General features: G+C 32.1%; 5 protein-coding genes and 1 long non-coding RNA gene across 8 annotated transcripts in view; 3 read left to right on the plus strand and 3 right to left on the minus strand.

Annotated features, from left to right (window-relative positions):
- Positions 1-3,099, plus strand: part of LOC115977759 (homeobox protein knotted-1-like 2) — a 9,783-nt gene extending 6,684 nt beyond the window's left edge. The window contains exons 4-5 of the mRNA XM_031099776.1: positions 1,989-2,242; positions 2,368-3,099. Of these exons, the coding sequence (XP_030955636.1) occupies positions 1,989-2,242; positions 2,368-2,571 (458 nt within the window). The 3' untranslated portion in view covers positions 2,572-3,099. The remainder of the gene's footprint in view (positions 1-1,988; positions 2,243-2,367) is intronic.
- An 11,814-nt stretch (positions 3,100-14,913) lies between these two features.
- Positions 14,914-16,370, minus strand: LOC115978088 (homeobox-leucine zipper protein HAT22-like). The gene is made up of 3 exons (XM_031100114.1): positions 15,727-16,370; positions 15,462-15,541; positions 14,914-15,354 (listed from the first exon to the last, which is right to left on the minus strand). Exons 1-3 carry the CDS (start codon positions 16,225-16,227, stop codon positions 15,072-15,074), a joined length of 864 nt encoding a protein of 287 aa, XP_030955974.1. The 5' UTR covers positions 16,228-16,370; the 3' UTR covers positions 14,914-15,071.
- A 15,867-nt stretch (positions 16,371-32,237) lies between these two features.
- Positions 32,238-35,122, minus strand: LOC115978109. Its single transcript, XR_004088645.1, has 2 exons — positions 34,729-35,122; positions 32,238-32,806 (listed from the first exon to the last, which is right to left on the minus strand). It is a non-coding gene; the product is annotated as an uncharacterized LOC115978109 (long non-coding RNA).
- A 522-nt stretch (positions 35,123-35,644) lies between these two features.
- LOC115973043 (branched-chain-amino-acid aminotransferase 5, chloroplastic-like) lies at positions 35,645-42,947 on the plus strand. Its single transcript, XM_031093284.1, is given in 10 exon segments — positions 35,645-35,901; positions 36,050-36,129; positions 37,329-37,503; positions 38,876-39,052; positions 39,175-39,306; positions 39,752-39,850; positions 40,287-40,395; positions 40,861-40,973; positions 42,146-42,258; positions 42,617-42,947. Coding segments are annotated over 10 exon segments (1,245 nt in total). The 5' UTR covers positions 35,645-35,766; the 3' UTR covers positions 42,729-42,947.
- A 1,787-nt stretch (positions 42,948-44,734) lies between these two features.
- On the plus strand, positions 44,735-53,988 carry LOC115973061 (branched-chain amino acid aminotransferase 1, mitochondrial-like). Of its 3 annotated transcripts, none has more exons than XM_031093305.1 (10): positions 44,735-45,097; positions 50,417-50,490; positions 50,703-50,874; positions 51,494-51,670; positions 51,790-51,921; positions 52,213-52,311; positions 52,398-52,514; positions 52,920-53,015; positions 53,359-53,471; positions 53,755-53,988. In XM_031093305.1, the coding sequence occupies exons 1-10, from the start codon at positions 45,026-45,028 to the stop codon at positions 53,867-53,869; spliced, it is 1,167 nt and encodes a 388-aa protein (XP_030949165.1). In that variant the 5' UTR covers positions 44,735-45,025; the 3' UTR covers positions 53,870-53,988. The 3 variants fall into 3 exon arrangements, with proteins under 3 accessions (XP_030949165.1, XP_030949175.1, XP_030949170.1); XM_031093310.1 differs by lacking the exon at positions 44,735-45,097 and adding an exon at positions 48,717-48,996 and having other exon boundaries at positions 53,755-53,978; XM_031093315.1 differs by lacking the exon at positions 50,417-50,490 and having other exon boundaries at positions 44,835-45,097; positions 53,755-53,978.
- A 2,388-nt stretch (positions 53,989-56,376) lies between these two features.
- On the minus strand, positions 56,377-60,497 carry LOC115974677 (cationic peroxidase 1-like). Its single transcript, XM_031095144.1, has 4 exons — positions 60,251-60,497; positions 59,016-59,207; positions 57,277-57,442; positions 56,377-56,997 (listed from the first exon to the last, which is right to left on the minus strand). Exons 1-4 carry the CDS (start codon positions 60,488-60,490, stop codon positions 56,615-56,617), a joined length of 981 nt encoding a protein of 326 aa, XP_030951004.1. The 5' UTR covers positions 60,491-60,497; the 3' UTR covers positions 56,377-56,614.
- Positions 60,498-60,948: the final 451 nt, after the last annotated feature.

Genomic DNA, 60,948 nt, shown 5'->3' on the forward strand with positions numbered 1-60,948 from the left:
TTTTTCCAAATACCGTAGATTTGAAAGCGGCTTCAACAAACACCACCCTCCCACACACACATTTGTTTATTTTCAAAACACTTTTGGATTTTATAAGAAGAAATGTAGAAATCAATTGCTTAGTTATTATTATCCGGATTAGAGACTTAGGTTTATTAATAGGTATAATATAGGGTGTCTACAGATATTTAATAGCATGCTAATAGCCTAAAAAATGATTCTAGGGATTAAATGGATTTTCTTATTTATTTATTTTTACCTTTTCATTTCTCTTTTGGTCTGGGTGTATTATTTTTTGATATGATTAGTTCTTCTTTTATTCTAATAAGATAAATTAGCGTGCTTTGTAGTATAAATATTAACCTATTCAACTCCGCTCAACTTAATTAAGCTTTAACTGCAATTAAATTGGGATCACGTATGGATCTTCATCAACTAATTAGGGTTGGTCCATGAATTATTATTGTTATTTTTAATTCTAACCTATTCAAGATTTATAAAAAATGGATAGAGGAGGGCGACCTGAGTTGGCGTCTTCCACTTGGGTGTAACCATAGTGATACTCTACTTCCATTGCGGGATTCGAACCTAGGACCTTCACCTCCCAAACCCTTAGAAGTGAACCCATGACCACTAGACCAACCACTTTCATGGTAAATTCTAACCTATTCAAGCTCAAACTCTTTATTGCCTTTTCATTTAATTTATCCTTTTTTCACTACTTCTAACCATGTTATAGTAGGTCTTTCTCTATTAAGCTTTTCACTTAATCAACTTCATTTAAAATCTCGTTCTCATCGATCCATTAATTAGTCTCCAATGAATTAAATCATTTGTTCCTTGTTATAGTTTATGTTTATCCTTTTTAAGAAAAAAAAAATTAGAGCTTGTAGTTTCATATCCAGAAAGACTCCTCTTCAGAGGAATATGGTTTTGTTTATTTGTCATATTGAGGTTTGCGGCTGCCATGTCTTTATAGAGCATTAACAATGTTAAACGTGGGGTACTTAAATTAATATAATGTCAAGGCATTATTCTCTAATTCACTTTCCTAAGTTCATAGACAATTACATAATGAAAAACAAGAGTGAAAGAGACATTTATTTTTTATATGACAAAATGTCTGTCCATTCCTTTGTGGTATATTCGGCCAGGCACTAGATGCAATATTGTAACAAAGTAATTGTTGCTCAAATATGATTGAGACGGAAGAAAAGGGAATTTAATATGACTAAAAAGTGTAAATTTGGCCTTTAAATGAATGGTCTCATAGCATTTGTGATCAAGGCTTAAGTTCTCTGGATAAGGCCATGTAAAAGGTCAATGGCCAGCCACACGAGGCAATATAGGATTCAAGTTTAACAGAGATGTTAAAAGGGTGCATTAGGTGTAGCGCCATGAAACTGAAAATGGATATAGTAGGAAACAAAATCCACAAGGACTTGTGTATCCGTACCTTATTTTTTTCTTACAACGATGTTCAATGAGTCCAAAAGTGGTATGGATAGTTTGCATGGCAATTATCGGTATGATCTTTCATATGTGATTACAACTTGAGGGCATCGGGCAAAGGCTAACAGACATATGCCATCTGAGCAACATAAGATGTGACACACGGACTATAAACTTTGATGACTTTGCCGTATTTGAATTGGGCTATACATGTCTTTTGCTTACAGTTCACAATAGATATTAAAAATAAGATCATTATTATGAAGATTCTGAGCTAATCTTTAATATTCACTGTAATCCTTCACAAAATATCATTAGCCTTTTCTTTTATTTTCACTATGTGGATATTGTAATCTGTACTTTATCAACTGCAGAAGCATGATGAAAATTGAATGAATGAGGACTATCCAAAGTAATTGGTCTTGTGCTAAAATGTTATGTTATCAAATTAGTCACAACCATTGGTCATATGCTACAATGTTATGCTATGAAATTAGTTATAACCATCCAGTTTTTGCATTCCCATTTAAATACAGATGAGAAGTGTGAAGGCGTTGGTTCATCTGAGGAGGATCAAGACAACAGTGCCGGAGAAACAGAACTGCCTGAGATTGATCCACGTGCTGAAGACCGAGAACTGAAGAACCACCTACTGAGGAAGTATAGCGGTTACTTAAGCAGCCTTAAGCAAGAGCTTTCAAAGAAAAAGAAGAAAGGTAAACTACCCAAAGATGCAAGGCAGAAGCTACTTAGTTGGTGGGAGTTGCACTACAAATGGCCCTATCCTTCGGTATGTGTAACCCCTTCGAACCGAATTCCAAACTTCTTTCACATTATAAAGCAACTTTCATGTGTAATGGTAACTTGGATCTCAAGCTTATTATAATTCCCTTTTATCTTGTGACAAATACACAGGAGACAGAAAAGGTGGCACTGGCTGAATCAACTGGTTTAGACCAAAAACAAATAAATAATTGGTTCATAAACCAAAGAAAACGTCACTGGAAACCTTCTGAAGATATGCAATTTATGGTGATGGATGGACTACATCCACAGAATGCAACTCTCTACATGGATGGTCACTACATGGCTGATGGTCATTACCGTTTGGGACCATGAGCAACAACTCATTTGCATGCATGGTCGTTGTTACTTGAAGTTGTACTAGTTTTATATGTCAGGCATAGCCTAAAGTTGTTTAAGTAGTAATGCTGTGTGAATTCAGTCATAAGTATAATTTAGTGAAAGCTAGTCCGTACCAGAGTTGGGATTAGTCCTGCAAACTGATCGGATTTTTTTTACAAGAAATGTCATCAGTATAATTTAGTGAAAGCTAGTCCGTATCTGGTGGTGATCATTCAGGATGAACTGTCCTTGTGCCATTTACATCAATTTGGGATGTTTTGATTTGTTTCCTGTCTTTAGAAGATGCAGAGCTCCTAGTGTGTAACTTTGCTGTGTGCTTTAAATATGTAAGGAGGTACTATTAGGATATTTTTATTTTTGAGAATATGTACTTTAATTCAACTCTTATGCAAATCTGTAAGGGCAACTACTTGCTGGTAAGTGTATATAGTGAGAAGAAACTAATATGTGAACTCAATTAATGAGGGTGTAATATTATTATTTATTAGTCTTTCCACTTTTTATACTATCTTTTTTTTTTTTTTTTTTTTTTTTTTTTTTTTTTTTGGGTCTTGTAACTAAAATATTCAGTTAGATTGTTTGTTCATGGCTTCGTATTAGAAGCATAGCTTTCATTTGTCATATCTAGAGTCTAGAACTAGACAAGCTTATGACGATGGTGGTCAATATTTGTGTGGGTGGAGTGTTAGCCTAGAAAAAAATATCTTATCTTGTCTGTTGCATGTAGTGGAAAACTAACAATACTTGAGTACTACATTCCGATAGGTCTCATATGTTGTGAGTGTTTGTTAGGAACCCATGGATAGAACTCAACCTTGAAAACCGGCTTACAAAGGGACGGTGCCTAAGAGCTTGTAAACACATGGTTAAACTTATACTTAATCCATGTTGAACATTAAGATCATAACATACTACCACGCTCCGCCGATATTCACAACCGCTCACTTTAGCGACATTGGCCCAATGGTAGCCCTTTCTCTTTTGGTGGCTCCACTTGTCAATTATTTTAATCTAACCTCTAGATCGCCCACCCCCCCCCCCCCCCCTCGGAGATCTGACGACAAAGCCGCAATTCATTTGATCCCATACTCAATGAGCTACACCTGATTACTTAGGTGGTGGTTGGCTTTGATACCGAATATTAGGAACATATGGGTAGAACTCATCCTTGAAGACAGGATTGCAAGGGGAAGGTGCCCAAGAGTTCATAAACACATGGTTAAACTTATACTTAATCCATGTGGGACATTAAGATTATAACATTGTTTCATTGCATGCAATAGATACATGAGATACCTCGTTAGCCTAGGGATGTCCTTGCTAGGAACAATTCAACACGTTTTCCCAATGCCATTTACTTAAGCATTTTGCTGTGGGAGAAGTGCTTTAGACTTATAAAATGTAAGCAATTGATAGTTGAAAGAAAGAAGAGTTGAAACTAGGGCTAACTTGTTAGGAAAATGTAAAATTTTAAAATTGCTAAATTCTATGTGACAAATTATGTGTTAAAGAGGTTTGTAATTAATGTATTTAAGTTAGGTTAAAGCCCTTGCAAAAAGTTGTAGGAAGAATTTGAAGACATGAAGTTTCAATCTAGTGAGAGTTGGATTTGCTCGAGCAATCATTAAAGTTTGGCAAAAACTTTGCACGACACTAGCTCAAACCTCGCTTCAACAAGATTATGAAAACCTAGTTTTGAGCTCTATTTGAAGTCCAATTTACCCTAGCTTTTTTCATATTTATATATACCCTCTAAATCACAATTTACAAAGGAAGAGGTAGGTCATACATAGAAAATCTTGAGAGCCTTTACCCTCGATCCTAAATAAAAAATCCTTCGAGTTAATTCTGTTGGGGTTTATGCCCTAAAATCCAATTTATTAGCATGTCATAAATAAATAAATTGTTTAATTATATCAGACTATTTATAAATGAACTAATGAAACATTATCATAATCTTTGAAATGTATTGTATGTGATTTAGTCACAGAAGATATAAATCACAAGTTTCTTGTATACTCAAAATATAGTTCGTAGTCGGTGATGAAATTGGGCGTTTCATTTGCGAAGACTATAACACATCAACTAAGATAGTTTGTCTTGATCATGGAAGTGGAGACTTCTAGTTGATGTGGTGATGTGTCTTAAGTGTTAAGACATATTGAACTAGACTGCTGTGAGATTAATTATTTAATCAACAACTGTCACCTGAATGATTAATCTCACGACTTCTAATTTCATAAACTCTCAATCCTAAAAGGATAGTGAACTCGATCATGAAATGTAGGTTACTTTGATATATCAAGAGTGAGATCTAATATTGACGGTCAAAACCTCAGTATGTTGGATAATCACACGTAGTGTTGAGGGAACATATATTCTCAAGATGAAAACCGTAATCTCTTTTTATAGAGACATGAAATATCCCCTTGATATAAATTTAATGGGAACTGGTTATTTAGGGTGCCCACTTTAGTAACTCCTTACTAAAGTTTATATTTATTAAAGTTGGATTTCAATAAATATGAATAACTAAAAGATTAAACTGGGTACTCAAGGATAAAATAGTTGTTTACAAAGTGACAGTTCATTATGACTTTATTCACTACTGGATATTTCATGGAGGGGTCAAATGATATCATTAGAGTCTTGGGATATAATTTATTAATAAGGCTTAGAGAGCAATTATATTTATATAGTGGTATTAAATATAATTAATTGTAACTTTAGACTTGTCAAGAGTTGACAGATAAACCTAAGGCCTATTGGAGTTAGAGTCTTATTTGTTCCCTTTGGTCCCATCTCAAGCCACAAATTAAAGCCCAATTGGGCTGGCCCAGAAAGTTAACCCAATTAAATAATCAGTTATTTATTTAATAAGAGTTATTAAATAAAGTAACTGCCAAGGCAGTTAAATGTACATATGATGAAAAGAAAAGAAAACAGCTTTTCTCTACAATGAGAAGAAGAAGAATTTTCTTTGAGAATCAATGTACATAAAGACTGATTGAGAGACCACTTTTCTTTGAATTTCACTACATCAAGGTACACTTTTTATTCTTTATTCTGGAATTCAAGGTTACATATTATCTCTCATGAATGAAGTAGATCCGTGTTTATTGCTTCTATTGTGTATTTTGTATGAGATGCAAAACCAGATTTTCCAACAAATTCATCCTTAAACTTAAAATGAGATTCATTAAAACCACAGAGTTTGTTAAATTCAGAAAAATTCTTTGAAGCACCAAATTTTCGGTTATGTTGTAGTCAAGTTTGTTCGTGAAGAAAGATTTTGCAGTAAAATTCCAAAGTTCAAGACCACTACAGTAGGAAGGAAAATGAGGTGTTTATTAAGGTTGTATATAAAGTCTAGGACAACAAAGGTTTTATAAGTTTAGACGATTGTAACTATTTCTTTTATTAGTGCATTTCCTACAAGGTTGGATCCACAAGAATGGTTTTTCCTTTAAAGAGATTCTTCATTAATTTTCCACTTTGTCATGTGTTGTTTTCAGGGGCAGACCCTGGATTTTAACCTAGTAGGGGTTGGAGTATAAAGGGCAAAAAAAAAAAAAAAAAAAACACTCCAAATAGGCATCCATATAGTATTAAAAAAATTATAAGTACTTAAAATCGTTGTTTCTAAATACATCAAGATGTAATCATTTACCAACAAAGATAAAAAACAAAAACAAAATAATGTTTATTTTTTAATACTAGGTTGGCAAAGTTTTTTGTTGTTGTTGAAGTTAGAGCATTCACATTGGTGATGGTAAAGATTTTAGCTATTAGTACCTCAAAAAGTTATTTTATTTATTTTACCATCTCACTTTACAATACATCCAACATTAAATGTTTTTTTTTTTAATCATTTCATCTAAAATAATACAAACAACTCATTAAAATAATAAAGGAAGAAAGAGAATTCGAGTTTTTTAATTGAAAGAAGACATATAATCTTAATAAAATATTGTATTTTATTTTAACAACTTGTTATAGTCAATTAGTATTTATACTAGTTTACTATAGTTGTAAAAAATTTAGCTTTAGTTTTTCCAATAACACATATTTTTTGGTTCTTTGGTGGTAATATAGTTTTTTTTGCTAAAATACAATCACTATTGTGAATATTTTTATTATTTTTGTTAAGTTTTTGGATTGAATAGTTGCTATTTGGATGAGACTAGTTAGACTTATTGAGGAGAAGAGAGACCTAAGGTTTTGGAAGGAGTCCCAACAACAAAAATTAAACATATAATAACTATTAAAAAAAAAAAATCTTTTGGACTTGGGGGGGCGCAGCCCCCACCTGGGTCTGTCCCTAGTTGCTTTTAATGTTTATTATTATTATTATTATTGATTTTAGATTTAGTGAGTTATAATTATGGTTGAGATAATTGTTTGGGCTATCAATTATTTGAAATAAAAACATACCTTGACTAATTTCTTAATTTGCTTAATTACTTTGGGATTGAAACTAAATATTTTTTTCAAAGAAGTATTATCTCTATTTGAAATGTATCTATTTTAGGGTTAAAATTTATTATTATAAATCCAAAGGTATATGGGATCCACGTGACATCATGTATACTGCTAAATTAAAAAAAAAAAAAAAAAATTTAATTCAACTTGAAATGGGGAGGATCCTTATTCAAACTTATTCAAGAGGTTATCCTAAAATAGAAAAAGAAAAAAAGAAAAAAGAAAAAAAGAGAAAATGTTAGAAATCATATGTGAATTAAAACTACATATTGTCATATTCATGAAATAGACATCAAGGATCATGGTATAAATCCTTCCACTTATATGGAAATCAAATGGGAAAAAAGAAAAGATAAAGGTTTCATCTTTCGCATTGAATAATGCACATCAAGTTCTAGAGGGTGATAGATAATTATATATGCCGGATATATTATATACCCTCTACTACCGTAGGGCTAGAACACATGTAAGATTTGTTGCAATAAGTTGGGAAAAAATAAATAAATAATGCAACGGACTAGTACTTCATGCAGGAATTAAAGACCAAACGGCAAAGATGGGGAAAGTGTTTGGCTGATAGTATTATATATATGGCTGCAAGGTATATGGTTATCAAAAAGAACGAATTCAACATCTGATGACAAAGATGGGAAAATGTTTGTATTCATGCATACAGCTTGGCTTTGTTATAATTCTTGTCTGCCTACTAGCTTCAGCAAACATTTTTAGTAATATTTTTTTCTGTCAATTTTCCCAACCCAAATTTTAAGGTGATATATATTTCAATTCATTATAGATGGTTGGAAAACCAAATTTATTGAGAGATCAATGTAAGCTTTATATAATGAATTAATAATATAAGTATTAAGTATTTGTAGAGTTTAGGTTAGGTTTTAGCAAATCCATACAGATTACAAAAATATTCGACTTGTCCAACTTCTAAAGCTGAAGCATATAGCTATCGTTAGCATTTAAAAAAAAAAAAAAAAAAACTGCAGTAGCATATATATATATATTGGAATAGTTTGTACTTTGTATTGGGCCTAGAAAAAGAAAGGGGCTGAGAAGTTTTGGTTGGGCTCATCCTTCTCAAATCCAAAGTGAAGCAAGTGACAGTCGTTTTATTTTTATTTTTATTTTTTTGAGGAGGTAGCAAGTGACAGTTATTTTTAGTTATTTCCAATAAATGAATGATGTTCAACGTTCAACAATAAAAAGTAAAAAAAAAAAAAAAAGAAAAAGAAAAAGGAAAAGAAGAAGATGATATTGATTGCGCTAGAGGGAGTATTCACTCTAGGAACAACCCGAACAGTGAAGAGCAGTATTTTCAAATTTTGCTTTCACACTAGTAGATACTAGATTTGACCCATAGGCCACACCCAAAGTTGGGCCGACCAAGCATTAAAGAGCAAGGGCCCACTTAATTAAATAAATGTTATCTGCAACGCTGTCGTGCGGGGAAATTGTATTCCCCACAAAGTTGCTTTCTACTTTCTACTTAAGTTCATTGGATGATGTACGTTCACACTTCACACCGTGTATAGCATACGAGGGAGCTATCTTCTCAATTAAAATATATGAGTTTTAATAAATAATTTAATTAAATTAAAAATTCTAAGGGGTCGGTTTAATGGTGAATTTCATGTTATTCAAGAGATTATTAAGGTTCTGTTTGGTATATCCATTCAAACACATGTTTTTAGTTTTTAAACAACATTACATATATTTTCACACACTTTTTTACCCACACATTTTCACACATGTTTTTAGTTTTAAGTGCATGTACCAAACACCCCCTAAAGTCTCTTAGTTAAGAGAATGGACTACTCCAAGAATTTCTAATTTCTCATAGTAATTACTTGATGTGTGTGGGATATATACGACACATCAGAGCCGACACCCAAATTATAAGAAAAAAAAGTTAATTAAATTTAAAAAACAAAAGAGAGCAAGAATATGCATATTCTAGGGAGTCTAGGTTAGACAGAGTCAAATTGTCACCACTCACTATGCTTTTTAGCATACATTATTTGGAGATGAACATTTGGAAAGTTTTTTTGGATTCTTTTTCTTTTAATTATGCAACAGTACAATCAATAATGTAGTCTTTGTAATGGCCTGAAAGCATGCAACTTGGCATAATGGTGGCTATTCTTTCTTAGAGATGCTATTGGAATATAATGTGTTTAATACTTTGTACCTATGGGTTCATATATACTTTAAAGTTGGATTCATGTACTACAAAGCAAGCACCTCTTGAAAAGAATAGTGAGATTCTTGTATTTCTAAACCGACACCCGGAATCAGGAATTGCATCTTTATGGGAATTGCTGTATTTGCTGGATATCGAATTTGACAAAGAAAAAATTCTTTGATTTTTCAAACAGTAGCCATCCTGCCTTTCTACTACTTCACTTATGTTCATCTCTTCAGTTTGATTCTAGAAAAAAAAAAAAAAAAATCTCTTCAATTTCTTCACGTTTCAAGACATATATATTGCAAATAAAGTAACTTATATTACTTACGACATGACTATACAACTTTACTATTTGACAAATTAGGAACTAATCAAAGCTTCGTTTTATTCAAATCTGCACATATATATTTAAAGTCTGTTTAAATACACTTTACTAATCGTTTATTTATTGAAAGTACAACACAAATTTTTTTTTTATAAAAAAAAGGGCAAAAAAGATTTTACATGGAAACCCACTAAAATAAGATGCCAAAAAACGCATACATAGTCTAAAAGATTTTCAAAGTTATAGATTTAAGTGGTTCCATAATTTTTTTGTATTGCAAAAAGCATGTAATTAAGATTTGGTTTGTGATGGGCCATTGTTAGTGTTCGCTAACTGACATATTGAAGCATGGCTGAAGCGTGCCTATGATATCCTAACATATTTACGTAACCTGTTCCTCTATTATATTTCATTATTATTTGCTTTGCTTTAATTTTTTTAATGCAAAATTAAGACTTCGACATGCTAACGTGGAAAAGTAACCTAACTCACGTTGTCATATCTACCATGCAAACCCCTTAAGGCTCTGACTTACTTTTGCACCAAATGAGACAAACTCAGAAAAGAAATCTTTCTTTTATGCACTGGGTTGGGCGTGCTAAGAAGTAAGAAGTAAAGATCTATCTACATGTACAAACAACAGTATGACTTAACTTGGATAATGACAAAGACTAATGGTGTGAAATGTGAATTGATGATTATGATCACGACAACAGTGGTGACCCATGAAAACAATTGGAGTGTCAGGAAATAAGCCAAATCTATGGATGCAAATAACAGAAATCAAAGAATAAAAGAAAAGATCATGTTTACCAAAAAAAGAAAAGAAAAGAAAAGATCATAGCACAAGCACACACAAATGTACATATTTACCTGCTTCTACCAAATTAGGGTTACATTCATGAGATTGCTGCAATTTTATTATGACGACTAAGTTTAAAGTTTTGTATTTGGACAAAACCATAGTAGTTTCTAATCACTTCCAACTAAGACCTCATTTTAATAAAGTATAAGGAGTACCAACACATTGCTAATAAGAAAAAAGTGACTCGAACTCCAGACAATTCACATAATAGAATCTTGTTGGCCCAAGGTCCCAACCACTAAGCCACTAATCACGTTGGTTATTTAGTATATAAATACTATTTTATTATTTGTTACATACTTGTGAAAAATTATAATAAAAGATAAAAGGCATTTAAACTTTAAAGTGTATTTTGAGAAATAATACAATACACTTTAATGTGTATTTAAATGCAAAAAAATACCTTCAATAATTGTACTAACAGTACCAATTTTGTTTACGACCCTAGATCTTGGAGAACTGAAATACCCGAACATAACCAGCAATAATATAATAGATCTGAATCATCTAACTCCACATACATCCTATCATGGTGCCATCAATTAAGTACTCCCCCAGAAAGTCCGCTAATCATATCTAGTGAATGAGGTGCTAACTTGGGGCAACAATCTTATTATAAAAAACTTTTCAAAAAAAGAAGAAGTCATTATAAAGAGAAAAAGGAAACTCTGTGCAGATTATTCAATAATAAGCAAAACATGTCAAAATTACTCATCAATCACGCTTGATTATCACTTTTCCCTAGCTCATTCGCTCGCCACAATATTTATTTCCATTATTTCTTTTCACACTTTCTTTTAAGCATTAAGGTGCCGTGACAAAACTGTATTTCCCTTGCGTTTCAATATAAAAAAGCCTCTTTTTTCTTTTTAATTCTCTACCCAACACTACCACTTTATGCATATTAAATAAGGGGTCAAAAGTAGGAAACTATATAATTTCTTTTCTTTTCTATATAATTTTTTTTTTTTTTAAATTTCCCATGGTAAATGATAAACTAGATGTTCATGTCACTGGCTCAATCAGTGGTGACTTTTGTCACTTTTGTGCTTTCAATTTGTTAGGAGATATAATGACATCTATATTAAATTAATGGGTAGGAAAATCTCTTGGGATTGTTAAGCACCCTCAACACCCTGCAGGTGCGAATGGTCCCCGTTTGGGTAGGCACCTGAGCTTATAACTTATAAGAGAATGATATGAAAAGCTTATAATGAAAAATGAAAACTAAAGAAAAAAAAAACAATAATGAGGGAATTTTTTAAAGAAAAAAGTAATTGAATCTTTTTTTATTTCCCATAAAAATTATATTAATACTATGTACTTTCTTAAAATTGTTCACTAACAAATACCTTAAAGGCACTAGTTAACTAGACACCAAGAAAAATGAATAGATAGATTGAAAGAGACATAACATTAGGCCCAACCGCCCAAGAGCTAGCTTGCAATGAAGGAATGGATATTTAATGCGAATTGAAAATGAATAGATGGGCATCATGAACCAGCCACAAACTCTCTTAATTTATTTCTTTTAATCTTTAAAAAAAAAAAAAAAATTTTGTACATAACATTATCCAAAATTTTGATTATTGTTGTTAAGGTCACGAGAATTTGGGCAATGGCCTTGGAGCAATTTCCAGTGAGTTGCGTCCCAGCTGCTGTACAAATTTCTTCTTCACCAAAAGCCAAAAAAGCTTGTCTTATAAACCAACTTCGATTACAAAGAACATTCACTATATATTAGTGTATTGCTTTCATGATTGTATTTTTTACTACCAAAAGCTTTCGTATCACGGAAAGATAAAATATACAGAGATGGTTGGGGTGATCACCTAATCAATTCTCTTTGCCTACTTTTTTTAAATACAAAATTAAAATAAAATGCACTAATTTATGGTAAGAAGAATCCACTCACAATTTATTTGTGGCAAGAAACCCTTGTCATCATTATTTTTTAATCTTTTATTCCTATACAATAAGTTTGAAATTGGATATTTGGATCCAAATTCCCCTTAATTGAAGAATTATATAATATCACTAAACTATAAGACTTTTGATGAATTATAACTATACTTAATAAGCTTATGGATTAATTATTAAGTGTTCTTAGTGCATTATAAATGCATGCTTCATGCTCTCACTTAAGTAATGAGTCTCACAATAAATTTAATTAATGGAACTCACTATTATGTAATGAGGAGAAACCAGGGGCGGAGGGAGGGGGGTGTCTAGGGGGGGCAAGTGCCCCCCTACCCCCTTGAATTTCTAAAAATTTCTCTAATAATGCTACTATATTGTACAAAAATATCTTATTTGCCCCCACTACACAAAAGGAAAAATAACTTCTGTCTTTTTTTAATTCCCACGGCAGCTTCTCTTACACATAAATAAACTTACACTCCAACAACTCTTATATTAAAATAATGGTAGAAATGAAAAGGGATGTTTTATATACATTGTTTTACTCGTTAGTAACCTTGTCATTGATCTTACCAGTTGCAATAATTATTGTTGAAAGAATTTTTTAGCAATGAATATAATTAATAATTGATTACACAATCGAATAAGATATCAATGGATAAATAATTGCTTAGTCACATATATTGATAAATTTATATTCAAGACTATTGAGTGTAAAGAAATCATGCAATGATTTCAAAATATGAAAAAAATCGTCGACGGCAATTAAGTAAATTAAACTAGGTGTGAAAAAATAATTTAAAGTTTACATTTTATGTTAGATTGTGTATGAGAATTACATTAGCATATAGTTGGTTATTTACTTTGTTATTCAATTTTGTCTTTTAATCTTGCCTAGCTCCCGACCCAAATTTCTAACTCCATTACTGAGAAGAACAAGCATTTATTGAATGATCTATTATTATTCGCAATTAGTATTCTTTTGTAAAGCACAACAAACAAGTTAGGAAGTAGATTTTGTAATTAATATGAGCATAAATATGATTTGAAACGCTAGAGAAAGTCGTTAAGTTCAACCTAACATGATTTGCAAATTGCAAGGAAATGTGCAAGGACGCGCTAATTTCAATGGTTGTTAACATTGGATTTTCCCTACATACGTAACAGTCTCACTGTTGTCATGGGCGTGGGCCGCGCCACCTTAAGGCCAGGGCGATCCCAAGACTACCCTAACATGAAATTTTTTTTTTTATATATAATAATTTAAAAATTTTTATTTGTCTATCCTTCAAAAAAAATTTGGGAACACCCTCAGTTTTTTTTATACCAATAAAATTAAATTTTGCTCCATAATTTGCTCTACATTTAATGGATAAATGATTGCTTGGTTGTGTACATTGAAAGAGATGTAACTTGTTGCATTGATAATGAGATTATCATGCAACGATTTCAAAATATGAAAACGTGTAGAAATGAAAATGTGTAGAAGGCAATTATAAACTTTATATATTTGCGTGTTTTTTTATTATTGTTATTGTCAATATATGAATTTTTCTTTTTATTAAATTGTATAATTTATGTTTCTTAAGTAACAGCATGAGAAAAATTTTTGGAGTCCCAACTGCCTGCGTACAATGTTTTAGTATTTCATATTTCAGTCTAAGATTTCAACAACATTGATTGAAAGAAACAAAGATATATACAAGAGAGTTAATGCATGTTGACGGTTTGAATTAGCTAGTGTATCTACTCTCCTCTAGTTCTTAGGTCTTTTATCCTTATACACAATATATACGTGTATGTGGATCCCACAACAACAAATTCAGAGTAAAATTTTTTTTTTTTTTTATTTTTTTTATTTTCACAATTGTACTGTGACAAATTTTAAATGATAGATAATAAAATAGAGTTAGTAATGAGTCCAAACAAGAATTAATGATGACAATCCGACAACTCAGCAGTTGTGAAAATTTATTATGAGAAATATTATATTTATTATATTATTTATCTTACAATTATGTAAGAGTTACATATTATGAGAAAAACGATGTATATATAAGATGCATGAAAAACTTTTTGGTATAGAAGTCACGCGGTGACACACCTCCAAACAAACTAACGCATCAACAATTACATCCAAGCAAGGTAGGAACCTTCGGATAATTAAACCCACCTCTAAGAAAGGTGCTTCAACCAACAACTTTTGCCGAAAGGTAGTGCAAACTAGGTTGAGTAAAAGGGTATTTCCCATAAATATCCTCATCATTTATTAATTTTACAGGTGCCTTAATTACCTAACTGATTATGGTATGGTTTGCAGTTTCCACACACATTAGTCCTTTTTTTTTTAACATTGTTTTTCACACTTTCTAACCCTGCTGGATAACAAAAACTGTTCACTAATATAAATGAATCAAAATCATTGACTAATATTTTTCCAGCTAGTATAAAAAAGGAAGAATCCCTTCATAGAATTTTTAAAAATAATTATAAACACGTACAGAAAAGAAAGAAAGGGATCGTCTTAGAGACTGAATTAACTAATTCTTACACCACAGAAATATATATATATATATATATAGTCTCTACAAATTAATTAATAAGCCAATTCTTCCTATATATATATGACACAGAACAGAAGCCCCGAACAAAAACATCGGTGTTCTGGCCTTCTTAACTTGCCTCTAGCAAGCTGCAGATGGATGTGTGAAGGGATTAAAGAAGTGAGGCTTTGATGGTCCAATCGAGAAAGGACTTGTAGAAGAGCCATCACCACCATTGCAAATCCTTTCACAAGAGGGACACATAGTGAGAGTGGCTGCAGGAAGCTGCATATAAAAGGGTGCAGATAGTTTCAGTGACTTAAGCTCCTGGAGCTCTTTCTGTAGCTTCTTGTTCTCATCTGTTAGTCTTTCACAGCATTTCTTCAATAATTCACAATCTACTTCAGTTTGCTTCAGCTTAGTCCTATACATATACAAGGGAAAATGAATAAAAACTTATTCATGCAATCATTAAAAATAAATAAATAAATAAAAGAGAAATGGATCAATTTCATGGTTTAGGTTAATTACCTGGCTCTCCGATTCTGGAACCACACTTCTACTTGCCGCGGCCGTAGATTCAACTTGTGTGCCAAGTCTTGTTTTTGCTTCTGATAATTCCAAAACACAAAAATAAAAATACAAAAGAGAAACAAATTTATCAGTCTTAAAAAAGAAATGCATAACTTCAATAAAAACACTAATAATGATTATAATTTATATAGCACAAGAACATAGATGCTACTATACATAGAGATAGATGGAATACAAAGATAAAGAAAGATGAAATAATTACAGGATTGAGAGTAGCATGTTCTTTAAAGTTGTCTTCTAAGATAGCCGATTGTTCTTTGGTGAGTCTAAGTTTCTTCCTTGGACTAGCTTCCTCATCTTCATCGCTTACCCTTGAAGAGACTCTCTCTACCTCAACCTCTTCTTCACCACCAGATAATTCTCTCTCCCTCTTGATGCTAGATGAATTAGAAAAAGATGATACTGCACTAAGAGAAGATGCCTGTTTATTAGGCAAATAATCCACAGAATCACCACCTAGTACAGCTTTTCCAGCTTCTTTCTTTGTTGTAGCCAATTGGTATGTGTAAGAAGTCTCATCTGATGGGCCTAACGTAAGAGAAGGGAAAAGGTGGTCATACTTTAGAGAAAACTTCTCCTTCTTCCTCTTCTTTTTCTTCTTTTCTTGATGATGATCAGGCTGCAAGTGATCGTGATTTACTTGCTTGTCATGGGAGCCTAGTGCAAGAGCAAGGCCTGCGTTACAAACATCATCGAGACCCATGTTGTAAGAAAGCCTTATTATTGTTGAAGTAGAAAGAGCACGTATATATGAAGGCAGTAAGGTCTTCTTGTTCCAAAAAAATTAATGGAGGAATATGTGTTAAAAGGTATTCTTGTGAGAAGGGCGTGGGGACTGATTATTAAACAAAGGAAGGAAATGAGTAGGGAAACGAATCCGGTTTGTGGAATTATGAAAGTCCCATATCTCTTTGTCCTCATAGGTTGACCATGACTAAGAAATCTCTCGATCTCTTCGAGTATACAACTTAAAAAAAAAAAAAAATTATAGCTACAATAATATTTGAAATTTATGATATTTAGTCCATGATAATTGTTTTTATCATTAGATCAAAAATATATATATATATTTGAAGTGAGATTTAAACACAAATAATTTATTTAATGATAAAAAACTTGAAAATACATAATACTTTACAAAAATTATTCATTATGATGAGAGGACATTCCTCAAGTACAAGAGCCAATAATTTCTCTTACTCTGCACCAATAAATACAAGTCAATTAATACTGATTTAATTTTTTCATATTACTTTTTGAGTTTGTATCATAATTTAAAAGTAAATGATTTATATTTGTTAGTGTAGAGTACTACATCATTGTCATATAGAAATATTAAACCATTTTCTCATTAGAACTAACTGTAAACCACTACAAAGTATGCAATGTATGGAATGAACAGAATCAAGACATAAGTGGAACAACATGGAAAGTGGATGTACTATATATAAGAACGCATGATAAAGAGAATATATTTAGGCTCTTTTTACCTTTTCTTTTCGTTTATCTTCTAAGTTTTGCACTTTCCAATATACACTAGTTTATTCTATAGACAGTGTCAATCCCGTGTCTCGCACAGGATTAAACGTTTAAATGTTAATATATCATGTATGTGCTTTAGTAACTAAGCACATAGGTCATAGCTAAGAGTTAAATATATAAACTATTGAATAAATTTACCAAAAAAAAACTATTCTATAATGTGCTAAGGACTATTCGTAACTAACATCAGATTACCTATATTAGTTGGAAAGTACACAATTTCTCAAATTATTTTGAGAGAGTATTAATTTAAGGTATATAACTTTATATATAGGGTATATAGCGCTAATAATATTGTATACTACGTACTGTACGTTGCATGTATGCTTGTGTACGGACATGTTGATTTGGGCATATATATATAGTGTGGGTATTATGATTAACTTGTCTCTCCAATGAATAACTAGATTAATCTAGCACCATTGATATTAAAGGCATTACAAATAATGAATAATTAGTACTAATTATTTTTTTGAGAAAATAATTAGTATTAATTATGATTTTGAGTTTAGTGGAACAACTCATTGAAGATTATACCCATGAGGGTCAGATAGTACATCACATGTGTGCCTCATTGTACACCTAGTTGCAGACCACCCAAATGTCCCCCACTACATGCCTTAATCACTTCACTCACAAGATGTGTAGACAATAGTAAGCATGGCTCTTGATCTTAAAGTTAATGTTACATAAAATTTTGATATTTTTACTTGATTTTTAACAAGGGAGTCATGATGAGATGGCTTATCATTCAGTGTGCTATAAAACAATACTATACATTTTTTTTTTAGAGATAATTACAATATGTTGCTAACCCACAACTCGAATCCAGTTTTCGAAGCACTTTGTGCATGGAGAGGTGTCAATTCAGTTACAAGACCTTTGACAAAACAATTCTACTTTAGTACATCAAAACGTTACTTTATTTATTTTAACAGACTACTCTTATATCATTCTTTATTAATGAGAGAAGAGAACGTAAAAGTGAATTTTTTTTTTGTAAATTTTTGTCCAAATGACACACTTGATGGAGAATTTTTTGCAATTAGTGTGCTAAAATCACAAGTAACCCCCTGCCCATTTTTGGGGCTGTTCTTAAGTTACACACTTGATGCGTACTACACATATAACCCTATATCCCATTGACATATATGTATAAAAGTTCATATATGAGCCCATATCCAAAAATTAAAAAAAAAAAAAAAATTGATTAGAAAGCTAAGCCAAAGCATTAAAAAAAAAGGTAGTTAGAATAAGAAAACGCAATAAACTTACAAGTTACAATACAAATTCCAAATTAACTATATCAAAAGTTGATCTTTTATGAGTTGATTCCCTCCTTAATTTTTTTCTCGTGCACTAGATGATTGCCTCATTTATTGGGGGTAGTGTCCGTTACCATCAGCCCTTTTGACTTGAAATTGTCTAGATGCATGGGGCCATTGCTTTATGCCCCTACCTATGACTTTATGAGGGAACTGAATAAGTTGGATAGGGCAACATGAGAGTGCCCTCTTGAAGGAAATAAGTTAGAAAGATGTAGCGCAGCGTGGAAAATAACCAACCATGATGACTGAGAAACATGCTTTCAACTATTTTCCTAATTTATCTTCCAACTCAAAGTTTCAGATTTTGTGCGACTTAGAAATTATCGCCTCGCGCTAAGAGCTTTTGTAACTCAATTGGTTAGTACTTTATGATGTTTTTATCATAGATATTTAGGGTTAAAATCCCCTCACCTCCAATTATTAATATATCAAAATAAAAATAGAAGAAATTATTGCATTGTGTGTGTTTGGTATAATTTATTTTAGTGAGATAAATAAGTTAAGTTTTAACAAAATCATACCTTACAAAATTTTTTAAAGATCTGAATTTAAAAGAAATAAATTAAGTTATACCAAAGCTCATATGTGCAAGTGTGTAATCTCTCTCTCTCTTTTTTATTTTTATTCTTATTTTAAGCTTGGTTATAACAAATGGGATAAGAGAAATTGAATCGAAGTTTTTCTTTAATAAAAAATAAAATAAAATCCCACTAAATTACAAGATTCTTTCCATAAGTAACTTTCCTTTTAAATAAGTAATTGAGTGTTTTTTTTTGGTTGATAATTCTATAATTGGGGAAGGGAAGATTAGAATCCTAACGTATATGTTAGAAATATGAAAAGTGCTAGTTATCTATAAGAATGTCGGTAAGTGCTTTGGTTAATGTGGAAACAAGAAAGGTGTGCACTATTTAAAATTTAATGATCTGAGGCCTTAGAGGTCAATTTCGAACCAACTGTCATGGATGAAACAGAAAGGTATATAAATTTCAAAAAGAAATATAAATGGTTCCAGAATATGATTCATTAGAATCTTTGCTTACCTAAGAAAGTTGATGTTGAAGTTTGAACCGACTAAATGACATTGTTTAGGAAAAAAATAAATAGTTTTTTTAGCAAGAAAAACTAAATAATGACAATTTTTATACAGTATTTTGTATTTTCTCACTTTCTAAATAATTGTTCCATTCGAAAACGCACAAGTTATAGGGAACTAGTAAATATTAGAGGGTTCTCATCTACCTTAATAGCTGAACTTTCCAATGTTAATTTTATTTTTGCAATGAAAGGTGAAAAAGCAATACCATTTTTTTTTTTTTTTTTTGAGAAACAGCAATACCAAATTTAATCAGTAATAGATACACTTACAAAAGCTATCATAGAAATTATTCAAAAATATATATGTTTTTAACCATTTTGAACACTAAGAAATATTTTGCTAGCTGAATGGCAGTGGCGGAGCCACTTGATGACCAAGGGGGCCTGGGCCCCCCCAAAATTTTTGAAAAAAATAATTTTTTTTGAAAATATCTTAAAAATTTTGTAAATTTTTAAATAACCTTATCATTTTGGCTCCTCATACCTGATAATATACATATATATTTAAGAAAATCTAAAAATAAACTTAATTTTCATTTAAATAAAATACAATCCATAAATACATATGTCAACAAATTACAATAATTAAACATTCATTATCTTTTAAAATGAACACATAAGTATTTAACAATTATCTCAACAAATAAAAGGGAAAAATTTGAGTTATGAAGTATTGTATCTTACTATTTTACATTTCATAGACATACACAAAAATTTATATATGGCCCCCCAAAAATAAATTCCTAGCTCCGCTACTGCAGAATGGTGCATTCAAATCACGCTTCCGTGGTGACATCTTGCCAAGAATGAAAGATATATATCACAAGAAAATATTTATTTGTTTTTATAAAAATCACTTTGAAAGATTTATAGAATCACATGATGCCTTTCTTTTATTTACCCTTGTTTTGTGCATGCTATTAGAGGGTTGGGTTCTACCCATTTATATATTTAAGCCCTAGGCTACTATGTAATCTTTTATTAATATATTATTCAATTGCATAAAAATCCAAAATCTTACCCACCATCATTTTTCATGTAAGGTTGAAGGTATAATATAATGTAGAGATCATTAGCCATTAACTTCTTGATAATTGAACTTATTAAAGGGTTGTGCTAGTATAGAATTTGACATCTAAAACATGTTTCTCATAATCAAAACATTTGTAATTTAATATATTGCTTGATCCTCTTTACGAGAGAGTTAAGCCCATCCGCACTTTTATATATATGTTTGTCATAGTGTTTGTTTTTAGTCTACTTGGCTTATTTACAATATCCGATTTTTGTTAAGTGTAGTTATACTTTTATCTAAGTAATTTTTTTTTAGCCTGATAAATAAATAAAAATAAACTCTCTCCTTAAACAAGCACTAGCCTAACATATATTACTACGTGCGTATGCAGAATATTACAATTTAGTGTATAATCCGTTACTGCCTTAGGAATCAAAAAAGAAGAAGACAATCACATTTTTTGCTAACTAGCTGGGCCGTTGATCTCATTTAGGAATAACCATTTATAAAAGCATCATTTTCTTTTGAAATTACAAGTAAGAAATCAAAAAATTATTAAAAAAAAGAGGCCAAAAAAAAGAAAAGTGTTGGAAATGATTGCCATGTGGTACGGTTGATCCACCGGCGAATCTACAAGTGCACCCCTTGTGTGAGTCATAATTGAGAATTTCATATTGATGAGACATCTAACTGTCGGGGAAATGAACTTTTTAACAGTAGTTTTGATTCAATATAATCTAATGATATGACCATAAAGAAAAATAATTAATCAAAGATTCTTAGGTCACGAAAAGTTATTTAAGCGGGCAACAAGGTTGAATTTATATCTCACATGCAGAAGATGGGATTAGTACTTACAGTTTTTAATTAAGTTTAGTAGCACAATTTTTTTTTTTTAATGTTTTGTTCATAATCATTGATATGATTTATTATAAAGGTGATGTTACTATAATTAACTTAACATTTTAATAAATCACTAAAAATTATGAAAATGTTATGTTCATAATAATATGTATATATATATATATATATATTTTTTTTTTTCTTTAAAGAAAATCAAATAGCATCCTTCATTGACAAGTTTCTAAGGTGCGTGATTTGATAGCCATTGACTTTGAAACAGTAAGTAAAATAACATAATTTCGTCCAAAGGGATGGTTGAGAAAAGTTTGAATTTAGAATAAAATAATCTTTTTTTTTTTTGGCTCTAAATCAAACACTAACCAAAATGACAAATTAAGGGAAAATGTAAAGCTTAATAGCACTAATGTTGGTCCTCATTTTACCACTCCCTATTATATATTATCTCATTTGTACATGTCTCTTTTTTTTCTTTTTCTTTTTTCTCGAAAATGCTATTTTCAAAGCATTTTCACAAACATTTTCACAACAGAATTTAGAGACAAATTGTCATTGATAGATTAAAAAAATAATTTTAGTAATAAACTTAGTTTAAAATCAATAATAATAATTCATTTTTCATGTAAGATTTATTATAAAAATATTATAAAAGTAGCATTATTTTTGTTTTTTTTGATATGTTTTCTACATGACTAGTTGATTAAAGAAAGTAAATCACCCATTTGCTGATTCCTTTTATCATGGGCTGTCAACTTGTTTACCCTAGGTGGTCGACATGTGGACAGGAAGCATGGAAGCAAGAAAGAATTGAGCTAGGTATAGGGATAATAATAATAGGGTATATAGTATTGGACCCACTAATGATTTGGCATGATGATGGGGCATTCGATTCTAAAGGATGATGATGATGGATTTTGGAGCGTAGAAGTTGGCAATGATGGAGGAAAATGTGGTGTTGGAGATAAGGTTTCAGATGTGTTCCAGGCTATAAGGCCAGCCGACCATTGGGAGTGTGAGAATTATGCTCTTTGTTTGTCTTTTGCCACTTCTTTTTCTTTCATACCAACCGGCCATATCGAGGAAGCCACCACTTTTGTCTACTTTTCACTACTACACACCAATTGGATTTTAATTGATTGTAACCTACGTTACACTTTAAGCATTATTATTAGCATCTTGTTCAATTCTCTAATTTAGTGAGAGGTAAAGAATGATTGTCCCATGACGCATGTATATAATTGTACATAACTTTATTTAGAGGTACAAGATTTTAATTAAGTGAAACAATAGATTTTTTGATTTTATGCATGCTTCATCAAATTATAGGAAGGTTCCCTTAGATATTAAACTTGATCCATTTTTAAATATGCATAGCTTAGATGGAACTGAAAATTTATTTGTTAAAAATTGAATGAAGTATAATTGTACTTTAAAAGGTAATGTCTTTAAAACTATATATAAACAAATAAGTCTAATAACGGTTACGAAACAAACACCTAATTATAATCCATATAGCTTATACAATAAGAATATAGAGTACTCAAACAGGGGCGGAGTCAGGACTTGAAGTTAGGGGGTGACTCTTTTGTTAACTGTGTGCGGCAGCTCCGGCCTTTGAGTCTACTGCTTTATTACTAATGATTTTTTGTTTAAAATTTTTTAAATAGCCAAGTTGTTTGTTCCGGGAAAAATAGATTGATTGGGCTTAATTTTTTTAATTTTATTATTCGTAATTTTTGTTGTTGGTCTATTTTTTTTTGGGTTTGTATATTTTGTTTTAGATAATTTTTTATGTCATTTAAAAGGTAAAAAATGCTAAAACTACAAAATTTTTATAAATTGCTAATGTGGTGAGTGATTATTGATAAGTAAAAAGTGATGTAAGTGTACAAATCAATAAAAATTTGCTACCCTAATAGTTTGTATAAACGTTGTAAAAATGTTTGTGGCTATAACATTACTCTCAAAAGAATTGATGGCATTATTAAGGAGGACAAAGTGTAATTTTATTGAATAAAATTGTTAAAATTAATACCTATTAATAGTAATATTTAAAAAAAAAAAATTAGGGGGGCCATGTACTCAATAACAGCTCCGTCCATGTACTCAAATTTGTCATCAGATTGTTGTACTTCGAAACTTATCCAATGAACTATTTACAATTTCTCAAAAAAGTATAATTTAAATGAAGTACATATAATATAAAAAGGAGGGACAACATACAATAATAATAGCATGGAGCTAGCTAGCCTATATAATCTATATCCACTTCTTTCCCCTGAAGACAAGGGGAGTATTGATCATGAAGTAACAAAAATAAGGGGTGAAAATAACATTTTTCCTAACGATGACTACAATAATAATAATAATAATAATTGGACGACCCGTTTTTTAGGTGACTTTGAGGGGTGGAATAAGTTCCCAAGTGGGACAACATAGGTCTAGTCAGAGCAACATATATAATGAAATCCTCTTTGATTTGAATGAGAGATGAGATGAGAGGCATTAGCTACGCACCGACTTTTCCAAAAGCTACGCTTAGCTACCCCACTTATATCTTCGTCAATATCTTCTACTTACTGTTGTGGGAGACTAGGCTAGACTTTCATATGAGAGAGCATCATGCTTTGCCTCAGAGAGAGAGAGAGAGAGAGAGCCATGTCACACTCAGCCCCCACCTCACCCTCCTCGAAGGTGACTGGTTACCCTGGCAATTATTATGTTTCCAAAGTCCACAAGGTCTTGAGTGGCCCACATGAAACACACACGCACATGAGGAATGTAAATATATAGCTATCTATATCTATATATATATGACATGACTACTGGTTGTTGTTTTTGTTCGTTTCTCTTGTCTTTGGTTTTTTGCTTTTGTTTTTCGCTTTCTTTAGAACTCTTTTTTCTTTTCCTCTTTTATTCATTTAATGGGCTGGTCACTAAAATAATAACGAATAGGGTGTTGGTACCAGCTTAGCTTCTAATGCCAATTGCCAAACTTATCCCACCAAAGCCCTATACATCCCTATTGAGGATAGAGTAGAAGTGGAATAGCTGCTTTTTTCTTCACTACAACGCCATTATATATCTCTCTCGTACAACCATATACGGAGCTGGTCCTGGAGGAAAGAAGTGGCCACTCGGGATTTAACTCACGGGGATTAAAAAGGAATAGGACTTCTATAGTAAGAATTGAAACAGTAATAAAGTGATTAACCAGATGTTAATTTACCACAGTTTTCCTTTTTTTGAGACATGGGTCCAATTGTAAGTAAAATATATTACATTGAACACCGATTCACGAACAGTTATCCTAAGAACTTAAAAAAGAAATAGTTAAATATAATTTCTAGCCTTTACTTGGGCTTAGAAGCCATGGATTGTCAAGTTTATGTATTACTTCATTAATCGGATTTGAGTTACTTTTATACAAATGATTATCTTATGCATGTACTATACTTCTCTCAATTTAAGATTTCCTAGCCAATCTGTATATGAATATTTAAATGTTGTGAGAGGCATGCTGAATGTTTCATGCACTTAGATCCGTTCTCATCTGATACACCCTACACAACCTGGATGAGTCATCATAAGTACGAGCATGTGCTCACTCAAGATAGTGCATATTGATGCTGCACGCATCCCATAATCCCATAAGAGCATTATTCTTGAGCAAAAAACCTATGGGTCCGATGTTCAATCCCATACTTCAAATAAATCTAGAGATCAAATTGGCCCCTCAACTCATGGAACAGTATTAAAGAATAGCAACTATAGCTGGGCCCTAAGGCTTTTGACTAATGTGAACAAATGTGCACACCATAAACCATTCCATTATTAGGGTGTCGATTTGTGATGTGTCAAGGGCCCAATAATACACAAGCTGGCTAGTCGGCTTAGGATGACGACGGTGCATGCATGGTAGCCAGCTGCAATGCTGCATGTACAAACATGGCATGTGTGACTCAGGGAACTTGCAATGTCTTGCATGGCATTTAGTGAGAAATAATGGATGGCTGTTTCGCTTTGGGCGGCAATGGATTTTGGTTGTTGAAGTTTTGAACTGTCCTCTTATGTGGTCATGGTCCAGTAATATATGTTTCCTTTCAATTGTGTAAGGTTCATGTACTTTATATTATGCAAGGTATTTATGCCTTGGTGGATGTAGGAAATAAATTGTAAACAACTTATTTTCAATAAAATATGAAAACATTAGAGCATGTTAGGTTTCCAATTAGCTAGCTGTCTAGGAAAAACATGATATATGTACGTATATATATTTTTTTAGATGCAAGAATTCTCTCTCTCTCTCTCTCTCTCATGAATGGGTTTAATCATGGCCGTATATTTATTACAATATTACAATACTTAGACAATTTTCATTTAGATCAATAATTTGCTAAGTCCATTATCTTTCACACATTGGCCATATATATATATATATATATATGATTATCATACATGCATATATAATTTTGCATAAATCAAATGTCATTCACTAATTCTATTCCATTCAAAAACTTATCTCTTGGTATATTTTAAAATATATAAAACCAAAAATTTGAATATCTTTTAGATGAAATAATTCTCAGTTTCTAATTATCTTAATATTTCATATGTATCATTGATAAAGGTGACAATATTCGACATAATCCACAAATATGCCATGCTTCTTCTTTTTAAGATTATTGTTTAGAATAATTGGATTTGTGTCAAAGTGAGGTTGACTTGATTCAACTCAAATGAAAAATTAGTCGATATCATGTTGACATGCTTGACTTGCAATCAATCTGCAATCAATCTGAAATAACCCAATGTATAAATTTTTTTTTAGTATAATGTACATAGCCCACCATTTTACAACCCAGCCCAATAAAAGTAATTAGTTAGGTTGATCTGGCATAATGTTCACTTGCATTTGCATCTTATCATATAATAAAGTTAGTAATTAGGTAAAATTCTCAACAATAAGTTACTTAGGTTATATGATACAAGTATGTTCGGTAAAATAGTAGTACTATATATAAGGGATTATTTTTAAGTAATGTGATAATATAAAAAATAATAATAATAACACCATGTGTAACTATATATTAACTTTACGTATAGTTTAGTCCAACATTTCAGGCCTAATAACCTGGCCCAATAAATGTTAGTTAGGTTTTTTTTTAAACTACAAACAAAAATAAAGAACATTTCCAATGCAGGGCAGGAGGGCCTTTACTGACCAGTTGAAGTCAAAACGCGTGGCTTAGGCTTAGCCCACCAACAGGTCAACGCAATGCAAAACTGGTAATATAGTTGCTGTTTTTATCCCGGGTTTGCATATCATTGTTTGGTAGGCGATACCATAGTTGTATTATTAGTTTTTCCTTTCAAATTCATTTAAATTCAATTAAGGGAAGGTTTCACATTAAGATCAGCTAGCTAGCTAGGTAAGATTTAACGATCGAGCAAGATGTGCTACCAGACGAAGTGCTCAACGTGTGGCAAGACCACATGGGGCGGGTGTGGAAGACATGTTCTTTCTGTTTATAAGGGCATACCAGAAGGCCAGCACTGTCTTTGCCGAGCATGGCCTGGAGTCAAGTCCATAGATAATGATCATTCTGCTACCGATGCTTCTCAACCCTCTTCTTCTTTTTGTTCCATTCTCTGATCAAGATCTTTCCCTATGATTTGTTGTTTTTTTTTTTTGTCAATAATTATCTAATGTAATCGGCATATGTAGCAATGTAACATTCATTTAATATTAATATGGATCTCATACTGTTATGGGCTCGATATACTAGGAGAAGAAAATCTCTGAATACCAGAGATATCGGCTCCTTTCTACCCATGTGTGCGGATCTATTCATTCGCGTGTGTGTTTACGAGTAAATGATTGAGCTTTTTATAGGCAAATTCATAGCCGGACTCTTGTATATTTGTAGATGTTTTTGCTTAGTGATATTTTATAGTGATCTTGCCTCTAAAGTTCTAAAAAGTACAATAGCGCAAGTTTCTATGTCATATGTCAGAGTCAGAGATGATGGAAGAAAAATTACAAAATATGAACAATTAGACAGACTCAATGCGATTATAGAGTTTTTGCAACCCAGAAAAAAAAAAAAAAAAAACTGATAAAAGATGGGATTGAATTGATAGGACATTTAATTTTTGCTAAAATGAATTGGTAGGATAAATGGACATGGGATAAGATCAAAAAGAAAAGTCGTAGGAGGCTTTCCATAGGATGAGTGAGCCTGCAACACGATCCAAAAAATGTGTTAAAGTTAGTCCAATTTGAATGAAGAAATTTATTTCAGCTTTGGGCCTGCGTTTTTTTTTTTTTTGATGAACTGGGCCTACGTTCACAAACTAGATCTTCCGCACAAACAAATCAACTCGACCATAAATAATTAGTGGTGGTGGGGCCAATCTAGTATGGCTTGGGAATGAGGCAATTCAACAGTATTGGGCTTTCAGACCCGCATGGACTTGGTGGGGATGGCATGCCCATGACTGGAGTTAATGGCACCAACAACCTCTAGCCAGTGTATCTCGCGGAGGATTGGTAGTGGTGATGGTAATGTGTTAGGTTTCTCTTTTAGGAATTAATTAAATGAGTAGATATGTGGAAGGTTTTGGTTTGTGGAGCACAAAATGAAGTAGAGGGAGTGGGATAGAGGATTTCAATTCTAATTCTAAATATATTTAACTTCATATTTCACATTTTATCCATAGTTACAAAAATTTTCAAAACTCTTTTACATCTAAACAGTTTCTTATTTTCAAGGAGCAAGAAATAATGGGATTAAGTAATAGTTTAGTGGTAGTGACATACTTTGTGGTGGTGCTTTATATATGTGATTTAAATTCTAACTCCTCTTCTCCCACTATCTACCCATTCAAAAATAAAGAGTAAAAAAACATATGATGTGTCATTGACAATAACGAAAATAAATTGCCCTTAAAATCAAGAACCCTCCATCATGTATCATCCATAAGCTATCTAATATGCAACATATCCATCTAAGAAATTGGGCACAAGGGATGGTAAGACTAATAGCATCGACATAAGATGAGATGAGGTAGAGATCTCCTAGTTGAGAGTCCGTTTAACTTGGTTAGCCCTAGGAAAAACTGTATGAGATGTGGTAAGAAACTAAAAAGGGGAAAGTTAATAGATGTTCTAAGGGCATTAGTTTAGAAAATATTTAGAAACTTTTTATGGAAAAAATAAAAACAATTGATTTTTTTGACAATTTTTTTTTAAAAATATTTTCCATTAAAGTGGTATTAAAAATTTACTAAAATAGTCCATTAACTCAACAAATACAAATTCTTAGTCCTACATTTTGTATTTCACTTTATACTCATTAATCTAAACTTGTTACATATTCTTTTTATTTTATTTTTTTATAAAATATGTTTTTTTTTTATAAATATTTAGAATTTAAAATTGGAGGAAAAAAAAAAAAAAAAACACATTACATTACATACCATAATTGGTAGAGCATAAATTTTTGATGAGTTGGTAGAGCATAAATGAAACACAATAAAATGGGACAAATAATGTGTATTCCTACCACAACTACTAGATTTACAATAAGATATTTACAATCTTGCCATTGCCCATGTTGGGCAAAGTGGTACCTTCCCTTTGTTATATTATGGCATCCGCTCCTGATGATAGCTCTTTATCATCTGACCAAGACACCAATCAGTTTTTGGTGTAGGCAGAGATTGAACCCCTGATCTCTTATACAACCATCAGAGACTTTACCAGTTGAGCTAACTGGAACCCACTGAATGATGTTAGAGATATTATAAATTTTACAATATGAGCCTTACAAAGATGTATCACCAATTATAAAAAGTATTTCAAAAATGCAGTTAATAAGTTGTTGACATCCACAAATCATATTAATTGTTACATCAATTTATAAAGGTCTTTGAAGTAAAACTTATAGTATATATTTCTTGCATTTTTCCTATCTAGATTATTTCTTGTAATTAATGACATATATATTTGTAGGATTTATGTATTTAAAATTGTATTATCTCTAGTATTACTTAATTATTTGAGACTTCTTAAAAGTACAAAAAAAAAAAAAATCCATATCACAAAAAAAAAAATTCAAAAAAAAAAATTAATTTTTACCCCAAAATTTGGGGCCTTTTTTTGGTAGGGGCCCTAGGCAATGGCCTAAGTGGCCTAGGCCTAGGGCCGGCCCTACGTGCGGGTCTCACAGCTTCCTTAAATGGCTTTGAGATAAGGTTTAGGGGGGAATTAGGGTAACTAATTTCGTTTTCGTAACCATCTAGTTAGTAGGCCACTATTTGAAACTAAATAAATTTCTAACATCTCGAGCCTTAGAGGCTCGATTTTCAGCTTATAAACCGAGCCTTACAGGCTCGGTTTTCATGCTCTTAGGCTTCCTGACATGGCTGATTGTACACGTGGAAATCGAGTCTTATAGACTCGATTTTTATAAACGACTCTTAGCTGCTCGATATCTGTGCTACAAGATGCCATGTAGATGCCATATTGAAATCGAGTTTTAGAGACTCAGTTTGCTAAAAGTGAAATCGAGTTTCAGAAACTCGATTTTTAAATTGTGGTTAAGAACTACTCCACTTGGCAATCATGTTTGGGTTCCTATATCATATCCAATTTTTTGTCTGGGTCTCACGGGTCTCATACACACATTCAACAACAATCAGACAAACACTCCTTGTAGTCTTTCACTCCTCTTTCACTCCTCCTCTCACTCATACGATCTCAGCACATTTGCACGTCCAAAATGTTAGGTAAAAGTCTGTTGATTGTTTAGTGTATATAGTGTAGGATTTTGCTAGTGTTAGTGTGTATAGTGTTAAGATATATTTGTATCATGGGTATGTATTTTTTGTTTGGTTTTGATGTTTCTCTTTAGTTTTTGTTTTGTGCCCTTTCTCTATGTCTCTAGCAGTTAAAATCACACAGTCAATCCCAGTTGTTACTGATGATTAAACTATGTCTCTATGTCTGCTTACAACCGATTCATGAAGTAAGGGGAAGTGTTCCTTTTGTGCGTGTGTTTAAGTCACAATTCCTAGAATCATGACTTTAAGTCACAGTTTCAGTTTAAAAATAAGATGTGTGTAAAATTATGTATAATAACTTGTGTTTAACAAGTATTACCAATAATAAAATTTGTAATATCTCTTGTATCTGTCTTAATAATAAAATCCGTGCTTTAATTTAAGGTTGGGCTTGGTGTGATGGCAAGTGCCTTTAACTAAAAGCAAAAGGCCATGGGTCTAAGTTTGAGAATCAATTTTTTCAAGTAAAATTGGGGGTAAGACTGTCTACCATACTATAATCTCTCTCAAGCTCCCACCGATCTGAGAATTTTGTGTACTAAGTATGACTTTTTTTTATCTTTTTTTTTTTCTCAAAAAAAAAGTATGACTTTTTTTAACAATATGGCTAATCTTTAGAAATGAACAGGAACTACACATGGGGTTATACCTTTCGTGTCTTACAAGGGTATGTTTAGATACCGTTTATTTACTGAAAACTGAAAGGTTGTTGCTAAAAACATTGTAGTAAAATAATTTTTAAAGGTGTGAATAATGACGTAGGACCCAATAATGCATTGGTATGCGCGTTTGTGTTTTTGGCTCGGTCGTGAACAGTGTTGTAAGACCCAGTAAAAAATGCAAACACTGAAAACGCTCATTTGCCACAATCTAAACTCACGCCAAGTGTCTAATTATTGAAAGTTTTTTGGTAGGTGATTTTTTCCAAAGGTGTAATCATCTAATAAGCCAAAATGAATATAAGGACATTACACAGTGAAAATTTGAGAACATGATCATAATATTCAAAATCCTATTAGCCAATTCAACTTAATTAGAAAGCTTATCTTTATTTTAATGGTTGAGTTACAAACTTCGTTATTATTAAGACTTTCTAAAAATATCAAATTTTCTCCCTAAGACTCTATTTGGTTAAAGGATGAAAAATATTAAAAAGATGAAAAAATATATATGGATGAAAAACTCATTTATTTAGTTGAGAATAAAATAAAATAACAGAAAATGTAGTTTATAAATTTATCATAGGTATGTATCATGAATTTCTTTTGTTGTTTGGTTTGATATTTTTCTTTAGTTTTTTTTTTGCTTGAGTATGAAAATCATTAAGTATTGTTAGGTTTTTATCATGGGTATATATATATATATATATATATTTTTTTTTTTTTAGAAAGTGAGGAGAAAGATATCTATATTTTTATTCATGATCCAGGAAGTCTTTTTGCTAGCTTTCGGTAAAGTTATCTGCTTCCTTTTCTCCATAATTTGGAGTAAATTTGAGTTTGTATATCACATCTGGTATATTTGACTGTATATTAATGCCTTGATTTTGAAATTAGATGATATGTCTAATTTTGATTGCTTATGATCATATTCACATTAGTGTTTTTTTTTTTTTTTTTTTCCTGATGAACCTTGCTCTATGTTATTTCATTAATAGTAGTGTAATAGGGTATGCCATGAATTTTCTTGCACTGGAATGATGATGTTACATAATTGCACTCATTCATTTGCACATCCTCATGACTTTTGTTGTTTGGTTTGATATTTTTATTTATATTTTTGTTAGAGCTGAGTTGAAATTTTGTAATGGGGGTGAGTTTTGTCTTTAGTTTCTTTATTTGTTTGAGTATGAAATGATAATGATTGAGTGTGTTTGTATGTGATGTGGGGTGAGTATATGCAATTGTGGGGGTCTTAAGTTGTAATTTTTGTACTTTAAGTAGATAGAAAAGGTTTTGTAATTGATGTTAAATGAAAGAGATAAAATATGTCACTAACATATTATACTTGACTCTCTAATAGGTTCACAATCTCTAAAGAATATTGATTTAAATGTATACTACGGTGGACCCCTTGACAATCTTGGAGAGATTGACGGATTCCCATTTAAAGGGCCGGGTATCGAATGCTACTACATGATGATATTTCGCAGAACTCCAATCATCAGTTTCATTGTATTACCAAAATAACTGCTTATAGTCTTGTGGCCAATGAGCTTTGGCTCAAATGGCATTTCCTCCTCTTGCAATAATGGGTGAAGGGTGAGGTTGTAGTTTCAAAACCCATGGGGTGCATGGGTAACTTATCAACTTGGGGGAACAAAAAAAAAAAAAAACAAACAAACAAACAAAACCCAGCTTGTAGTCTTTTTATGTGCGTGTGAAGAGAAATGATAACCCACAAGCTACAAAGAATGCTTAAAAAGGAATGGTTTCAGCAACAAGCTCACTTGGACAGATATACTGGCAAAATAACATGATTTGTATCATACTTCAGCATTTCTGGTACTACATAACTTCCCCCCTCCTTCAGCATCCTACTCCGCCTTCAAATTGACATTAGTATTACTTGACACAGCCAACAAAGAATTCCTAGAAAAACCATTATTAATAATTATTATGAGTCCTAGTCTTTCTAGGAAATGGTAATTTAGGAGGTTTAGTCCTTCTATGAATATTATTGCAATAGCCTAAGTATTCAATAAATGATAGAAATATAAACATTGAATTCAATAACATTTCAGCCCTTCATTTTAATCTTAAAGGGTGTGTTTGCATTCTTTTTCCTAAGCGTGATTGGTTTGCCTACAATTTATCTTACGTTGTGTCTTTTTCTATTCACTATTTTCACACCAAGTAGCCATCAAATGGGGGTATCGCTACAAAGCCCCTGTTTGGGTAGTCTATCCCTGGCTAGTCCATCAAAGCACCAGTGGTTATTTGGCAAAAATTGGTCTGATTCCTTCAAAGAATCCCTCTTCAGGCTTACATTTGTTGGTTAGCTATGTAGGACAGATTAATTACCAGGGATAGACTAGCAAAATGGGGTGGTTATGTATTGGAAAGGCAAGAGCTTGCTTGCTATGTCTTCTAGGCTGGGGCTTAGTGCTGTGATTTTTCATGTATACAGGCAAAGAAATGCAATCTTGCTTGGGAATAAAGTCAGCTCAGAGGAGCAGCTTGTTGCTGTCATTAGAAAGAATGTGAAAGCCAGGATTCAATTCAAGGGCCCTTCCCTAATTCTAGAAATCTGTAGATTTGCAATGGATGGTATACTCCATCACAATTAATGATGTAGGATTTGCTACACACATATGAATGGCTTCATTTTAATTTGTAATGTATAAGATGATGATTCCCATGTAATATAATGACACTAAACTCTAAGTGGAAGACAATTGTATGTAGCAATTGAAATTTCATGGGATTTCAAAGTAGCCTTAATGAATGAACAAAAAAAACTAAAAAAAACTAAACAAAAAAAGTGAGGGACTGAAACTTCAACACAATCACATGACAGAAAGTTTTATGAAGAAGAGATTTTTATTACCGCAATAGCAACCGGTAACAATGGCCAGATTAGTAGCATAAGTAGCACATATAATTGCAAGACCATGAACGTTTCAATGCTTTGACACCAACCCAACTCCTCCACCAACAATCCCAGCCCAAATCCAAAAAAAAAACAGGTCAATTTCTCAAATTGTCAACACCAACTAAATTCCTTTACTTTGAGCCTAAGTTCCTAAACCCAACTGAACCCAGTATAGCAAATTGGTTTAGAAATGTTTCACTTGTTTTCAAGTAAACAGAAATATAAAACTTAAATTCAATACCAAATAAACTCCCTTTAATCTCAGCCTAATTCCCTAAACCCAATGAACCTAGTTTAGCAGTATGATACAAATAATTGGTTTCACTTGTTTTCAGGTAAAAAGCACCAAAAATATTTCATTTACTCTGACCCTAATACCTTAAACCCATCTGAACCCAGTATTGCAAGTTGGTTTAAAAAAAAAGGGTTTCACTTATATTCAAGTAAACGGAAACATAAAACTTAAATTCAATACCAAAAACACTCCCTTTACTATGAGCCTCACTCCCCAAACCCAACTGAACTATAGCAAATTGGTTTAGAAATAATGGGTTTCACTTATTTTCAAGTAAACAGAAATATAAAACTTTAAATTCAATACCTACACTCCCTTTACTCTCTGAACCTCACTCCCCAAACCCAACTGAACCCAGTAAAGCAAATTAAATCCTCAGCAAATATAAACAAACCAAGAAACATAATCCGATTCCACAGCAAATATAAACAAACCCAGAAACCCAGAGACATAATCCGATCTCAAAAAACAACAAAGCTTCGATCTTTTTTAACAGTTCTATTAGAAATTCAAAACAGAAACCAAAATAGAAAAAAATGAATTGAAACCAAAGTTTCTTTGATTTTTCCCACTGTTTCCCGACAACCAAACGGTGAAAGTGAAACACACTTTGAAGCAACTCACCTTTTATTTTAGTTTTGAGAAATGGCGTAGATTGAGGAACTCAAAGCTCTGTGAGTGACAGTGGAGACTTTATCAAACCTCTGTACACCTCGCTATGCTTTTTCAAATCTTTCGTGCTAGATGATGAATGTCAAATGGACTGAGTGAGAGAAGAGGGTGATCGGCGAAGTGATGAAAGTTTGACGGAGTGGGAGAAGAGAGTGAGTGAGAGAGGGTGATTGGCGAAGTGGGTCATCGGTGAAGTGATGAATGTTTGACGGAGTGGGAGAAGAGGGTGAGTGAGAGAGGGTGATCGGCGAAGTGACGAATGTTTGACGGAGTGGGAGAAAAGGGTGGGTGAGAGATGCGCTGAAGTGTGAGAGGGAAAGGGTGAGACTGGTTTGGTTTGTGTGACAGAGACGGTGAGTGAGAGAGTGGACACTTTAAGAGTGAGGCGTTAATTTTAAAAAAACCCCTATTTGAAACCGAGTCTCTAAGACTCGGTTTCCCGATCTTCCACGTGGTCCAACCACGTCACAGCCAGAGGTCCACGTGGACCTCTTGCCACGTCAGGTTTGATCAAAACATAAAAACCGAGTCTTAAAGACTCGATTTATAGGTCCAAAATCGAGCCTTTAAGACTCGAGATGTTACTTAGTAATATGATTAGCGAACTAGACCTACTAAATAAATGGATAGGAAATTATGGCTAATTACCCATTTCGTCCATGTCTAGGTGTTAGGATTTCTAAATTAGCTAAAAAAAAAAAAACCGATAAAGTGTTTTGCAAGGTACACAAATCCATTTGCATTTTGGGTTTTTAAAATAATTGGAGGAAAAAAATTGACAACCCAAGTTCAATTAATAATCAAGTTTCTCAAATAAAAAAGGTACAATAATTGGAGTAACCAGTCCAAATAAAAAGGGACTATAATAATTAGAGAGCTCAGAACAAAGAAAAAACTCAGGCGTTATTTTGAAGTTGAATTGAATTTAACGACAAAAATTTCAAGTCCGACTTCGATTAAGACAAATTGCCAAATTGCAAAAGGTTGGAGATGCTTTGGTTTGGAAGTACACAGATAGAAATGTTGAACGGCGTCGTTTTCTCTAGAACAACTTACGCCATTCATCATCGTCATCATCATCATCAAAACCTCGGCCAGAGTCACTGCTTCTCGTCATCTCTCAAGGCAACTATTTCTACATCCTCTTCTCTATTCCTAAAATTTCTCAAACTCAAAAACTGTGTTAAAAAAAAAAACAACAACAAAAACAAAAAATCTTTGAACATAACTAAACGGGGTTTTCCTGTGCTTGCACGTGCGCCTCATTACACAGACTGCTCAGCTCCCAACAAAACATCGCCGTTACGCCACGACGATTAAAGCCACTCAATCCTCGGATGCTCATAGTCATGGGTGATATACCTTTTCACTTTTAACTTTTTTTCCTTTTTCATTATGCTTGGTGATTTTTCTTGTAGGAACCCAGGTTAATTTATTTATTTTTGTTCGCACTTTTGTTAAAATAAAATTTGATTATTATTATTATTATTTTTCAGTTTCTAGGACCGCACCATTACTGAATGACATATGCAATTAAATTCCGATGGAAAACAATCACTTTCACATTGATTATGTTTTTATTTTTATATTTTACCATTCACCGTCACACATAGCACTTGATACTACTTTTATTATGTACTAATCACAAGATTTACGACTTAAATACATTAGAGTGTGAAATTGGGTTTGTCTCTAGACTTATTGATTGGCTAATTCAACATAACGATGTGCCTTTTTATTAGGTTATTGGTCAGTGCACTTCTTTTTTTATTTTTTATGAAAAGACAAAGAACTTCGTTCAGAAATAAAAGCAACAAATACATTATGGAGAATAGCTTGTTCTAGAAAACAAAGACTCTCTTCAATCCAAACTGAAAAATTATCAATGTCCAAAGCATGTTGAGCTAAAAAATTTAAAATATGATACTTAAGGATTTGTATTGTAGTTAAAATTTACACTTGAAAAATAAATAAAATCAAACTATACATATTCACCTTTAATTTGTGCGCCTGTGCAAGTGAATTATTGACAAGTTTATTTTTCTTAGGAAAAATGTAAGTGCATTATAACTCATAATTGAATATTCTAATACTATTCCTTAATTTGTGTCATTTGGGAAATTTTCTAATAGCTACTGTTACATCGAATATAATTCTGGCATAGAGTTAGTTTAGCATACCTAAAGATATACCATAATCTGAATCAATTAGAATGCGTATAAAATGCTGAGCTGAGTCTGGAATTTAAGCATATATATATATATATATATATATTTTAACATCTAGTCTAGATATATAAAGAGACTAGTAGCTATATTCAATTCCAAAATAAATTTACAAGACCTTAACTAAAATAGATTTCTTTATTTAGGTTAGTTTCTTAATTTTGTCCTGCAACTTGGGGTTAATGCTAGAAGTTGTGTTTTGTTATTAATGATATTAATGTCATTCTGTTGATGCAAAACTGATATTTACATCAGTCACATTGTAATTGTTTTGTTTATTCATTAATCTACAAAAGATTTTGAAAATTTTCTGCTCAATAATAACAGGGAAACATCTGGATTGCCTGATATTAGTTGGGAAAACGTTGGATTCAATCATGTGACAACAGATTTTATGTATGTTATGAAGTTTTCAGCAGATGGCGAGTTTTTGTCTGGTGGTTTACAACGTTTTGGGAACATTGAATTGAACCCAGCATCCTGTGTTTTGAACTATGGCCAGGTTATTAACTCTAATGATTGCGCTTTTTGCCTCTCTTTCACCTGGATTTATTGATCTTTGGATTTTGATGCAAACATATTTTCTTTTTTAATTTATGATAAATGGCTGCCATTGGTGCTGTCTGAGATTCTTATGATCAACTTCATGTGCTCTTGCTGAGTTACTGTTGTTTTTTGATTTGGACTAACTATAACTCAGCACAATTTTCTCCAAAGAAACTTGGTGGAAAACAAAAAAATAAATATAAAATAAATCTAAGAATCAGCACTATGGTTGCTTGGAGTCAGCACCAAGCAAGGTTAGAAAACCTAGGAATCAATACTAAGCTATTTGAAAAGTTCCAATATAAATTTTATTCATGAATCATAAACTTCTCCATTGGAGCACAGTAACAAACTTATATAGGCTACTAGGTCTAAACTCAAACCCTAATTGACTTGGGGTGTCTTGGGCCAAAGCCTAATTATTGAATTATGAAAACACTAATAATCTAATAAGATCTAAAATAAAATCCAATGTATCAATGGTAAAATACAATTAAATAAAACTAAATCAAAATTATCTTTGTGCTCCTTGATCAAACTATTTCTTCGAAATTTCAAATCATGGATATTCCCATAGTATTCTTTCTCATGATACTTTTTACTTTTTTGGGTATAGATGACAAGATTTTTATTACTTGAAGATTATGAAATTTGTTTTATGTGAAATGAAAGATAATTGTTTTATATATTCATATTCATATTAGTGAATTTTCATTGGGATAGAGTATGACTTTGGGTAGAATAGAATGGCTGAAAAAAATACATGTGGCCGATGTTGATTATTTTGTTGAGGATTTATAGTCGACCCCAAAATTTTGGGACTAAGACTTGATTGTTATTGTTATAAGTGCATATTCATGGAGACTCTGGCCAATTTTCTTGCACTATATGGTAAACTTAAACTAATGGGTAGAGGGTGATCCATCTACTGCAATGCTTTGTAGCCTGATTCCCTACCATATAAGGTCCATTCGTCCTTAATAAATCAAACTTTTAGATTTTGTTTGTAAGTTTTCAAGAATCATAAATCAGCCAAGTGATTATCATTATCTTAACCATTTCAAGGATTGTATGTATTTCGGACAGTATGTAATAGGGAGCCAATTATAGAGCATAAGACTCTTCTGTTTTCTGTCCAGAATCATCATCTCTGATATAATTGGATGCTTCCTCTGAGATATGCAATTTATTTTCTTGTTGCTTTCATAAGTATGGACCATAAACTTTGCAGTGTGTGATTTATGTTTGCCTAAGTATTGCATTATGTTCTGTTTCACTTTACAATGTGCGCTTTTAGCCATCCTTTATAATTGTCTTTATGTTTCTAGGGAATAATTGAAGGTCTGAAAGCACACAAGAAACATGACAATTCTATTTTACTATTTCGTCCTGAGGAAAATGGCTTGCGGATGAAAATTGGAGCAGATCGGATGTGCATGCCTGCACCAACTATTGAACAGTTTGTGGAAGCTGTAAAAGTTACTGTTTTGGCAAATAGACGATGGGTAATGTCACACTATGTTAATTCTTAACAAGATTTGTTTCTTTGGTTACATATTAGGAAAAGTTTTACTTGCAGTATATGTGCTGTATTGGTCCAGTAATAGGACTCAATGCCTTACTGCAGGTGCCCCCTCCACATAAAGGATTTTTGTACATTCGACCACTACTTATGGGCACTGGACCTGTTCTCAGTCTTACACCAGCTCCTGAATTCACATTTTTGATTTTTGTTACTCCAGTTAGAAATTATTTTGAGGTATGTGTTATTTGTTTTGGTTGCATACCTTCAAAACAATTGAATGGCAGGCATTATTTTGGAAAGTCCAGGTAATGGTACTAGCATATTTGAGGTTGAATATTAAATGGAAGAAACATGCAAGTGCCACAATCTGGGATTCAACCATGAAGAATCTACTCTATTAAATGAACATAAAACATAAACCTTATGCAATCTCTGTCCAATGATTCACTTAACTAGTTAACTTTCAAAAGGCAAATAATGGGGTGTTTATGTGTGTGTGAGAAAAACTTCACAATGTTACCCCCTCATGTTTCTTTACAACACCTCAATATTATGACTTTGTCGAATAATTTTTTTTTTTTTTTATAAGATATTTTCCATCCCTGATTTTTACACCCTTTTCATTTTTATTTGTGATTCGATGCCATTAACATGTTTTGACTTCCTGTGATGGTGACAGGGGGGTTTGAAACAACTTAACTTGGTGGTTAAAGAAGAAATTCATCGTGCAGTCCCTGGTGGAGTTGGAAGTGTAAAAGCTATAGGAAATTATGCTGTGGTAAGCCAGTTTTTATGTGGCACTTGGTTTCTGATTATTTAAATCCGGTCTTTCATTCCAGTTTGCAGTTTGACTGTTTTGCAAATCAACAATGCCTTCTCCTGCCCAGTGTGAAAAAACTGATATCAAATACTAAAAGGTTTCTTGCCACTCGTTGGTCAGATAAAGTGATCCTTCCCACTGTGTGTTTTGCCTAGGGTGGTCATATGGTCTACATTAGGACAAATTCAATTTGCTTCTTTTTCCATGGATGAAGAGATTTGATTCAAAAACCATTTGGGTTCAGGTTATATACTTTTATCATAGATGAGCCCATTGATTAAGGAGTTCCTTTCCTTAGAACTTGTTATCCAAAAGAAAGAAGAAGAGGAAGAAGAATGTTTTTCCTTCTTAGGATATTCTAATTTGCCAAAGCCAAAATAGCTCTTTTCTGCAGGTTTTGAAGGCACTGATTGAAGCTAAAGCGGATGGTTTTTCTGAAGTTCTGTACCTTGATTCTGTTTACAACAAATATCTGGAAGAGTAATAAGGATTTGGAATTGTCAGTTTCTTGACAATCTCATAAAAGTATTTCTGGCAATATCCTCACATTATATTCTCCAAATCAAACTAATTGAATATCAAGTGCACCAAGGAAGCTTAAACATCATCTGTTATAAGGGCCTTTGATGCATGTAATCTCACATTTGGTATCAACCAAAGAAGATTTGCCTGCATAAGAGGTTCTGGTTTTTTTATTTTTTTTTATTTTATGTGGCCTGATGTTTCTAACATAAATTAATGTTAACACTAGAACCTTTGTATGTTTCAGCCATAAATCTTCCAATTGGCCATAACTTTCACTTCAAATTTCTTTTTTTTCCTTTTTCATCATTATTTCTTGTGCTGCGTTGTTATTGATATCTGTTGGAGCAGGAACAAGGTTGATTGTTCGATACTAAAAATGTATCTTCATATTGAAACATTGATCCTAATTTCTGTTCATTTCTTTTAATCATAATGTGTTTCAGTGATAATGATATTACAGGATAGAATAATCTCTACTCCAGTTTTAGGATGGACAATTTTGCCTGGCGTTACTCGAAAAAGTATTATTGAAATTGCTCGCAGCCAAGGGTTCCAGGTTTGTATTATAGGTGACAATTAATGATGAGTAGGTGATTATTGGATTTTTCAAACCTCTCTAATCTACTTATTATCTCACTTGTTTGTGAAGAATTTGGAGAGTAGTTGTTAAAGTGAATATGGGGAATCTTTTGCTTTGGTCCAACCTTAATATTTTTGGTTTAGTGAGTGGTTATTAGTATAAAATAGTTCATCTGGAGCAATTTTAGTCTTACGATGCAAAAATGAGCTGTTGTCTGATACACCTAGTACACTGGCATCCAACATTGTTGCCCTCACATGAATAAGTAATAACCCTTTCCCCAGGACGTTGAGTCAATTTCAAAAATATTTTGTGAAGTTGTTACCTCTTGTCAAGGTTGGGCAGTGGAGGCTTTAATAGTCTTTCTGTATGAATTCATGTGGTCTATCTGGAAGGCTTGTTGCTTGAGTGCTTTCAAGGACTCCAAATCCTTTCTCATATAGCTAACAATATAATCATGAAAATCTTAGTGAAAACTCTAGTAAATTGTTGTTGCCTCATGGTGGACACCTTAGTCTGAATGACCTCTCTAATGACAATTGACTGGAACTGTAATATTATCTTGTTTCCGTTTATCATCTTGGATTTATTGTACACGGTTACTCTCTCTCTCTCTCTCTCTCTGCCACACACAATCTTCCATCAATAATGAAGTTACCTTTTAACTTTTTAAGAAATAGTTAGCTTAATAGGGTGCATCAGATTGGGTGGTTACAAGCATATTCTATGTTCTCTTGCCAGTTTCTTATCTTATGGGCCATCCTTCCAATGAGGTCCGTAAGTATCAAACTGGTGTCTGAACTCTGAAGTGTGAGGTTATCATAAGTATTTTGTACAATATGGAGACCATATTTCTCTCTGTCAAAGTTTGGAAGTATTGAAGAGAGAAATATGAAGACCATATTGCAGAAGATCCATCCATGAATTATGTAATTCTACAAGCAGACTTAACACCTAGTAACTTGTCCCCACTCATATTTTTTAAGTTCCAAAAAAATCTACTTGTTGCTTCTTTACTAATTGGTAGCAGTGACTTTCCTAAGTTTCCTTGTTTTACTGTTTGTTGTATCTGCATCCCTTTAATGTTCCTTGAATTTTTTTTTAAATAGATCTGGTTGATTACTCGGGTCCTTATATTACATGAACAGGTTGAAGAGCGGCTTGTGTCAGTTGATGAATTGCTTGATGCTGATGAAGTCTTTTGTACTGGAAATGCCATTTGTTTGTTGCCTGTTGGCAGCATAATTTACATGGGTAGAAGGTAGGCTCCACTGTGGTATACCTCGTTATGAAATCTAAATTCCTTTAGGCAAAACTTAGATATAATTCCTTATGTGCTACACATTTCCCAATTAAATTCAATCATATGGTTGCATTGTCCAATAAGCCACATGGTTGAATTTAACTATCGTTAGGAGACGATAACAACATTTGTGCCACATGGTTGAATTTAGAGGGGAAACTTAAGATATAACACTTGAGGAGTTGTACCTAAGTATTGTCCAATTCTTTTCATACGCTTGTCCCTAAATATCATAGGTCTTGTCTATGGTTGCAAATCTTCTTTGCTATAATCTCTAATTATTGTTATTGTTCTGGTTGGTGGGGGTCTTCTGCAGGGTGTTGTATGGAGAAACTGGTGTGGTCTCTCAGCAACTTTTTTCGGCCCTTTCAAATGTACAGATGGGTCTTACGGAAGACCAAATGGGCTGGACTGTAGTCTTGGAGTAGAAAGGAAGAACCTTGTCAAATTTAACTTGCCAATTTTAGGAATAAATTTCTTAAAACATAAATTTCAATTTTTTAAAACACCACTTATTTTAAGGTATAATTGTATACAATTACAATTGTGTTGTGAGAGGTAAAATGTATCAGGGCAAAAAAGTATTAAGGGTAAAAATCTAAAAGGTTAAAAAAAATTTTGATCCTAGGGTTGATATTCAAAGTGAATTTTTCAAGTTCCAATCTTAACTCTTAAAAGTAGTAATGCATGGTGCAATAGCCTGAATCTGAATCCATCTGAAATCTTCTCTCTATGAGGCATATTACTTGCACAATCATGGAGGGTGGAAACAGTAGCTACTATGGCATAATGCATATAGAATATCAGATTCAACCAATAATTATAAGGTAGAACAGTGTCCAACTCAGATAGTTGCGAAGCCATGCAATTATGGCTGTATTGTCCAATCCCATGACCACATAAGGAAAATGTTCATAGTTTTTAGAGTAGACTGCTTGATTAAGAATGCTGACGTGAAATTTGGCATAAATTATGTACAAGGATGGAAATTTTGTATTTATGCCATAATGATACCCTACTTATTTAAATTAAACACCTGACAAGTAATGAACCAGGAACAGTAACCTGAGAAGATGCCCACTAAATGATTTGTGGCCGTTAGAGATAGGAAAAGTCCCAAACTAGAGATGACTGTAATTTTATAAATCATTTTCTAGATTTTTATTCAATCAATTTGGATTGCATCATTTTCGTGGAGGTGTATCATCAATCAATTCTTTTACTTCTGACATCTGGATTTATTTGTGATGGTCAGACTCATATGAATAGGGCCCAAAATTAACTTGAAAGATACCAAAAGCCCAGTTCACTTGTTCCTTCTGGAAACCAGAAATTCAAATCTTGTGGTTGCGGCAGAGCTTATATATATATATATATATATATATATAAAATTTGATTTTCTATATTATTCGATGCTCTCTTGGACAGGCTTTTAAGGAGAATTACTTGATTTTACTAGTAGTCTAAAGTTCTTGAAACATTTGAATATTTGCCATTGCAATTTTATTAGGTTAATTCCAACATCGTTTGGAAGCCTCACTCAAATTGCTGATATAATACTATCAAGTAACAATTTTACTGGGTTAATTCCAGTATCTCTTGAGAGCTTCACACAAATTACTTATTTGGATTTAGGTGAAAATAAGTTTATTGGGTCTATTTCAGCATCGCATGAGAACCTTACACAAATTACTTATTTGAATCTAGGTGAAAACAAGTTTACCGGGTCAATTTCAACATCACTTGGGAACTTTACAAAACTTACTACTTTTTGATCTATCATATAATAGTTTTAGCAGTGTGTATCTATTACCACTTTTAAATTTTAGGTGTTTTTGACATATGTATAAAACTAACAATTTTTAATTATTAGTGAATATTTCAACAGGATTGTGCCATTGTCACTATTGAACTTGTCGAATCTCTCAATTTTATACCTTCAGATCAATCAACTTGTTGGTCCCTACCTATAATCAGGTAAGTGGTTTGAATTTACTATAGACATTTTTCTTCCGATAAGACTACTGGGGCCTATTAATCAACACTCCTTGGGACCATTATTTTTCCTCACTATTGCATCAAATTGGACTACTTTAACTCTTTGAAATTACTCCGTTGCTTGTGTGCGTGCAAGCTTGTGTTGCTTGATGTATCCTGTTGTTGAATTTTGCTCCAATTCAATTCTAAACATGATCTCATCTTGCATTAGATTTGTTGCTTTGTGTTTCTCATGCGCTGTATGTATTTTTTTGCATTTGATTTGTTACCTCAAACAAAAAATGGAGCATTAATAACCTTTTGACCACCGAAGACCTTAAATTGAATACGGTACCTAGTGCCTAACCACTAATAGTAGTCGCACTGATGAGTGTGAATTTGTGATGTCCTCCAGAATGGCACTTCAGCTTTAACCTTATCTGATCCAAAAAGCTTTGGATGTGCATTGCCAGCTCCTTCCTGTCCATTCAATACTAATAAACAAATTTAAACCTCACTGCTTACTTTCTTTCCCCATATGAATTATTAAAGCATGGATGTTGTTCCGTGTTTAATACTATCTCCATATTTTTTTTTTGGCACTTTCTCAACCCATCCCTTTACCCTTTCATTCCATCGATCTTGTCTGTCCCTGTTAATATATTTTCACTTCTAGTTCCTTCCTATACTACTCTGCATAAGAAATCTCAAGTAGTGAATCAAACACCACTGCTTTTGAAGAGGAAGAATGATTCAAAGAATAAGCGCAGGCTTTGGCAATCTGGTTCAATCGTTTCGAGTTGCTTCTTCTTCCTCCAAGGTTATTTTACATATCATCAATCTTTGACATCTTATTATTTGGTTTTAGCAAGTCTCTTGCATGACTAATCTTTACCAAGTTGTTGCTTAATTTGTGTTTCACAAAACTTTTCTCTTTCACTCCTCTTTCTCTTTTAGTGTTCATTACTTGTCAAGAAAATATTTCACGCATATATATATATATATATCTTCATCTCATATTATGTAGATTTCACATTGTCATAACTCGTAAGAGCGGCACATGTGAGAAGAATAATACATATATTCAATACAAAACAAAATTATCCTCAATGGTCTTATTATAAATTTGGTAGGTTCAGTGTGGTGACTTGGCAGCACATGGCATATATAACTCATTGGTGCTTGGCTGTTTTTTTTGCCACATGTAACGTAAACGGAACATTTTTGAGTATTTACTAGATTAGTCGTTGTACTCAAGCTGCATGATTCAGAAAAGAAATATATGTAAAAGACAAACCAGCATGTAAGATAACGATGCCCTCTGTTGAAAATTATGCAAAATCTCACACGTTAGTGAGATTGTTAAAAGAAGGATCACGTTAACGAATATTTTTAGGACAATTGTTAATAAATTAAATTAAGAAAGTTTTAACATCACTTTCATAAAAAATATAAAAAACTGTCAGTAAAATATCAATATCAAATAAAATATTTCTAAAAATGATTTATAAACTAATGCTTTTAGAGTATTTATTAACATTTCCCTCAAAAGAAATAGAATTTGTTCGTGAAAGGATAAGGTTTTCACCGCACTCGTTTGAAAAAATCTCCTACGTTGAGATTTTTAAAATCATCAATATATATTGATTAACAAGTCACAAAAATTATTAAAAAAATTATATAACTAAAAGTAGGTACACTTGGGTTGTCCATTCATGCTTCTGTAGAAAAGGGAATCTCTTTAATATTATCCATTTATTCTGTAGAAAGGAAAATCTTTCTTCTTCTTCTTTATATTTTTGAATAATTAAAAGGGGCAATCTCAGTCCATAACTTTATAGTATATATATTGGATAACATCAAACATACACCAATTATTTTTTAGATAGTAATCTTAACCAAATATCTAAATTAGCTGTCAAGAGTTTTGTGACTGACCCATCTTTGTCGCCCATAATTTATATTCTTTTATAAATGAAAAAGTTGTCATCTACAAACACAACACCACACGCAACAATCAACTCTTATTGCCATTGATGTTTTGTAATTTTTGTTTTTTTGTTTTTTTTGTTTTGTCTTTAGCAATAGCTTGTGATGTTTTGTGATATATATATATATATATATATATATTTTAGTTTTGTCTATTAGTTAGTGTCTAATAGACCTCACACATATAATATATTAAAACAGTAAGTTTCATTTTCATAAATAATTGTATTGTAATGTTTTAAAAAATAATAATTTTATGTATTTTTTTTGGTTGATGGTTTATTAAATGAATGTTTATTTGAAGTTTCATTTTTTTTTTTTTTTTTGGTTTATACTTCTGCTCCCTAACTTCAAGTCCTAACTCCGTCCCCGATTTTAACGTATAGAGACATTTAGGATTCAAAATATCTTTTATATATATATATATATACACTCTTTGCTCGTTGTACCTACCAAATTAATAAAAAATATATATATCTAGACTAACTTGTCGAATTGTCAATTTTGGGATAAACTAGTGGTTTCCTGTTTCACGTTTACAAACAAAACAGCATATACAAATGGATGGAAAATACTTTTATATTCTATACACTAATATATCAGACGTGTGCATTATGCGCCCCTTATAATATATGTAGAGCTTAGTACTGCCATTGACTCTCTGACTCGTGAGAGGGAAGGGATTTAAGATAGATTGAGTGTAAAAAAAATTATTAATATTAAATTTTTAAGAGTTGTTTGGCAAACCAATAGAATTGGTTTAATTGTAAGGGGTAAGATCCCCTCCCGTTTAAAATCCTCCATTTATCTCCTGTTTTTGTCTAAATGAGTGATATGTGGTCAACAATACATCCAAAGGTTAAAAAATACCCACGAATTTTCTCTTTGTTTTTTGATCTTTCTTTCTCTATTTCTTTTCGTCTCTCTCTGCCCCTCTCTCTCCAACATCGTCACAGTCGCATGAGAATCAAAAGCACAAAAATCATAACTTGCCAGAGAAAAAGAGAAAAAGCAGACAATAGATGAGGAAATCCCATCAGGCCATCACCAAGTCCTTTTGCTCTATTCCTTTCAATGACTCTCGTGACCTTAGAATCAACTTAAAAAGCTCAAGAACTCAAACCCTTTTTGGTACAAGTCATGGGTTCCTCCTTTGGGTCTTGCCTTGAAGAGAGCGTGAAGAAGAAAGAGCCTGAGAACCCAGTTGTTTATTCCAAAACTTGGTGCTCGAGAGTTCAGATCTTTCTCATTTGATATTTTGCTATTAGTTTTTCTTTGATTTTGTAGTGTTTGATGTTAATTGTTAACCTTTGGATGATTTTTAACCTTTGGATGTGTGGTTTGTCACATATCACTTATCTAGACAAAAATAGGAGAAAAATGGAGGATTTTAAATGGGAAGGGATCTTACCCGTAATTGTAATTCATCCAAGTTGTCTAGGGTCTATTTAAATACAACTTATTTTATCGGAAATTAAAAATTTGTGGACGGTATATAACAGTGTATTTTGTCTCTGTACAGTAAATTCATGTGCATAAACAGTGTAGGTTACTGTTCATTCACGCTGAAACAAAAAAAACCCGCAAATGCTGAACTTAAAATGCGGATCCAAATGCAAACGCTGAACTTACCCTTTTGTTTTTGTACCAACTTGACAGTTCATTATTTGTTACATAACATGTATTAAATAAGTTAGTAATTATCTGTTAACAATTAAGATTAAGTATTTATGATACCCAAACAAAAGTGTAATAATTCTCCATATAACCTAACCATGAAAAATCAGTATCTGATGCATAAAAAATAGAAAAATAACCAAAAAAAAAAAAAAATTGATTCTTTGAAGAGATGAAAATATTAATGATATGAGTTTTATTTTATTTTATTTTTTTGAGGGATAAAAATACACATACATACAGAAGATGAGCCAACCACCCCTGGCTCTTGGCCCTTGGGCTTCATAAAAAAAATCGGTATGAGACATAGGTGGTCCATTTTGTGGTAGATTACTCTTGTAGGTATCTAGATTACAATAAAAATACTAGTACTTTGAACTTTGAAGAGCTGAAAATATTAATGATATAAGGTTTTTTTTTGCTTGGAATTAATGATATAAGTTAGTAACTATAAAAGTAACAATAAAGAAAAATACACATACGTACATAAAGATGAACCAAGTAACCAACCACCCTTAGGCTTCACCAATCAAAAAAGAAAGAAGAAAGAAAAAGAGATATGGTGGTCCATTTTGTGGTAGATTACTCTAGAAATCCTACAATATTGGAACCCCTAAATATACGATTTAATAAATAATTTAATTGTTTTTTGATAGTTTCTCGACCCAATCTATACCGACTCTAATCCTATTTCAAGCTTTGTCTAGATTATCAAATTATATAATGATCCAAAATTAACTTAACTGTGTTAGGTGATAGGTAACGCTAAGTCTCTCCCTCCAATTTTGGTATACAATTAAAAAGAACAAACACGTTTCACACTGTTGCAACTACATTACTGTTTCTGGTCCATCATTTTTTTTTCCCTTATAATGCTTCTTGTTCATCTCATTATTCATTTATAACTGGCTGCTTGGTTCTTAGACCCTCTCCATTTCTGTATTACCATATCTAAAAACTCTCAATTCTATTGCTGGGGTTACCATGATTTCAAGGAGTGTATGCTTTCGCAATTTGCTTCAATCTCTTCGAGCTACTTCTTCCTCATCCAAGGTGTTTTTTTTTTTAAGCTTTGACATCTTATAATTTAATCGCTATTGCTATTGTTATTGTTATAATTTCTTTGTTTTTGTTAGGCAGATATTGTTACACGTTTTTATTTTTTTTTTTAAACGTTTGCAGAAGGTTTTTCTGGGTGAAAGAGTCTTATGAAATTATTTTCTTTGTACTTTCTTTCATTCTTTCTTGGTGTTCTTTGATCATATATAAGCTATTCTATCGTTCAATTTTAATGTTTTGGTGATTGATTAATTATCTTCTTTAGTACCTCTAGTATTTTTTATTATTTCGGGGAGCATATTGTCTACATAATTCTAACCATCCATTTCTTCCCTCAGAATAGAAACCCCTCAACTAGTTTGTCTCTGTAAAGATACATAAATGTTTGAGATTATAACAATTAAATTAAATGACCATGATCATTGGACGTATCATACTCCCAAAAAAAAAAAAAAAAATCATCAATTCGTAGTTCGTACATTAGATAGTCTAGTCAATTATATTTTCTTATATAATAATAATATACATTTTTTTTTTTTTTTTATGAATATATATAACATGTTGTTCTCTCTTTGCTCGATTCAAAGAACGGTTTAAACGTTTCAAAAAAGAAAAAAAGAAAAAGAAAAAGAGAGAGAATGGTCCAAAACGGGTTCATAGGGGCCAATATGTAGTCTGGGCCGGGATAGGTTCGACTTACAAGAATAGGCTGGGTGTAGATGAATGTGGTTTGCTTATTGATTGGGTTGGGTGTAGGTTTGTGTTGTTTAATACACCTATTTGATACCAGATCACTTCCCAATATATATATTAGTGTTACTACTTACTATTGAGCCTGAAAAAAAAAAAGTCGTAGAAAGGAACTAAAAAAATGATATTAATAACAAGAGAACCATTAATAAGATAATGTGGGATATTCATTAAGAAAAATGCTAATGTAATTTTTTTTTTTAAAAAACATACAAGAGGAAATGAGGTTTTAACATAAAAACAAATACTTATTAACAATTAATTTAATTGGTGTTACATTAATAACATAATAAAAAAATTTATTTGTTAATCTTTTTTTTAATTAAAATTTGGCACGTCGATTTGAAATCTCATTTCACATAAAATTGAGTCCTATCTAGAGATCCTGCTTAGGAAACCCGCCTTTATGTGAGAGAAGATAATACTGTTGTACAATATAATTTTTTAAGATTTAAGTCTTTCTTCTTCTTCTTCTTTTTATTTTTTTATTTTATTTTATTTTATTTTGCGTTTTGAGAAAATATAAATAAACAAAAATTAAAAGTGAAAAGCTAATCCAAATAGATTTGAATTCAAATTTCAAAGTTCAAAGCCGAAGCATTAATAGAAATGTGAAAGAACATACATAAGGAGAACATGACGTGTTAATGTGTACATTTTGTAGATTGGATGTTACTATGGATTTTCATCTCAGGCTTCATCTTCTCTGCAACAAATGTGCGAACCATCTATTTATCGGTAATTGCATTAAACTAAATTAGTCCCTTGTGTTACAACATTATGCAAATGCTTTAGTAGGTACATTTATCCTCATTCAAATACACACGTCCTGTGGTTTCATCCGGAATTTTCTACCAAGTGAAAAAAAAAAAAAAAATGGAACTCTTGTTAATGTTTTTGACCCTTTTTTTCTGGTTTCTGCTTTTCTTATTGAGAATTGGCAATTTCAGAGATGATGACTACGCTGATTTGGACTGGGATAATCTTGGATTTGGTATAATGCCAACTGATTACATGTACCTTATGAAATGTTCTAACGGAGAGGATTTTGAACAAGGTCAACTTAATCGTTATGGAAACATTGAGTTGGGCCCTGCTGCTGGAGTTCTGAATTATGGGCAGGTAAGCTGCAAGTGATCTCTTTGTTACAATATTCAAATCTTTGCATGCTAGCTACAATACTTTGGATGGAACTCTATTATCTAATACAAATTCTGAGTAACTTGAAGTTGAATCATTTGGTTCTAATTGTCTGAGTAGGAAGCTTTATACTTATAAGTCTTAATGGGTATTCAGTGTCATGTCATTTAAAATTTTAAATGATATAGCACTCTATATACTGTTAGATTGAGGAAATAAAATTTGTTTCCAACCGAATATGGTGACATGACCACTTTGAAGTAACGAAAGTGACCATGCTCAAGTTTCAAGTCTTGACTATATTATCACTAAAACATTGGTCCAACCCATTGGTGAAGTTTCATATATGGAAAATTTGAAAAAGTTTGGGTCACCTTAATCATGCCTTAAATGCATGAAGTAGTCACTGTTTTTGAAGGAAGACATGTCCAATGAATTGAAATGGACTTTTTCTTAGAGCTGGATAACAAATAAGAGGTGGAAAGAAGTTGAAAAATGAAAAAAACAAGTAACTCAATTAAAAAACTGCAGCCTATTTTACCCTTACATTGTAAATCCTATGACTATGAGAAACTTATAATCATGTCAAAAATCTGAACAGGCAGTGTATGAAGGTACAAAAGTACATAGGAAAGAAGATGGGCGGCTTCTTCTCTTCCGTCCAGAGCAGAATGCGATTCGCATGAAATTTGGAGCGGAGAGAATGAGCATGCCATCACCCTCCATTGATCAATTTGTAGATGCTGTGAAGCAGACTGTCCTAGCCAACAAGCGTTGGGTAATCCTCTTCTATCTTGAAGAAAATGCTGAACCATTAATTCTTTATGAGATTATTATTTCTTTAAATTTATACTATCTTTTTAATATAATATATATGTGGATGATTATGATGATCAGGTTCCTCCTCCAGGAAAAGGGTCTCTGTACATTAGGCCTCTGCTCATGGGAAGTGGTCAAATATTGGGTTTGGGTGCAGCACCTGAATACACTTTCCTAGTATATGTTTCCCCTGTTGGCAACTATTTCAAGGTGAAGGCATTTTTTTGTTTTCTAATAAAAATCTTATGTTGTCTCAATCTCACTACTAGTGTTCTGCAGTATGCTTTATCAACTACAATATGCCATGCATTTTTTTTTCCATTTTAAACTCTGGTTACTTTATAAGGGGATAAAGTAAAAGAAAAAAGTTGAACGTGTGACAGACTACAATTGGTAGAATGTAAAGTGGAATACTTAAAATGTGACAAAGATGTTTTATTTCTTTAGCTCCTACAAAGTGTAAAAGGATTTATCAATTATGTTATCTTGGTTTATAATCAGGAGGGTTTTGCACCCTTGAACTTGTATGTTGAGAAAGAGTTTGATCGTGCCTCTCGTGGTGGAACTGGAGGTATCAAATCAATCACCAACTATGCCCCTGTAAGGAAATTATTCTCTCATGTAACCTAAGGTTTTGCTGCATTAAGCATTATTGTCTAACACATCATTGTGTTTGAAAATTGTAGGGTTTGAAAGCATTGACTAAAGCAAAGAACAGAGGATTTTCTGATGTCTTATATCTAGACTCAGTGAATAGGAAAAATATTGAGGAGGTCTCCTCTTGTAACATTTTTATTGTGAAGGTATTTTTTTTTAGAATATTTTAAGTTCAATCTAATATGTTAGCAAGTTTTTGTCTTGATGGAATTTAAGGAAAGGGAAACTATAAAACTCATTGGATAAGCCTTGAAAGATACTATAAAACTCATAATTTCCAAGGATCAAGTAATGAAACTTGAGATTGGATAAGGAGCTATTTGTAATATAATTAACCATATTGATACAAATGGGATGTAGATGACAACTTATCGCTTAGGCATCATAAATGGAACCATTCAATTTCCCCATTAAGATTAAGCAACCTGTATTTGATACTTGTTCACACTTACTCCATTGAAATTTTTACAGTCCTAAATTATATTATCTCCCTTTGTATTCTTATAATTGGTAAACTGTAAACCTCATGCATGCATTTTCCAATTTTCTAGGGCAATGCTATTTCAACTCCTGCAGTAAATGGGACCATTCTTCCAGGAGTCACCCGTAGAAGCATCATTGAGATTGCTCTTGATCATGGTTACCAGGTGATATTCTTGTACCACTAAATGACAGCTTGAACCTGATTTTCTTAATTAAACTTTGAAGTAATTCCAACTCAGAAGGGCTTCCATTAAAAAATTAAGGCCATTCTTCCCTTTGTACATGTGAGACTTATGCATGACTAGGAACTTGAAGTTTCTATTTTTGATGTTTCTCTTTGTTGCTAAGATGTGAACTCTTTACTCTGTAGAGTTTTTGTCATGGAATTCATTCTATTTTCTTCTAAAAATAATTAATTACTACTTGTTTCAAATGTTTAAACTGATAGGAAATGGTTAGTTTAATTATTTAACCATTATTCTAATATCGTTTGTAATTTGATGCTAGGTCGAGGAACGTGTTATTCCTATTGATGAATTGATTGATGCCGATGAAGTTTTCTGCACAGGAACTGCTGTTGGTGTTGCTTCTGTAGGTAGCACTACGTATGAAGGGAAAAGGTAATTAACAGTATATGGCTTATTTGTTTATTTGCTGAAAGATGGTTAAAGTATAGTGATGACTAGAAAAATTGAAGTTCTGAAAAACTTTTAATAAAGAAATAAGCTAAAAAGTTAAAAGAAAAAACTATTCGCAAACACACCAGTGTGATAGAATAAGAAAGAGCCTTTTGAAAACAAATGAGTACCTTCAGGGTGCATCCCTCTGATTATTGATCATAATTGTTGCAGAATTTATATTAATACTGCCAATATCTAACTTATGTAACTTATTTATATGCAGGATTAAATTTAAAACGGGTGCTCAGACTGTGTCCCAGGAGCTATACTCAACCCTTGTAGGAATAAAAACGGGTTTGATTGAGGATAAGATGGACTGGATAGTAGAGATAGAATAGTGACTATACCAAAATATTGTCAAAATTGTTGCTCTTTGGAACAGAATTTGTAAAAATAAACCAATTTCATAATTCACAATCTATATATCCAAAATTGAATGTGTTTGGTGTTTAGCATTGATTTGTTCCATAACAAATTAAAGATCAAAAAGTATTTTGGCAACAAATCTCCCCGTCATATGTGCTCCTCTTAGCACGTGAGCCTTTGCAAATCCATCAAATCTCTCACTCACATGTGAGTCTCTTTCCCATCAACCTTAGCAAGTACAAGCCTTCACAAATCCTAGAGTGTCATGCATGCAAGATTTGAAGCAAATGCAGCAATCTCCAAATGCCCATTCAAGCAAAAGTTGTACCTCCAATACCATTTTGTTAGGAGTACTCATGAACCAAAAGTCTAAGCTAATAAGGTTGAGTCCAACTTACAATTAGACAAAGATATTTATACTCATCATTTAATAATACCTATAGAAGGGACATGTCCCTTGAAAATTTCTAAATCTATTACTTTTGGTATTGGATTTTACACCATCTTCTTTGATGATACATAGTGAAAAACACATTTAGACCCCTACCAAGGCTAAACTACCAATTTTAATCACTTAATTCACATATTAACTAGATAGTTAATTAGTCAATTTTAAATCACATTATTATTATGGATAAATAGAAAAAGCACACCAACCATATATAAACACATGCACACAGTGACAAGCATATATTCACGGAGTGAAAATCCAAATGGTAAAAGCATTATGGTGTAAAACCTAAATCCAACTAAACAAGTCCACTATTGAAGGTTATTGTGGTACATACAATATTCACGTGACTTCCCATACATATTGTTAAGCTTAGTACCCAAGCTCTCCTCTTCTGCTAGCAATTGCAGATAATGTATTGTGCCTTCAATGTTACTTGTTGTCACATGTTAACCTACTGACAGCAAAACCAATATCTTGATTACTTTAAGGCTTCTTGAAGGTTTGGTATCATCTCTTTTGATTTCAAACTCCAACGCAAGTATTGTGATCTATGTGTTTGGAAGTATAAACCTCTCTAAGGTGTATCAATTAGAGAGAGAAAGGAAGAACTCGAAGGCTTTCTCTAGGGTTTTATTAGTTTAGTATGGTCGTCTTCCTCTCTAAATCATTAAAGTTGCATTGTAGTTTAAAATTAAAATTGGTGTAGGTTTCTAGGGTTGGTTGGTTGCAGAAAAGCTGTGAAAGCCTGGGTCAATGATTTTCCATTATAGGTTAGCTAGACTGAAAGTTGCGAAAATGTCTACTGAAATTGTCAATTCAGTTGATTGATCAAGCAAATTTGCTCCACTGAAAACTACATACCAACACCTTCAACAATAACCTTTTTAGTTTTCAACCTTGATTACACCACACAATTACAATTTTACATATTTGAATAATTAAATAAATTTATCATGGAATTAGCCATCACTAAAAATCCTAATATATAATCTAAAAAGAAAGGCCTCAGATAGGCTTAGTTAAATTGCATTTAGATGTTATAATTTTGAAGTTTCAACATGCTTCCTCCCAACCCTCATCTTCTCTGGATGAGTCAATTGCATGGTCTATTACTCTTAGACTCAAGTGAACTTATATCAAATTTTATTTTAAATAGAGATAATGCATGTGTCATTACTTGTTGACCAATATATTTTTTTGGGAAAGGATACTATCCATTTTTTTTTAATTTATATATTTTATTTTATAGATCCAATAATATACAAAATATTATTTGATTCAAAATTTTAAATGGTATAAGATTGAATATACCTTTTGATTTGTAATAGTAAATCTGAATCATGAATTGATTCATTTTAAATTTAATTTGAACCATAGTTTTCATTTTCCCTTCTCTTCAAGTCAAAATTCACTTAAAAAAAAAATAGCAATAAAAAAAACCAACATATATAGAAGACAAATATGGAACAATCCACTTTATTAATTTTCTTTTGAGTAACTTTATACTTTTATAAAGCTACAAGTGGACCTAGTTTTAGACATATGTATAGAACAACCAATAACAGTCAATCCTTATTGTGAGGTCGGGTATGGAGACTAATCATGATCGGTCATATATATTTTTTAACCACGTGTAATAACTAAAAGTAATTATATAAATAAAAAGTTTCTTAATATCAATTAGTCAAAATTCACTTGTAAAAAAAAAATAGCAATAAAAAAAACCAACATATATAGAAGACAAATATGAACAATCCACTTTATTAATTCTCTTTTGAGTAACTTTATACTTTTATAAAGCTACAAGCGGACCTAGTTTTAGACGTATGTATAGAACAACCAATAATAGTCAATCCTTATGGAGACTATTGTGAGGTCGGGTATGGAGATTAATCATGATCGGTCATATATATTTTTTAACCACGTGTAATAACTAAAAGTTATTATATAAATAAAAAGTTTCTTAATATCAATTAGTCAAAATTCACTTGTAAAAAAAAAATAGCAATAAAAAAAACCAACATATATAGAAGACAAATATGGAACAATCCACTTTATTAATTCTCTTTTGAGTAACTTTATACTTTTATAAAGCTACAAGTGGACCTAGTTTTAGGCATATGTATAGTTACCTATAACAATCAATCCTTATGGAGACTATTGTGAGGTCGGGTATGGAAACTAATCATGATCGGTCATATATATTTTTTTAACCATGTGTAATAACTAAAAGTAATTATATAAATAAAAAAGTTTCTTAATATCAATTAGTCTTCCTGCAATTGGTTCTGATCTCTCCTTTTGAGCCAGTAAGTGGGCTGAGGTTTCCCATTTTTATCATGGCACACCCAAAATCAGAGAAGAACTTTGCTGAGTTCTGGCTATAGGTGTTCACTTGGGAATATGTGGAGACACCATTGAAGAGCTGTTGATCTGAGTGCATAAGGCCCTTTTTGTTCACTAAATCCTTGAAATAAGTGTTATCAAAAACTCCAGTTGTTTGGTCAAGAGGAGATAAATTAGTATCTCCGCCTGTACTCGGGCAGTTTTTCTTTATTGATGCCGCAAAGTTTGAATCTATATTATTCTCTTTATAGATACGATCCCGAATTACACTGCATTGTACTTGACCTATGGTGTGCCCTCCTACAAAGAAAAAAACAAAAGAGAAGTTAAAAAAAAAAAAGAGTACATTTGTTATAATTTGGTAAAAATTCATACGCCCAAAAAAGCAATTGTAAAGAGAGAGGTGGGATAAAAAGTTATGTTTTAAGTTTTAACTAAGGGACAATGTTAAAAATACGACAATATTACTTTTACATGGACGGATTGACTGTCTATCATCAACACTTTTATTAAGAACCAATTATAACAAATCGTATTAACAATTGTGAAAAAATTTTGCATGTCTAAATTTGTTGTTACCTGAGAGAGTCACCATTTCTGAAGCAGTAAAACCCTTGTTGCTGAATGCAGATTTAAGAGCAGTAAGATTTAAAGTGGGGGAAGGGAGGTTTTTTGTGGCATCATCAAAACTAGCTGTGGTTGCATCTCTTCTGCCTAATGGAACGGTCCATGTAGTGCCATGCAACTGAAGTAATCATACACAACAAAAGAAAAGATAAGAAAGTGTTAGGTTCTAAAGACTTAGGAACTAATGTATTTAGAACTCTAATGTGTAATGTTGGCAAACCATGATCAAAACAGTTGTTAGTCTTATTTAGACTTGCTCAAAGTGTGTGCGTTGTATGTAAAGTTGGAATCGAGTGGCTGCAGAAGTATTAGTGACTTTCGGCTTGGCTCGATCGATCAAAGAACAGGCTCGATCGATCGAATCTCGAGCAGAATGTTTTTTCTGCAGAATTTTCCAACTTAGCCCTAAGCCCATATGATATGTAGGGTTAAGTGTTTTACTCCTAGTATATAAAGGAAACTCTAAGCACGTTTTTATAAGTTTTTTAGAGAGAGAAGAGGATGCCTCTTATATATTTAGGGTTTTGTACCCAAAAACTCTCTAAGGACTTGGTTGCTCTATTTTGCTGTGTGTGTGAATCTCTTGTGAGATCTAGAGGTGATTGCCTTCACACATGCTTAGGATTATCAAGAAGGAGATTTTATTGAGAGCTTGATGATCATGCAGTTGCTGCACTAAGGAGTTTAAAGAAACACAAGCGGGTGTGCTTGTACTTATTGGAGAATCCAAGAAAGAAAGAGTCCGTGGTCTCGGAGTTTGCGCGTGGTCGTGTTAGTAAGTTTCTACTGGTGGGTAGCAATAGGATGTTAGTGGTTTAAGTCCTATTGTAAAACTTCGATTCTTTCACAGCAGATTCAGGTTTACCTTAAGGATAGCTAGGTTAAATCCTCCCCAGGTTTTTACCGGTGTGGTTTCCTGAGTAATCATATCATTGTGTTATTTATATTTCTGTTGCTATGCATGATATGATTGTTTGATTGTGATAACCTAGATCTGGAATTTGGACTAAGTAATAACTTGGCTAATTAACTAGGTTAATCCAATTGCGTTTTAAGAAGTCTAAAAACTAACAGAAAGGTAAATAGTTAAGGGGAAAAAATATATATCATATACCAATTAATCAGTATGGCCTAGTCATTAACAATATTAAAAAGTTATACAAAATTTTTAATACGAAGAATTACAATTTTTTTTTTCTTTTTTTGAATGTAAATAAAAGCTGCTTGCTAATCTTTTTATTTATTTTTATTCTTTTAACTTTTTTATTTTATTTTATAAATACGATAAATTTGAATTTATGGTGTCCAGTTCCATAATAAATATCTTTTGATATATATATATATATATATATATAGATATTAATATCCTTATCTTTGCTAGGTTTATCTTAAGAGCAAAAATTGCACGGTCCAAACTAAAAGACAATGGAACAGAACTTATAATGGGACAGTTATGACCAGTTTGGATGGCGGCTGCTTAGAGTAGAGTTGGCCATAAATTATTTTCAATCAATTCTACTTTACTTATACCCCTCCCTTTCCATCCAGACTAGCCATTAAAAGGGATAATTATTCATACATTTCTGATAGCCGTATCTTAGCTATGATATACTAGTTTTTACAAATGATAAGTTTTCGTATTTTTGAATGAAAATATATGATAGTAGTAAGAGATTTTGATGACAGCTTACCTTAACAACAGAATCACGAGCTGCAACAGCTAAAATATCAGCACAAGACACAACTCCAGGGCATTCCCTTTCAAGTTGAGATTTAATGGTGTCAATCACATCATATCCTCTCAATGAGTTGGCATTGGGCCTCGCCGTCTTCTCTCCTTTGAAACTGGTGGTGTCATCCAACAACACAGATGCATCACAACCCTGTTTACAACATCATCATAATATTATTAATATAAATGGTACTAGTTTATAAAACATTGGAATGGATTAATGGAAAAGTTACCAACGAATGAAATGGAATTTTATATGGGTGTTTAAAGATAAATACTTTCTTTTTTAAAACATTCGGTAATATATAATATATATATATATATACTATATTAAAAATAGTAATATCTTTTAAAGTTGAAAATCACACGTGTTAAGTTCCATAAAAAAAAAAAAAAAAAAAAAAAAAAAAAAAAAAAACCACATTTGAAGAAATGTATTGGAATTATAATTAAATTTACCTAGTCCTAAATTAAGTTTTTGGAAGAACAGTAATTTACCATTTTTATTCAAAATAAGTTTTTTTTTTTCTTTTTTTCTTTTTTGAGAAAGTTATTCAAAATAAGTTAGTGTCAAAATGTGAAAGATAATTTAAATAGTTATAACTATGTATAAAACATAGGTATGGAGTAATATTTTTTTTCTTTTGAGTTGGATTCTCAAAAGAAAGAATAATTAGTGATTGATGGTATACAATAAGTGAAATTACTATCTTATATATGTGTATGTGTGTAGATTTAAATTAAAATAGAAAATAGTAAAATAATTACAAATTTTATTTAAAAAGACATGCAAATAATGTGACAATAAATGTGACTAATACAATGAGTTGATTTAGTAATTTCTAATCCTAAAGCCTCATGATATTCATAAAGTTTTGAATTCAAAAAATTTAGCTAGTATTTTGGGATTATCCTCAAGGGATTTCACCTCATAATAACTTGGGGGTGTGTATGAGATGAGGGAGGGAATTACACATAATCGAGGGAATAGTTAGGTGCTCGAACAATTCTAAAAGAAAATATTTCTAAATTAAGAAAATAATGATAATAGAAGAAGGACAAATTATTATATGTAAGTTAAATACATTCATATATATATATATATATATATATAGTCTTTTGGAACACGTTGTGGTGGGTTAAAGATGAAAGCTAAAAGATAGGAATTAAAAGTAAAAATGATATAAGACTTGCATTGACAAAGCAATCATGGAAATGGAGGCGGAGTAACGAGGCCCCCATACGATTCTCTTTGGACACTGCAGTGTTTACTGCGCCTCGAATTATAGAGAGAGCCGTAGGGCAAGAATTTGAATAGAAGTTGGATGATAGCTGAGCAGAAGCTATTCCCAACATAAACAAGAATAAAGTAGAAAAGGAGAGAATAGAGGAGGAAAAGAAAGCCATGACTTTACCAAAACAAGAAAACTTCATACCTCATAACTGGTTAAATCCTACTGATATTTATAGCCATTAGTGCTGCAGTAGTGAAACCATTTTTCTTTCTAAAAATAATTAATTTATGTAAATATTGTGGAGTACAGAAGGGCATCCAGTCAACCTCTTTTGCATTTAACGAAAATGGTTTTTGGTAGAGGTTAAATTAAAAGAAAGTGCATGAAGTGACAAGGATTTCTCAATATCATAAATAGCGGGAAATGGACAAAAATATGAGTTTCATTTTATTTAAGGTTTTAATATATATATATATATATATATATATATAAGACATAAACGAAGAAAAGAAAAAAGAAATATAAATACATACCAGTTTATTTTATTTATTTTTATTTTTTGAGAAAAAATACATACCAGTTTATTATGAGTTTTCAAATCAATTATTCTAGACTAAGATAAGGTATATGTAAGATAATCTCTCTCTCATTAGTTCC

The sequence above is a fragment of the Quercus lobata genome, chromosome 2 (assembly GCF_001633185.2).
Source record: "Quercus lobata isolate SW786 chromosome 2, ValleyOak3.0 Primary Assembly, whole genome shotgun sequence".
Taxonomy (NCBI): domain Eukaryota; kingdom Viridiplantae; phylum Streptophyta; class Magnoliopsida; order Fagales; family Fagaceae; genus Quercus; species Quercus lobata.

What these genes read in the sequence shown, in the direction of transcription:
- LOC115978088 (XM_031100114.1), bottom strand. Translation starts at nt 16,227, where the DNA reads ATGGGTCTCGATGATGTTTGTAACGCAGGCCTTGCTCTTGCACTAGGC. An exon ending in AACATGCTACTCTCAATCCT is followed by an intron (nt 15,542 to 15,726) that starts GTAATTATTTCA and finishes TGGAATTATCAG; the next exon opens with AAGCAAAAACAAGACTTGGC. An exon ending in TTCCAGAATCGGAGAGCCAG is followed by an intron (nt 15,355 to 15,461) that starts GTAATTAACCTA and finishes GTATATGTATAG; the next exon opens with GACTAAGCTGAAGCAAACTG.
- LOC115973061 (XM_031093305.1), top strand. Translation starts at nt 45,026, where the DNA reads ATGATTCAAAGAATAAGCGCAGGCTTTGGCAATCTGGTTCAATCGTTT. An exon ending in CTGTTGGCAACTATTTCAAG is followed by an intron (nt 51,922 to 52,212) that starts GTGAAGGCATTT and finishes GTTTATAATCAG; the next exon opens with GAGGGTTTTGCACCCTTGAA. An exon ending in ACTACGTATGAAGGGAAAAG is followed by an intron (nt 53,472 to 53,754) that starts GTAATTAACAGT and finishes ATTTATATGCAG; the next exon opens with GATTAAATTTAAAACGGGTG.
- LOC115974677 (XM_031095144.1), bottom strand. Translation starts at nt 60,490, where the DNA reads ATGAAGTTTTCTTGTTTTGGTAAAGTCATGGCTTTCTTTTCCTCCTCT. An exon ending in TCCATGATTGCTTTGTCAAT is followed by an intron (nt 59,208 to 60,250) that starts GCAAGTCTTATA and finishes TGTTGTAAACAG; the next exon opens with GGTTGTGATGCATCTGTGTT. An exon ending in AGAAATGGTGACTCTCTCAG is followed by an intron (nt 56,998 to 57,276) that starts GTAACAACAAAT and finishes TTTTCTTTGTAG; the next exon opens with GAGGGCACACCATAGGTCAA.